The sequence below is a fragment of the Pyrus communis genome, chromosome 5 (genome assembly GCF_041283825.1).
Source record: "Pyrus communis isolate YQ-2024b chromosome 5, ASM4128382v1, whole genome shotgun sequence".
Classification (NCBI taxonomy): Eukaryota; Viridiplantae; Streptophyta; class Magnoliopsida; order Rosales; family Rosaceae; genus Pyrus; species Pyrus communis.
In genome coordinates this window covers 7,647,117-7,715,262 of record NC_142569.1, presented here as the reverse complement: position 1 = coordinate 7,715,262, position 68,146 = coordinate 7,647,117, and the positions used below count along the sequence as shown (strand labels likewise).

General features: G+C 39.4%; 10 protein-coding genes and 3 pseudogenes across 22 annotated transcripts in view; 6 read left to right on the top strand and 7 right to left on the bottom strand.

Annotated features, from left to right (window-relative positions):
* The window catches only part of LOC137725822 (Transducin/WD40 repeat-like superfamily protein), an 8,149-nt gene extending 5,316 nt beyond the window's left edge, over positions 1-2,833 (bottom strand). Inside the window, exons 1-4 of the mRNA XM_068464617.2 lie at positions 2,602-2,833; positions 2,377-2,507; positions 741-884; positions 221-351 (exon numbers count right to left, since the gene is read on the bottom strand). Coding sequence (XP_068320718.2) covers positions 221-351; positions 741-884; positions 2,377-2,507; positions 2,602-2,611 — 416 coding nt within the window. The 5' untranslated portion in view covers positions 2,612-2,833. The remainder of the gene's footprint in view (positions 1-220; positions 352-740; positions 885-2,376; positions 2,508-2,601) is intronic.
* Positions 2,834-9,418: 6,585 nt separating this feature from the next.
* Positions 9,419-10,884, bottom strand: LOC137724350 (uncharacterized). Its single transcript, XM_068463088.2, has 2 exons — positions 10,622-10,884; positions 9,419-10,442 (listed from the first exon to the last, which is right to left on the bottom strand). The coding sequence occupies exons 1-2, from the start codon at positions 10,749-10,751 to the stop codon at positions 9,562-9,564; spliced, it is 1,011 nt and encodes a 336-aa protein (XP_068319189.2). The 5' UTR covers positions 10,752-10,884; the 3' UTR covers positions 9,419-9,561.
* Positions 10,885-19,173: 8,289 nt separating this feature from the next.
* On the bottom strand, positions 19,174-20,594 carry LOC148696669 (F-box protein At5g49610-like; annotated as a pseudogene).
* A 3,319-nt stretch (positions 20,595-23,913) lies between these two features.
* On the top strand, positions 23,914-25,789 carry FKBP13 (FK506-binding protein 13). The gene is made up of 5 exons (XM_068464857.2): positions 23,914-24,351; positions 24,530-24,622; positions 25,241-25,301; positions 25,393-25,461; positions 25,558-25,789. The coding sequence occupies exons 1-5, from the start codon at positions 23,971-23,973 to the stop codon at positions 25,620-25,622; spliced, it is 669 nt and encodes a 222-aa protein (XP_068320958.1). The 5' UTR covers positions 23,914-23,970; the 3' UTR covers positions 25,623-25,789.
* A 701-nt stretch (positions 25,790-26,490) lies between these two features.
* On the top strand, positions 26,491-28,273 carry LOC137725946 (uncharacterized). The gene is made up of 2 exons (XM_068464791.2): positions 26,491-26,779; positions 27,944-28,273. Exons 1-2 carry the CDS (start codon positions 26,563-26,565, stop codon positions 28,084-28,086), a joined length of 360 nt encoding a protein of 119 aa, XP_068320892.1. The 5' UTR covers positions 26,491-26,562; the 3' UTR covers positions 28,087-28,273.
* A 3,079-nt stretch (positions 28,274-31,352) lies between these two features.
* Positions 31,353-36,002, top strand: LOC137725607 (vacuolar-sorting receptor 6). Its single transcript, XM_068464350.2, has 13 exons — positions 31,353-31,928; positions 32,790-33,482; positions 33,570-33,658; positions 33,797-33,866; positions 34,007-34,090; positions 34,221-34,297; positions 34,400-34,481; positions 34,577-34,659; positions 34,823-34,886; positions 35,040-35,168; positions 35,298-35,401; positions 35,511-35,628; positions 35,708-36,002. Exons 1-12 carry the CDS (start codon positions 31,631-31,633, stop codon positions 35,625-35,627), a joined length of 1,890 nt encoding a protein of 629 aa, XP_068320451.2. The 5' UTR covers positions 31,353-31,630; the 3' UTR covers position 35,628; positions 35,708-36,002.
* A 1,231-nt stretch (positions 36,003-37,233) lies between these two features.
* LOC137726640 (uncharacterized) lies at positions 37,234-41,622 on the top strand. Of its 2 annotated transcripts, none has more exons than XM_068465579.2 (2): positions 37,234-38,064; positions 39,189-39,714. In XM_068465579.2, the coding sequence occupies exon 1, from the start codon at positions 37,289-37,291 to the stop codon at positions 38,057-38,059; it is 771 nt and encodes a 256-aa protein (XP_068321680.2). In that variant the 5' UTR covers positions 37,234-37,288; the 3' UTR covers positions 38,060-38,064; positions 39,189-39,714. The 2 variants fall into 2 exon arrangements, with proteins under 2 accessions (XP_068321680.2, XP_088550166.1); XM_088694040.1 differs by lacking the exon at positions 39,189-39,714 and adding an exon at positions 41,312-41,622 and having other exon boundaries at positions 37,246-38,064.
* LOC137724668 (uncharacterized) lies at positions 39,227-41,622 on the top strand. Its single transcript, XM_088693332.1, has 3 exons — positions 39,227-39,443; positions 40,578-40,779; positions 41,312-41,622. Exons 1-3 carry the CDS (start codon positions 39,227-39,229, stop codon positions 41,403-41,405), a joined length of 513 nt encoding a protein of 170 aa, XP_088549458.1. The 3' UTR covers positions 41,406-41,622.
* A 798-nt stretch (positions 41,623-42,420) lies between these two features.
* LOC137725978 (pentatricopeptide repeat-containing protein At4g20090-like) lies at positions 42,421-48,820 on the top strand. Of its 8 annotated transcripts, none has more exons than XR_015962463.1 (6): positions 42,421-44,597; positions 44,721-45,354; positions 45,469-45,547; positions 46,313-46,996; positions 47,404-47,816; positions 47,998-48,820. XR_015962463.1 is itself a non-coding variant. In XM_088694036.1 (2 exons), exon 1 carries the CDS (start codon positions 42,642-42,644, stop codon positions 44,640-44,642), a length of 2,001 nt encoding a protein of 666 aa, XP_088550162.1. In that variant the 5' UTR covers positions 42,430-42,641; the 3' UTR covers positions 44,643-44,649; positions 45,230-45,356. The 8 variants fall into 8 exon arrangements, 1 of the variants encoding a protein (XP_088550162.1); XR_015962461.1 differs by having other exon boundaries at positions 42,422-44,597; positions 45,299-45,354; XR_015962462.1 differs by having other exon boundaries at positions 42,430-44,597; positions 45,299-45,354; positions 45,469-45,531.
* Positions 46,216-48,639, bottom strand: LOC137725976 (cationic amino acid transporter 5-like; annotated as a pseudogene).
* A 437-nt stretch (positions 48,821-49,257) lies between the features above and the next one.
* Positions 49,258-52,738, bottom strand: LOC137725977 (translocator assembly/maintenance protein). 4 transcript variants are annotated; one of them, XM_088694037.1, is made up of 11 exons: positions 52,481-52,696; positions 52,266-52,386; positions 52,094-52,150; positions 51,938-52,000; positions 51,781-51,849; positions 51,515-51,607; positions 51,180-51,284; positions 51,031-51,108; positions 50,790-50,918; positions 50,200-50,305; positions 49,258-49,937 (listed from the first exon to the last, which is right to left on the bottom strand). In XM_088694037.1, exons 2-11 carry the CDS (start codon positions 52,377-52,379, stop codon positions 49,744-49,746), a joined length of 1,008 nt encoding a protein of 335 aa, XP_088550163.1. In that variant the 5' UTR covers positions 52,380-52,386; positions 52,481-52,696; the 3' UTR covers positions 49,258-49,743. The 4 variants fall into 4 exon arrangements, with proteins under 4 accessions (XP_088550163.1, XP_068320925.2, XP_088550165.1 ...); XM_068464824.2 differs by having other exon boundaries at positions 52,266-52,738; XM_088694039.1 differs by lacking the exon at positions 52,481-52,696 and having other exon boundaries at positions 52,094-52,184; positions 52,266-52,385.
* An 801-nt stretch (positions 52,739-53,539) lies between these two features.
* Positions 53,540-56,577, bottom strand: LOC137724667 (uncharacterized). Its single transcript, XM_068463406.2, has one exon. It carries the CDS (start codon positions 56,015-56,017, stop codon positions 53,738-53,740), a length of 2,280 nt encoding a protein of 759 aa, XP_068319507.2. The 5' UTR covers positions 56,018-56,577; the 3' UTR covers positions 53,540-53,737.
* Positions 56,578-57,502: 925 nt separating this feature from the next.
* On the bottom strand, positions 57,503-58,677 carry LOC137724478 (uncharacterized; annotated as a pseudogene). Its single transcript, XR_015962004.1, has 3 exons — positions 58,420-58,677; positions 57,962-58,163; positions 57,503-57,839 (listed from the first exon to the last, which is right to left on the bottom strand). The product of XR_015962004.1 is annotated as an uncharacterized LOC137724478 (transcript).
* Positions 58,678-68,146: the final 9,469 nt, after the last annotated feature.

Below are 68,146 nucleotides of genomic sequence, written 5' to 3'. Positions count from 1 at the left end.
ACCACATTATTCAGTAGCCATGGCACAAACAAACTAAATACTGCATAAATTCTCCTAACATTCTGACAGATCCATTTTCAAATTCTTGGAACACCATAATCAATCGCTTTTTCATGCTACCAACTATTATCAATTTATCACAAAATTTGTACATATTAAACAATCTTAAAAGACGAAAAAAATGCTTGAAAAATAACAGCAGGCTGAAACTTTTTTCTACCTTATAGAGCCATTCATGCCACCTGCTAATACAAAGTCCGTATCAGTTTGACCCCCTTCTGTCTGTACATCCATGCGAATCCGCTCCAAAGCGCCATCAGTTAACTCTTTGGTTTCCTGATACTTCCAAACCTGCAAATTCATAGAACACATAAATAAAACAAATTACAAATTTCACGCTGTACATTTATTGCTAGTTTCCTGCTGTAGCCTATATGTTGCTGGATTCTAAACTTGGCCCTGTATGCCAAATAGAGACTCACAGAGGCTTACAATAAAATTTTAAAACAAATATATACTATTACGTCTGATGGGCCAACAACATCTCTATTAAGAGGGAAAAAGGATATCCATCTCCTTAATAAAAATAGAACAAAAGAATCTTTCAGCATAAATTAGGGTGCTAATCAAGCTGAAAGTAAAAACTGGAAACAAGTTGGTGGAAATCATAATTTTTTGAACATAACTGGTAACCTTAACTTTAAAATCTTAAACCGAAGGCTTATATTAATTCAACATACCACAGGATGGCATGCTTGTGCCTTTTGGAATTCCTCATTGAAGTTACACCTCCCTTTATTGAAAGGAATCAGATTACCGCATAACTCCCTAGCCTGAAGCATCTTAGAAGTTCTTACACTGGTTCGCCTACATGAGTTGGTCACCTACAACAAGATGAATCAGAACCAAAGTTAAGTATTTTGACAATTACGTAAATCACCGAACTTACAGCATAACAAAACAGAGAAAAAGAAGCTATGGTAGTCTCAGAGAAGAAGAAACAACTATAAATCCAAGTGTTTAATAGGTAATGCAATGCAAAACTACATACAATATAAGGGATGCCTGCCTAGAAATTCACTAGTTTATTTGCAATCTTACAACGGTGAACACAAATCTATGATCAAGGTCATTAATATGCTAACCAAAGCAATAGAAAATAATCACTACAAGAACATGACCTTGCCGCTATCACACTCATTAACCAACAACAGATTTTACTCCCCTAACCACTATATTTGTCAAAGTCCTATTATGAGAACTGCAATTGACACTCCAACATAGTCATCATGCACTCGTCCCAATTAAACAAACAATAAGTGAGTGGCGAGCGTGTATGACTATTTTGGAGTGCTAATAACAATTCCCTAACTTTAATATGTGAATACACGGAAATTCTCGGCATGCCATTTTTTTTTTCTTTCAAAACTAGCTCGATTCTAGTGATTTGTAAAGAACCTCGTATACAACAACAACAACACCAAAGCCTTTTCCCACTAAGTGGGGTCGGCTATATGAATCCTAGAACGCTATTGCGCTCGGTTCTGTGTCATGTTCTCCGTTAGATCCAAGTACTCTAAGTCTTTTCATAGAGTCTCTTCCAAAGTTTTCCTAAGTCTTCTTCTACTCCTTCAGCCCTGGACCTCTATCCCGTAGTTGCATCTTTTAACCGGAACGTCAGTAGACCTTCTTTGCACATATCCAAACCATCGTAACCGATTTTCTTTCATATTTCCTTCAATTTCGGCTACTCCTACTTTACCTCGGATATCTTCATTCCTAATTTTATCCTTTTTCGTGTACCCACACATCCAACAAAGCATCCTCATCTCCACTACACCCATTTTATGTATGTGTTGATGCTTCACCGCCCAACATTTTGTGACATACAGCATCGCTGGCCTTATTGCCGTCCTATAAAAATTTCCCTTGAGCTTCAGTGGCATACAACGGTCACACAACACGCCGGATGCACTCTTCCACTTCATCCATCCAGCTTGTATTCTATAGTTGAGGTCTCCATCTAATTCTCCGGTCTTTTGCACGATAAATCCTAGGTAGCGAAAGCGGTCGTTCTTTGGTACTTCATGGTCTCCGAGTATGACATGAAAAATTCTCAATAAATAAAAAAAAGTGATTAAACAAAGCAATTGGAACACAACATTGAACTCTCAATCCACCCCCAACCAAAACATAAGTAGCAACAAATAACATATTCAAGTAAAAACTCACCAAACATAGAAACATCCTGACCAATGTCAAGCTTAAAAACAGTAAAAACAACAAAGTTACAAACTTTAAAACAGGCAAAACTCCTAGAAAACACGCAAACCTGGAAAAGCACAAAATTTGGGTTCAAAAGAACAACCAGCGTACCTTGGCCGGCGTCTGAGCGCTGGAAGAAGCAGAAGAAGAAGCAGGAGCAGTCATACGACGAGATCCTGGGATTGGGCCCTTGATGGGGAAGTACCTGTTCTTCTCCGGATCATAGTAAAACCCAGGAAGATCTGAAGAAGCCGAATTCATATTCTGATCAGTATTTTGAGAAAAACCCACAAAAATTAAAGCTGAAAAAGTTGAAGGGATGATGTTATATGGTACCTCCTGCCATGGTTTTGCAGAGAAACAGCAACAGAGAGAAACGTTGAAGGTGCTGTGTGTTTTGTGTTGTTTAGCGCAGAAAAGGAGCGAAGGTAGTGTAAGTGTCGAAACGGCGGAGGGCTTCATGCAATACGGTCACGAGTGCCGACCATAACCTGCCAGTTGGTGACCAGGCTGCTGAGGTGGCGCCGTGGCGGAGGCAAACGTTGCGAGATTGGGACCTCCATTTGCCTTCAAACCTTAGGGTATTCTATTAAATTGGGCTGGGCCCTGGACCAAGGGTTTGTTTTAGTCCACCCAAATCCAACTTGGGTCGAGTCATCCAAATGTCATAATATGAGTAATTTTCTAGGCTTATTTTTAATGAGAACTTTCATGCAAAAAATTTGGATTAAGTTTATTTTAATAAAAATCATGATATACCTTTATTTAATGAAAAAAAACTTAAATTTTAATAAAAAGGATAAAAAAGAAACTTAAATTTTAAAGAAAAAGACATAATTTTAATATTTTAAAAAAAAACTGACGCGCAAACCCGCGCGCCCCTCACACAAACTGTTTATGAAACTTACTACACTGTTGTTTGGACCCAAATTTACATCATTGGCCCGTGTAATCAAGGCTGTTGAGGGAGCATAGTTCTCAATCGTCGGATGAAAAAGTGAAGATAATTTTTGTCATTGTTAAAGGATAATATTATGGTTTTTATCATAATAATTATCTTTTAATATGAATTATCTTAGTATCTTTTCAACCAGATAAATAGGATGCGAATTATATCTCAAACAAACAGTACAGTTCAAATTGATTTGGGATGTCTGACGGGACTTGGAAGCTAGAAATGAATTTGAAATTCATTTAGATAGGGTTAGGATGCATGCGTCAATAAAGATGATGGCTTTGGGTGATGATGAGACAAGCCTAGGTAGACTAGGCCTTTTTGCACGATGATGGATGTTTTTAGATGGGTTTAAAGCCATTGTTGGAGTTTTGATAAGAAGCCTAGGTGAGTTAGGCTTCTGACGTGATGTGATAAAGCTTAGATAGGCTTTATTTTGTTGGATATGCTTTGGCATTTCACACATATCAATTTTAGTTTCACACAGCTAGAGTTGTAGTTGGACTCTACAAAGTATCAGGTTGTGCCAAGCAAAAGACAGCCACTATAAATACAGAGTCGCACGCAACATTGAAGCTCCTCTCCAATTCAACACACAAATTGCCCTGCACAAACCTCTCAAACATCTTGACATTTTTTATTTTTCTTTTTCTGCCAACACACATTCAGTTTAGATAAACAACACTGTGAAGGCAACCGGTGACATCTTCAGTTTGGATAAACAGCACTGTTGTCGTAGAATCAGCCGTTCTTGGAGCACCTTCACTTTGGATAAACAGCACTGCGTCGAGATCGACTAGTTATCTATCCAAGTCTCGATTGAGAAAGATTTTCAAATCCTTATTGGCAAAGGTCATCTCATTAACCATCTCGGCGAAGTGAGGTGTTACAGGTTACTACATTCGGCACATTGAAAGCCGAATTTGATATTGAACTTCGTAGAACTAGCAGTCTTGTCTTCAGGCTCTAGAACCCGAAAGGCGAGGCGTGTTCCTTCCTTGGCCCCAGTCGCAAGATCAAGAAATCAGCAGCGTGCTCAATGCAACATCAACACATTTTACTCCTCAGCCAAGCTCAGCCGACGAGTTGGCACGCCCCGCATACAATTGAAGGATGTAGTTAGCTTATTAATTACTCAGCCTGCGCGCCACGTAGGTTTGATAGTTTTTAGGGTAAACAATTGTTTATGAAACTTAATGGTACTACACTGTTTATGAAACTTACTACACTATTTGTTAAATTTACTATACTATTTATAAAACTTAATGGTACTACATTATTTATGAAACTTAACAGTACAACATTGTTTATGAAACTTACTGCACTGTTTATGAAACTTAACGGTACAACACTGTTTATGAAACTTAACGGTACAACACTGTTTATGAAACTTAACGATACTATACTATTTATGAAACTTAACGGTAGATGTTCGTCACAAATTTTCAAGTTCTTTCACCAAAATGCAATAAAAAGATTTTTCTTTTTAAAAAAAACATGATAGAGATCAACGTCTATGCCATTAAAGTCATGCATGGCTAAAAGATAAAAATAAAAAAAAATAAAAAAAACATGATAGAGATCAACATCAACGCCCACACCTGATTGACTTCATCTTAACCATACCACCCCAAATGCGGTTCTGAATCGAACGGAACCCACTTCAATTTGAAATTTTAATTTTAAAGGAAAAAAATATACTTGGATTATGTCAAAGGGTTATGCAACTGAATGATTGGTTAGGGCTGGGCACGGGCTGTGCCGGGCCCAATTTTGAAGGGACCGGACTGAACCCGGGTTTAAAAGAAACGGGTCGGATCAGGGCAGGTACAACAAATTGTAATACAGGAATCAGACTTTACCCAGCCCGTTTGAATCAGGTCGTGTCCAAGGGTTTTTTTTTCTCCTCTTCTTCTTTAGCTCTCCTGACTAGTTCGTTCAGATCGAAGCAGTGGGCAGGTGTGTAATCTACTGGGATGGAGTGATCTACTGCCACGTGTCACCAAATTTGTGACGAGATCGAAATCCTCCGACGATGGCGATGAAGTCAATGGCATCGAGGACGCTGTAGGACCTTGAAAAGCTTGGCGACCATGGGACCTAGAAAAGAGAGGTTGGTCTTCGATGATGAAATCAACAGCGTCAATGACACCAACTCCTCACTCATTCTCCCACTCAAACTCGTCTTTCGTCTGGTTTTGGAACTTGTCCTGGAGGCTCTCTAACTCCTATCTGCAATCTAAACCATTTCAAATCCCTAATTGCGCGAAGACTCTAAAGAGCTTGAAATGGTCGGGGACGATTTCACTCCTGAGGCTGTCAAGCATGAAGCAAACCTCACGGCAGATGCCATCGTCTCTCAGATTAACGAGTAATTTTGTGGTGCTGCGGGAGCACTGGGTGCGGATGAGAGAGATGGCCTCCTCGACATAGTCGTTTAATCGGAGCTCCTTGACGGGAAGGATGTCAAGCAAGGTGGAGAAGTTGAGGGTGAGCTTAGGGAAACTGTTGGTGAGGGATTATATCTGGAAGAAGAGCCATATCCGGCTTCCGTTTGAAAAGTCTTCGATGAAAGTGTGGATCCTTTGGAGTAGGATGTAGATGAAGGATTATTTTGGAAGATGACATGTTCATTTAAGCAACATCATTAGCATGCAATTAACAAATTAAAGGCGGAATCATGCTAACATGCACTTAAAAACAAAACATTACCCATGAATGTTCAAAGCCTAGTAAAATGGTGAACCAATAATCAACTCAAAACAAAGTGAGTTGAAATATATACCTTTGTAGATTCCTCTTTGTATTTAAACAAAGGCTAATCACCCAAAGAGAGGGCCTTCATTCCTTGCATCTTAGATCTATGGATTTGGATGGATGAAAAAGGTTTCTCCAAAGTTCCCAAAATTGAGAACCTCTAATGATTCATCACCAAGGCATAATGAAGAAGAAATGAGTGACCTTGGAGGAGTTTGATTGCTAGATGATCCCTCCAAGGTGGCCGAAATTTTAGAGAGAAAGGAGAGCTTGTGTTCTCATCCTTTCCCCAAAAACAACCCTTAATGAATTTTAGGCTATAAAGTCCTTTATATAGTCCCTTCAAATAAGTGACCTAATGGACCAAAAGCCCTATTCTTCTAACATGGCTGGCCTATAGGGTTTATTGGGCTTTCAAGCCCTTTGTTTATTCAAGTTGTCATACAACTTGAGTTAATGGGCTTGACATTCAAATCCCATTGGGCCTTGCGGCCCAAAACTAACCCGAGGTCTTTAACGAACTTATTCGTTTGATTAATTAACATACAATACTCTTGACCACATTGTTTGGATTGATAGTTTATTCATGTCTACTATCCAATGTGAGTCTTGTGCTTATATGATTACCTTGAATGTGATTTGGAACACATTCCTAAATCTCATTCATACTTTGGCCAAAGATTCTTAATCATATCATAGAGTATTCTCCCTCAAACAGTTTGAAGGTTAGAGATCCCTTGTTGCGCATTCACTTGCCTCCATGGCTAAGTGGCTTAACCCCAATGATGCCGTGGACACCCTCCTGATGGAGTGACTTTGACATAATCAAAGATTAAGGACCTAACCACAAGACAACTGTGATGCCTCAGGTCAAAAGACTAATTTGCATTATCCCAACCATGAGTTCTCATGTGACATGAATATGAGAACTCTTCGTTGATCGTGTTCAGTGAACTCATTCTCTATTGAGCACCTACGTACTTGTCTTGATGTCACACACACCAATGACTCGAGACTAGTCACTCTCCCTGAGAGAAGACATAGCACGTACTGATCTTAACGGACTGTCAATGCCCAATTGACAATCCTATGATCAGGAACGTTTAGGATGTGTCAACGAAAGAATGGTCTCATGAATCTAACTTCTTTAGATCGCATTCTTCCAATCACATATTCCTTGGACTTATCGTTTAAGCATATAACATTTATATGAGACGGCTCAAACAATAATCTTTGCCCTTTACATTTAAACTACATTAGTTTAACTTTGTGAAATGTCCGTAAAGTATCATCATATGATTGGTTTTAGGGCACATTTCCAACAGTAGAGCTCCCGAAAGCAGATCAAGGCAAAGAGGGAGAAGATGGTGGTGGAGCTTTTGATGATTTCTTCGAAGATCATTTGGGGTGGAAATCGGTTCAGGTTGGGGGCCCATTTCTTCCAGGATTTGGACCTGCGCCGCCCTGCTATTAACTTGGACCTGGCCCACCTCGCCTTGTGTTGAATTTTAAAGATTTGGACCCACCCCGATCCGCGAGTCCAGGACTTGTTTGCCTACCCCTAAGGATTGGTTGGGTGCTCTTTGCACACGCCTTTAGTTAGGTTTTTTTTCTTTTTTTTCTTTTTTTTTCTTTTTCTTGTCTTTATCATTAAAAAAAGTTATAACATAGTTTTTTTGTTAAAACTCAAAGTTTTGAAGCTCTTTTCATTAGTTTTCCTTATTTTTAACTACGCTTCCTAAAATTTGATTTCGATCCATTTTGGTACTTGAAATTCAAAAGTCACTACTTTACTCCTTGAATTGGTAATATGACAAACTTATGTCACGTCAGTCATAAGTTGGCCCTAATTATGCCATCTAAGTAAACTTAACGGAATACATAGAAACAAGCTAAAGTGGATGAGATATTGAGTTCCAGGAAGTAAAGTGACGGCTTTTGAGTTTAAGGAGGCAAAGTGGGATCAAAATTGAGTTTCAGAAAGCAAAATGGCGACTTTTAAATTTCAAGGAGTAAAGTGAGATTGAAATTGAGTTCGAAAAGTGTAGTTAAAAATAAGCCTAATTATCTATGAGAAAAGTGAGCATGCATTTGACGAAAAAAAAAAGTGAGCATGCGTAAGGATGGGTTTGTGCATCTTTAAATTATCACTTGGACTATTCACTTCCAATTAATATTTGTTCATAATTTTTTCAAGTTTGATCATGTGAGTTGCAGGATTCAATTTTTTTTATGTCAATTTCATCAATTCATAACAAAGTGAAGGTGAAAAACGGAAACGACCAATTTTTCATTATCAACTGATATTATCATGGTTATCACAAACATGGATTAGTCAAATAGTGTTAGTCAATCATCAATCTTTAACAAAATTTCAAAAGATGGAGGTGGGTAAAGATTAGTATGTGAAAATGAGGGGAGAGATTAAATGATCATAACCCAACTTTTGGGAAAGTGAAAATTTTATTGTGTCAGACTTTCAATGTATATGGTATCTTATGTTTATAGGATACTCCATAGCATACTAGGTATTCATACACGAAAAGATGTTTGGAGCAATGAAACATTGTCAAGTATCCAAAGACGAAGACCACCCGATCCTCAGGATGTGGAAATCTTTAATTTTTGTTTCTGAAAAAAATAAATAAGAAACTTAGACTTCAAAGACTTTATTTTGGAGTAGAAAAATGTTAATGAGACTTTCCATCACCTCATCGTTTTGGCACAATGTTTTATAATGTTGGTATGGAAATTGTGCCAAAAAAATGAAATGACGGAAAGTCCATAAAGAGTCTCACTTATGAGGGAGTCCCCTTAACATTTCTCTTTGGAGAAACCTAGTGGGACAAAACCAAGGCAAAGAAGAAAAGCACCACATCCGGTTGGATTTCGAACCCAATACAAAGTGGGTGACATAGAAACTGCAGCACACGCGAGCCACTCGATGGGCGGCCATGGGTTGCACGCTCTAGGGTAATGATTCCATGGGAACAACTTGATCAGGTCGTAACTTCCTCCAAACACTAGGCCTTCATCACTTAAATCAACTTCTAATTAACTAACTTTTAATTTAGTAGTATTTATCTTTCAAAATAAGTTTTAAGCTCGAATTCTCATCTCCCACTCATGAACCGATCGGAAAACAAAAAAAGAAATAAAGGTCTAGATACATGGTCTAAGCTCGAGAGGAATGCAGTCGTATTGGTGGTGCGTTGTTCATATTTGTTTGTCAACAAAAAAATGGCGTTCGGTGGGTAACTGCATGATGATTTTAGCAACGAAATTTTAAAAAAGAAAGTACTCTTAAGTCAACAATTAATATTTGCACCATAGAGTTAATTAGTATTACGGTTTAGTGTATTTCTCTTTCCTTATAAGTAAAAAATCTTAAATTCAAATTTTGTAGATCGCGAGTTCAAAACTAATTTATTCACTCATCCTTAGTGTAAATATATCAATATACAAAAAATTATTCACATAGTAGAGTCAAAAGATAACTACAAGAACAAAACAAAATATTAAAGCCCCCTAAACCAAAAAAGGAAAAGTCATATTTGCTAAAAAAAAAAGAAGTCCCAAATTGCCTAACCATTCCATGTAAGTTGATCCATTGGACTCGGTTGGTAATTATACATTCCACAAGGCAATTCTGTAGACTCCATAAAATCCAAATCAAAGTTAGAGCTCCCAAATGAAGCATCTATGTTTGCCTGTGCACCATTCAACACACTGGGATTCTCATTTTCCACCACTTCACAAGCCTCCTCCTGTTGTGATTGCAATAGCATGTCTTTTGGGTTTGTGGATTTAGTTATGGGTTGAAAGCTCTCATTTACAATATTTTCAAGCTCTGATATTGGATATGAGTGAGAGGTGGAGATTGTTGGGACATTATTAATCCCCATGAACTCTGTTAAAACAATTGGATTAATTTGATCTTGGACTAGAGTAGTACTCCAAACCATATTAGGGTTTTGGAATTCACAGGTTGATATGGTTGATCTTTCATGCAACGAGATATCGACATGATTTGTACGTGGAGATGAAGTAGAAGGTAATGTGAGATAAGGTGCTTCCAATATGTCTATGGAAGTATCTGCTGAGACATGTGAAGAATTTACAGAGAAAAAAGAAGATGGAGAAAAAATATTGCATGCATGAATATTATTGTTGTTGTTGTTGATGTTACTAGGGTTAGCTTTGGAAGAAGGGAGAAGGTTGTGGGTGTTGGGATCAAAACCTTGTGCAATGAGCTTCTTCTTGATGCATGAGTTCCAAAAATTCTTGACCTCGTTGTCTGTTCTACCTGGTAAATGCTTGGCTATCTGAGCCCATTTGTTGCCTAAAATCCTATGAACATCTACGATGGTTCTCTCTTCTATCTCAGAAAATGGACCCCTCTTGAGATCTGGTCTCAAATAGTTTATCCACCTCAATCTGCAACTTTTTCCACACCTCTCCAAACCTGCAATTAACAATGTAACAAGATCACAAAACGACATCGTTGAAATAATTAAGGAAGAGTTTTCAAACTGATATGTGCAGAAGGAAACACACTGTTCTAGTCAATTTAGCTAAGTGTCCATATCTCTGCTGAGAGAATATGAATAACAATAATTGATGGCTACGGAAATACACACGTACCAGCTAGTTTTGGGACAGAGCTCCACGAACCATGGCCAAAGGTGTTGATGTGATTCAATAGCTTCTCATCTTCTTCAGGAGACCACAGTCCTCTCTTAATTTTCTGTTTGCTGCAACAGTGATGGCCCATCTTTTTCTGTTGATCCTCCAGCTCTTTCAATATTAATTAGCACACACCATTAATCGCCATGTCTGGATGTGGCTTGTTTACCTTAAATATGTTCCTTAAACATCCCATTTAGAAAAAGGTAAACATACCTTATTGTGAGTGAGAGAGAGAGAGAGAGAGAGAGAGAGAGAGAGAGAGAGAGAGAGAGAGAGAGGATCACTGAGTCTCTCTTTGAGTGTTTTGGTAGCTTCACTGTCTCATCAACCATATGGCTCTCAATTAACTTGATTGTTACACTTTTCTTTAATAATAGTTAATAAGAAATTACAAAGCATGGTCCTCCTTAAAATGAACTGTTTGATTTGTGGAGTAACATTGCAATTAGTAAGGATCATATTTTATCTCTAATTAATACAGGGAAATGATTGCCCCACTCTTTTTTTTTTTTTTTTTTTTTTTACACACCCATGTTTTTGTAAGTCTCCTTAAAGATAATAATAATAAAAAATCAAATAGATGTGTGCAGAAAGAGAAAAGTCGTGCAATGTAAATCCCTTCTCTAAATATATTTCAAGTACACATCAATTGTGATATAAAGTGATCCAAAATATGATACATTATGTATCTAAGGCAATGGAATATAGGACCTTATGAGTAACTGCTATTTGATCACTTGAGTTTAAGTCCCTTGCATATTATCAGAATATTTTTTCTATAGAAAGTTGTTATTAATTAGCACTCTACAATGTGTTGCACATCCACAATACGTTAAAATATAAGAGAGAGAATTAACCAGTGTCAATAATATCATAATTTCTATACATAAACTATTGAATGAATGATTGAGGTGATTAAATCCCAGAAAGCATGGTGAAAAGATGCAAGTTTAAGAAAGTGAAAAAAAAAAAGTCTAAAGAATTACTTTACCCCGAGATTAATTAAACGTTTGATTTTGATCTTCTTTGCTTCTTCTTTTTTTCCTTTAAATTTTATATTTCAATATTGATTGATTCTCTCTCCCATATGATATGATGTAACTACACCTTTGGCGAACATAGAAACAAAATTGAACCATACTATTTGAAATGAATATATTACATATAATTGATGTTCATTTGTGGAAGGCCTAATGATTTAAAGCGAACTACATCATTTCCTTCCACGCCACACCACATTTCTATATGTGTACATTTTTTTATTCCATTTACGTCTTATAATTTATAAATCAGAATAGGCGGCATTTGACATGCATCCTTTCTTCACTCAACTGTTGCTTGAAGGTTTCAATCATAATTTCTTGGTGTCAACGAAGAAGATGATAATTGGATATGTCTCCTTTCATCAATTTTCACCCCTGTCCCTTGCTACCCTACTTTCCTTAATTATTTGTTTAAAATTTAATTAATTGATCGTTTTCCCTCATAAACTAATTTTCTTTAGGAGGAAATCACGTGGAAAAGAAAAAAATTAAAGAGCACACATACTAAATTAAACCAGGCCATATCCCCCAAGAGATCATTACACTGAGAGCAACGACAACTTTTTATTGTTTTGTACAGAAATGGGAAAAGTCCCTTTGTCTTGTCGAATATGAAATGTATGGCTAAAGTGAAGTAATTAGTCTACTTAATAAACCAAATTCAGCTTGAGTAATACTGGATCACAAGGCTTATAAGGGTGAAAGTAACTCGTTTGCATGAGTGGCTTTCATAAAATTATAAAGGCTTGCTAGCAAGAAAGAGTGATATATAAGATTAGATTAAATAACTCAGAGATCAAAAGAACCTGAAATTCACACTATCAGGAACATTTTTCACCTATTTTCAAAGTATTATTATCAATAAGTGTGTATAGTTTAATTGAAACCATCATCTTCTCTTTCAATCCCCTTCTATTCCCTCCTCTCACATTCTCTATTTTGTTTTTCTCTTTCTATAAAAAATTAATATAGAATGTTGAAGTGACTTAACCGTGACCGTTCAAATAGAAGGAGAAGGAAGGAAAGGGAAAAAAAGAGAGGAGAGAATCCTAGTCCTTACGTGTTGCCTTGTATCTCCCTTATGTCGTTGTCTATTGATTGAAACAATTTGTTTCTTGACCTATTAATTTATGGCTTTTATGTCACTAAGGTATATCATTATGAGTCTACATATATAGTTATTATGTGTCAACGTCACGTAATGAGTAGTTTAGACTCTAAGGATGTATCCGAAGAATCTCTGCTCTCCATCATACCCCAAGTCCAATCCCAATTCTTTTCCCCCTTTTCTTCTTTTGTTGTTTTGTTTTTAAGTCATCATTTACTGTTCTTTGTCTAACTTTTCGGGTTGCACAGATTGGCGAAACTACAAAGGACTGGGAGGGACGGTCGCCCCTCTCTTTTTAGGAAATCAAGCCGAGAAGCGACGGTCCGCCTCTCTGGTGTTGTCTGAAAACCTGCAAGGTGAAGTCATGGTTGCTGCAGGCTGCATCTCTGTGCAGCGCCTGTGTTTTGTTATAAACAATCATATGGAGAAGACCGTGTCCTTTGCCTTTATAAAATAAAAATAATAGATATTGAACGGCGTCGTTTGGGCATAAAAATATTTATACAAAAAAAAAAAAAAAAAACACAACAGAAGGGGGACCGCTCGTCCCTATTTATTAACCTCACATTCACTTCCCACATTCCCACCTCACTGCCATGCCTTCTGCCTTTTTAAATTTAAATTACTAATTCATAATTTAACATAAATATTTGCTTAATTGACATTCTTTATAAGAATTATATATGATTATTGATTAATAAGTAGATTTTTAGGCAAAATTTAGCTTCATTTTTCGAAAGAGTGCAGATTTTGTTAAAATTTGATGTTGGGAAGGAGTTGACGCATCAACAGTCTATTGGTTAAAGTTGCAGTTCTTATCTTGAAAAAAAAAAGGTTAATGTTTATTAGGTAGATATGTTTGCAAAAAACTCAAATTGGTATGATAAGGTTCTCTGTTTTCACGTTTGGTATATCACACTACAGTGGCTTGTATCAAATATAGGCTTCGTTTGGATTCTAGGATTGGATTTGAATAGACAAACATATAAATTCAATCCTCTAGACCAGATGAGGCCATATAGTATTATGATCAAAGAGATGAACATCACTGCAATGCCCCCTTCCCTTAAACCTATCAAATAATTAGCAAATTTATGGCATAAAATCTCGCCGGCAACAATTGTATTTTGTTTGTCTTGATAAATATATGAGCAAAATTAATATTGTCTATTATCTAAAAGAATTTGGTTGTCTACATTTAATTTGGAACCTTTTACTTTTTTAAATTTCGCCCCTCACCCACACCCCCCCCCCGGGCGGACAAATCCTGACTTCGCCACTGTGCATAGATATGCATGATGCCCAAGCTGGGTGATTAACGAGATTAAGATTTTAGTGTCCCATGTTTAAGAGTCAAATGAAATATATTGTATGCTCATTAATATCTAACAAGAATGATAATGGACCAGCAGTGCATTATATAAGCTTTTCTGCGCATAATCTCACCGACAGTTTCTAAAATCTTCTTTCTTTCTTTTTTTTTTTTTTTTTTGGCCTTAAGTTCTGATAATCATAACTTTGAAGAAATTTTAATGCAAAAGCCAAAACAAGCTTGATTATCCCCACTAATAAAATTGTTAATGTAATATAATACTGTTCATCACTCATATTATTAATTTGTAGGTTTCTTTCCTAGCCCTCACTCCTTTTCATAACTTTTTCGTATTTAACTTTCTTTGCCTTGGTTTAGTAGAACGATTAGCGTTAGTAGGTTAAATAATTAGTCGTTAGTGATAAAAATCAAACCTGCACATAATACATAAACATGATTGCTTCTCGCTACTGCTACTATGGTAAAGTGTGATCTTATCTTTGTTACTTAATTATTTTGTTGAATGTTACTAGTTTAATGAAGAGAATTAAATCTAAACATATCTTGATGCTATCCTTATGGATCCCATCTTTGTTCACCACTCGGCCTAACTCTAAGGGCTTTTAATGACCTTTTAACCCAATATTTACTTCAAAGTGTCGTTGTGTGCTTCTGCCCACTTATTTCCTTTTGCGGTTGTACGGACAGAACAGTACCTTGTGACCAAATGCAATTACGTTACCTCAAACATATCCATCCACTCAAAAGTCAAAACAAATGCCAATAAGGAAAATGGCAAATATGTGCAGCTTACCTCTTACTAGGTGTTAGAATTAATCTTCAATATTACCCTATTTATTAGGTAAGAATTCTCAATATTGCACCAGCCATCAATTGGATGCAATGAAGAATTTGGGGACGTGAAGTTGGCTTACTGGTCTAGACATGTGTACCACAAGAACACCAAGAGAATATATAAGATCGGAATGCTTATGATTGATGCTTTATATATATGATATTGGGTTTTGAATCTTTTAATATATCTCATCAAGATTTGCTCCATATTTTAGACATGCATGCAGGTTTCTTATGCTGGCAATTGCCAATGTCTTGTAAACATGATCGGTAAAAACCTGAAGCAACCAAGCAGCCTTGTAGAATATATAATTTCCTCAAATGCTGATTCGCATAAACAATCATTTATATGTGGATAAATATTCAACACCAATTGGGTTCCAGATCGAGGGATCTCAGAAGTGGCAGATACAACTACTAGAAAGACAGAAACTGATTAATAATAGTTTCAGCTTTGGAAAAACAAGGAAAAAGGATAAGGAGATGAAGTGTTTAAGTGAATAATCAAAGTTTACGCTTCAAATTAATTAATAGATACTGTAAGAGAATGTATTGGCTGTCTAATTTGACTAGTAGTCAATGATTGCTTGACATCTACTATATCCATTGATATAATTCTTAATTAGTTACACATTAATCTGTCTCTATAGTTTACGTTTTGTTCCACTGTTTGGTTTTTTAAAGGAGGCCACGCTTTGTTTTGGTTCTTTACAGCTACCGTATAATGGCTATCTTGCAGCCACGGCAAAAAGAATGGTACAGCAACTGATAGACTGATATATATTGTTCACTTGGATTATTGGATATAACCCGATCGGTTCGTTTCCTCAAACCCACGTAAGGTTGTAGATAAGGGAAAGTGCATGAATTTCAAGAAGCCTATGGTGCGGTGAAAGTTCCACGAAAATATATTTTAGTTATGACAGTTTTCGTGCATTTCGTAAAATCGATTAAAAACATGAATAACTATGCTTGTGAAAATGCAATTGTTCAGCTTTTGCAAGATCTTTTGTGTGCGCATTAAGAAAAACGTTATGATTGTTAGGACTGCATTAGGAAAAACGTTATGATTGTTAGGACTTTGAAGTGAAAATGCAATTGTTGAGTAAGCTTTTCTGGTGTAAGCAGAACTACTTGCCATTAATAAAAGCTAAAGGTATGCTTGAAGCTTGGTACTCGTTGGCCTGATCTAGCTGGATTTCTTTTTAGGAGAATACCTCGAGGTAGAACTGGTGGTGTCACGCCCTGATTCCGAGATACAATTAGAATTGGATCGTAAGACTGTAGCAATACAACATAAATATATAGAGTCATTGAGACTCATATATATAATATACAACAGAACTTTAGTAGAATTAATTAACAATAAAGGGTGGCAATTCCTACTCTCGAGTGTATTGGCCACACAGCTACCCCACCTAAAACCTCTTCTCTAAACGCTATATGTTACTCTACAAAATAACCCTACATCGTGGGAATGATGCACCGGCCAATCCGGATAAGCTGCAATTTTTCTGCACAGTCATCATTCAGTCAAACGTCACGTCACGCTTTAACGGAGCTCCTGATGCCCATGTTAATAGTAGTATGAATATGAGAGCAAAACGTAACTTTATAATTTGAAAGTGAGATTAAAAAAAAAATAATAATAAAGAAACAAAAAAAACCTAAAGGTTGTAAAGTACGAATTTCACGATACTTTAGAGCACTAAAGTGATAATTAGTGGGTGAAGATCTTGCTATGTCATCAATTAACAGAAAAGTTAACGGCTAGACTAACAGAAATATCAAAGTAGTAAAAGAATCAAACTTCAGGTATGAAAGTGTGACAAAAAAAATAAAATAGGTGTAGTAAAGTACAACTTTGGCGAAACTTGAGAGTAGTAAAGTTTTGAATTATCCAAAAAAATGATTGGGCTAATGCCATTATTAATGCCCACATTATGAACTTGGGTTTAGGTTTGATTTATATGTGGCCAATTCGCTTCTCCATGCATGAGCTTTTGCTTTAGGAGATGCAACAAGCCGGTGTGAAGCCTAATGAAGTGACTTTCACAGGAATTCTTAGGGCTTGTAAGACTGATCGAGGAAGGCCGAAAATACTTCAAGTTGGTGGAAGAAAGTGGCTTGGAACGTACAATTCAGCATTATGAATGCATGGTCGATTTGTATGGGAAGGCAGGACTTGGACCGTGTTGATTTGTGAACCGGCACAACAATATGGCCACAGCGAAGCAGCATTGTCTTTGTTTGAGATGATACGAAAAGCCAGTGTAAGACCTAATGAACTTACTTTTACAGGAGTTCTTAGTTCTTGTTTGCATGCAGGACCAGTAGAGGAGGGCTGGAAATATTTCAAGTTGATCAAGAAACTGGCTTGGAGCCTATAATTCAGCATTAGGGATGCATGGTTTTTTTAATTTTTTAATTTTATTTTTATTGTGAAAATATATTAAGAAAAAAAAAAAAAAGTAAAGATACAATAAGTTAGAAGGGACATGAAGCCAAATCCTAACAAGAAGAAGAAAATTATTATAATAAAAAAAAAATCAATTAAGAGAACTTCTAAGAGAAATGAAAATTTGGAAGCCATGAAAGATTATGAGCAATAGCTGCAACTGCACATGGCGGACAAGAATCCCACCAATGAACGCCAAACTAATCAACACCATAGTTTGCCAAACAATCTGCCACTTGATTTTCTTCGCCATAAATGTGAGAAAACCAAACTTGCATGGAAGAGAGGATGGTACAACAATTTGTCCAATCAACTGATAAACACCAAGGCACCTGAGAAGATCCATTAGAAAGAAAATGCACTGCTAAACAAGAATCACACTCAATCCAAAGAGAATGTCAACCCCTCTGCAAAGCCATATAAACAGCATGAATAATAGCTTTAGTTTCTGCATCCAAGGTAGTCGCAATACCAAAAGATCCTGCAAAGCATCCAAGACAATGACCCAAGTGATCACAGAAAATACCACCAAAACCAGCCATACCGGGAGAACCACAATCCGCAACTTTAACTTGAAAAGAAAAAAGAGAAATCAAAATAACCTCATGAATTCTAAGTGCCCTTGAAGGCCTTCCATGCGCTCCAAGCGCTCTAAGAATGCAAAGCTCATCAACTGAATTTAACATAAAACCCATACCCGAAGAATTCACCTCACAAACTTGCAAGCGAATGCGATTAACCAACTGATCAACTATAAACATTTTTCTTTCAAAAGGGATTAAATTTCGAGCTTGCCAAAGTCTGTAAAAACCTGCCTCAATTATACCCCACCACAATAATTGAACTTGAGTACCGAAACCACGCCGCAAAGGATAAGAAAAAAATTATGTGATATCGGAGAATAATGTAGAAACTTGTATGGCAAGGCAGGACTTTTAGAGGAAGCTTATGAGGTTATTAGGAAAATGAGTCTTGAGCCCAATGTCGTTATTCGGACTGCTTTTTTATCTGCCTTTAAGGAGCATAAACAGTTTGAGATGGCGGAACCAGTGGTTAAGCAGGTCATGGCAAAACGAGAGAACGATGGTGGGGTTTATTCTCCTCTCGAGTTTGTATGCTTTGGGTGGGAAGCGAGAGGATGCAGAAAGAGTGAGGAATTTAATGGACAACCAACGTGTGAGGAAGGTCGGGGCATCTAGTTTTGTTAGAAGTGGATAGCAGAAAGTTCACATTCCATCTCTCCTTGGGCAAGTTATGAACTTGGGGTGAGCCTTCAATATTATTACATGGTTTACTTGTTCACGAGCAACAGTAGTACATTGTCCGGAAAAATAACATTATCTGGTTTGATTGTTATGTTCAACTACTGATGAGATGGTGGATAGAATCTGACTGATATTCATACTAATCTTCCAGGTAAATCAACATTGACAGCCGGCATTTGATCAAATTTAAGCTGTACGTATCACGTGCAAACGGTTGATCGGATTTGTCTCCTCAATGTACTATAGTAGAAGTTACATTCAGTAGTTTCTTGCAAACCAATTTGTTGCTGTTTCACCCCTTCTTCCCCGCAATTTTTCATTCTTGGCAATCATTGTTGTTTTAGTGTGCATATTAAAAAGGCAATTAGTAGGAACGTTCATTTTTTAACATTTGATTGCATAGCGATCTGGTGTTGTTTAGTGTACATATTGTATATCTTTCTTTCTTCGCTAATACCGCAATGGGATCAAAAGAATTACACTCATCTGCATCCTTTATTAACTTGACTGCTAAAAAAAAAGTAAGAAACAACCAGGACCCAACAAGACGGACACAGGCCGGCACAAGCCGCACAACCAGCCAACAACCAAACGTAACAAACCAGCAAACAGCCAAACGTAAGAATAAGACTAATTCCTAGAGTCTAGGAACTGGTGTTGGCCACCACGGGAGCGCATATGGGTAACTCTCTCCAAAAATTAAATGGAATCTTTGTAGATAGCACTAACCTTCCTTCACATATGTGATACATGAAAATGTCTTTTCCGAATCTGAAATACACGGTGTCTTGATTTTTCGGGTGGAAATTTAACAACTCCACCCAGCGGTGCCTGTTGCTTAATTGTTCAGAGATCAAAGCAATATCTTTGGAAGGCAGGGAAATTCTGTGGACTGACCATATGCATTTGTTGGCTTTGTCGGGTGCCTCTGGTAATTTCAACTCCCAAATACTGAATTGATCATCACCACTCCATGTCACCTTACACATCCGCAGACACCCTCCACACTCACCTAGAATCCAATTATCTCCATAACATATGGCATCTGGCTCCTGAATGAAAAGATATTTAGGAATATTATCACCACTCCTAAAACTACCCCACGGATCCAACTCAAAAGTATAAGCAAAATCATTAAGCTTCCAGTAAAATCTACCGTTGTGAGCAACAGCCGAATGAGAAGTAAAATTCAAAGGAAAACAACTGCGAATCCTTTGTTGGCCGCGTAACCAAGCGAACACCCTCCATTCACCCCTAGTCTCAGAAGAGATCATCTCCACATTGAACCCGTCATGATCCGATAATCCTCGCACAACCACCCACCTATACTCAACATTAAGTTGGATGATATTATAACTAGTACTGCTACAGTCTTTCTTAGATGGGGAGTTGTTATAGCATGGATCACACATGAATCCCACTCCTACGGGTTTAGTTTCACCATTGTGAACTTGAGGGGTGAGGGGAAGAGCGCGCAATCCATTGCCTGGTGTATGGATTGCAGATGTAGTAATCACGGTGAGGAGTTTTTGTGCAGCACAAAACTAAGTCATTATATGTAGCCACCACGATCAAGTTGTGCTCTTCTTTATCTCGAAAACAAGGGAGGAAACTCATCGGAAAATTGATCGCCTTGAACGCTGGATGCTCAGACGTAGTACAAGCTCCAAATCTGTGGTGGGTACGGGGTAATATAACTAGGGTACTTAGAATGGGCTTGTGCCGGTCAAGTTGGAGGTACAGAAGGCGGCCAACGAAATAAGAATCGGATATTAGACGAAACCAACGCTTTGACACACACTTGCATCTGAACGCAAGTTTATTGCATGGAAGTCGGCAAAGGATTTCAACCAATAACAGGTCAGGAAGATCATCAATACAATTCATGATCTACTCTGATGGCGTCAACTTGGTTGACAACGATCTTTTTGATACTAATATACTGCAACTTCGGTTTCTGTAGCAGTATTAAAACAACTTTGATAAGATTAGAGTTCTCTTGAGATTAAAAAACACGCAGACAAACAAAATACGTAACGGCTGTTATTAATAGGGTTTAGGATTCTCTTGAGATTAATCTTAAACTTTTACGCGTTATAATATAAGTGGACAATAAAGGTTATATTGCAGTTATTATTCAATTAGATATGTGATTGTGTAAATCCTAGTAGATTATGTATAGGAATTCTATTATATTTTTACTGTTAGCCCTTGTATTAATTGGAGAGCAATTTTCTTTTTCCCTTTCCTCAAGTGATTCTTTCCTTCCTTCACTTTCTATTTTATTGAATTGATCTACTTGCAATTAATTCAATTGTTCATCTTTCAATGTCTCTATTGGACGTGATGCAACGTATTGAAGATAGAACTTTGCAATTGAAGTTTTGATTCTTCTACAAACATGTTCACAATATTTACAACCAATCCAAGTACCCTCTAACCAGGATTTAAGTTCGATATTTTTCGAAATTGATTGCATAAAACATTCACCATAACATGAAACCCTAATTTACGTTTTAGGAACTTTATATTCCACTTAAAACTATTTTTCGCAATTATACTATATTATTGTTGGTAAACTTAAATGAGAATGCTCAAAATTTTGCTTTGTTTTTGGAAATTAAATTTTTTTATTAGGAAATGCATGAGATGCAGTTCAAAACGTAAATGAGAAATACAAGAACACCAAGTTTAACCTGACATAAGAAACAACATGAAATGAAATGAGAGGTACACACGCCACAGGCTAGCAAACAACCAAAAGTAACTAAAAGGACTAGTTCCTAGAGTTTAGGAACTGGCGTCGGTCATCATGGGAGCGCAAATATGCGGACCTCTCTCCAAGAACCGAGATCAAACGGAGTCTTTGGAGCTATATCTAACTCTAACTTTCCTTCGCGAAAGTTGCCCGTGACAATGTGTTGATCAAATCTGAAATAAATGATATCTTGATTATTCGGGTGGAAACTTAGCATCTCAACCGTGCAGCTTCTGTCTTCCTGTTCAGAGAACAAAGGAATATCATCGAAAGGCTGGGTTATTCTATCGGCTAACCATTCAAATTCCCAATCTCCCTCGGGCGCCTCTTGCAATTTCAGCTCCCAAACACTGAAGGGATCATCAGCACCTAATCCCACCTTGCACATCCGCAGAAACCCTTTGCACACACCTAGATGCCAGTTACTTGCGCTAATAAAAAGAGCGTCTGGCTCGTCGATGAAATGACATTTAGCAACATTATCACCATTACTATTAGCAATGAATGGATCCAACTCAAAAGTACATTCAGAAGTATTAGGCAACCAATAAAACTTTCTATTGTGAGCAACAGCTGAATAAGAAATGAAACCTTCAATATCAGTATGAATATTTCGCAAGTGTTTTAACTGTTGTGGGCTGCCTAACAGAGCCAATTCTCTCCATTCACCTCTAGTCTCAGAAGAGATCATCTCCACATGGTAGCCAGCATCTGACAAATTCCGAACCATTCGCACAATCGTCCACCTATACTCAGTATTAAGCTGGATGATATCAAAACTTGTACTGCTACTGTCTTCTCGAGAAGAGGAGTTGTAGTATGGATCACACATGAATCCCACTCCCAATGGTGCAACTTCACCATTGTGGACTTGTGGGGCGGGCGGAAGAAAGACTTCAGTTTTGTGCCCCTAGCTCCACGTCGCTAAAGGCCAATATAACTAGAGTACTTAGGATGGGCTTCTGTTGAACGCTTTGGACACATAGAAAACGGCGAAGAAAAGAAGGATCGGAGATGAGACGTAACCAACGCTTCGACACACTTTTGCACTGAAAAACAACTTTACTGCAAGGAAGTCGACAAAGGATTTCAACCAATAAAGGGTCAGGAAGATCTTCAATGCATATCATCGTGATCAACTCTGATGGTCACTTGGTGATATACTATTCTGCTGCAGCTATATATTTACTTTTGGTAGCAAGCTTCCAAATGAGAGATTTTCAGTGTGACCGTCACATGAGGTGCTACACCATGTATCCCTAAATAAATAGTGGGTTATGTGTCTTAAAAGGTTAATAACTTAAAAATTAAAATTTTCCACCACTTGCATAAAAACACGTAGTGTACCATCCGTATTCCTGTTATAACTAAAAATTTCTCCTTCCAAAGAATTCTGATGGGGTAAGATCGACACTTGGAAACATAAATTGGAGTGAAAGTCGGGGAAATTTATAGCAATGCCACTTGAACTTTTACTCGAGTTGCAAAATATCACCCGAGAGAAAAATATAGATTGCGTAAATTTTCTGTTCAAACAAGTTATGTACAGTGCGGGTGCCTCAATTTTTTATTTATTTTTTTTAACACAGAATTATATTTAAGACGCAGGGTTTCACAATTTAAAGTTCCAATCTTTCACAAACAAACCCCGGAATTTCGAAAAATACAAAACGATCGAAAGCAAATTGAAATGAAAACAATATAAGGTACTCTGCACACACCTTAAACAATCTCTCAGGCCACCGGTGAACGGACGGAAATCTTGTATCCCTGGGAAGTTAGGTCAAGGAGAGAGAGAGAGGTAGGGGGATCATCGGGAGGGGCGTTGACTGAAATGAGCGTCCATATTTTAACAGATTCGGAATATCTTCATTTCTTATTTCTCCCAAGTATTTTCTCATTACCAAAAAAAAAATATGCAATGGTGTGTGGAAGAAGAAAAAGGGGATGCGGTTTTTTCGGTGTGTAATGCACATGAGGCCACGCTTGAGATGATACGATAGTGATATTCACATTGACATATAAACTTATAGAAAATTAACGTACATAAAAGTGTTTGATAAGTTTGAAATACAATAGTTGTATAATCTTGAGCAAATTATAAGTTTTTTGTATTAAATATACTTTTACCTTGTAACATATATCTATCGTGTAATAACTGTGTAAACACAAACTAATTTTAAGAGAAATTATGACGAATATTGCAACAACTGTTCAACAGACGTGAAACGTAATTTATTCTGTCACATTTTTCAAATTCGCTATAGTTTTATCTTATAAATGATTTCATAATGCACACCGTTGTTTATTTTTGTTCCGTTAAATCCAATTTGGCTAATCCTAATTGGGCTTTCCAGATAGTCACTGACAAATCCTAAGTGGGACATCTTAGCCCATATGAGGTCCTACTTTGGGTTGGTCCATATAACATTCACCACAACTTTAGTGCAGAAGCCAATCTTTGTTTTATCTCTCGGTTGGTAACTGGTTGGTTCAAAATTGCAAATGAATTCCTTGGCATCTTCACTTGGCACTTGCAATCCCAGAAACTTGAAAACACCCAGCATTTTGCTCCAAAGGGATCATCTCAGCACATCAGAATCCCCAAAACTCAAAATCTTAAGCCACCCACACAGAAGCTTATCTTCTTCTTCTTCTTCTTCCCAACAACTGCAGAATAATGAGAAGCCAAATTTGTTCAGCAGAAGAGAAGCAATTGGTTTTGGCTTCTGCTTTGGGCTTCTTGATGTGCTTTTTCATCCTCAGCCCACCAAAGCAGCTGAGGGGGCAGCAGCTTGTGAGCTAACTGTGGCTCCTTCTGGCCTTGCTTTCTGTGACAAAGTTGTGGGGTATGGCCCTGAGGCTGTTCAAGGACAGCTGATTAAGGTAATTAATCAGGAATTTATTTTTCCAGATAATCAAAGCGTATTACTCGATTCTACAAACTGGGTTTTCTTGTTTATGTATTTAAATTCTTGAAGCAAACACAATATTAAGGACCGTAATTATGATTAGGGTGTTTTTGCATGTGGGTTCTGAACAATTTTGTGAAACAAATGCACAGGCACACTATGTTGGGAAATTGGAGAATGGAAAGGTGTTTGATAGCAGCTACAATCGTGGGAAGCCCCTTACTTTTCGTGTCGGTGTTGGTGAGGTATGTCGCTAATTGTACATCTATGAGTCATATGAATGTGTTCATAATTTTCAGCAAATGTTGTGCCTAATTGCCTTGTCCAATATCAAATCAAGAAATCTGTTTTGTTTGAGCTATGAACTTGTCTAAATTTGGCGGTGTCCTGCTTTCGGAGTTTTGATTTGATAGCTCAAGAACCTTACTTGACGGTGTTTAGGGGCTTTCTTCGTGATAAATTGTTGCCTGAAAGGGAAAAAAAAATGATCGAATGATTTCGGATCAAGCCCGAAATTTGGAGTATGTAATATGGATAGGAGAGGGAGCATTGTGTTGAATTTTTAAGGAAGTAGGACAATGGAAACAATGCAGAGCAGCAGAAGGTAGTATCTTTGTGCTGTTGCCAAGGCTTAGAACCATCTCTCCTTGCGCCGAATGTGTGCAACCTTGTGCCTAAAGAACGCATCAACCTTCTTGAAAGAAATCACCCCATCTTTTGCAGGGTTTAGAATTTAACTCAAACGTAATTATTTTTACTGCATTTAGTTATCACATTACTTATTGATCAGTAAGTGTAGCACACATAGCGGTTTTCTCTACACCTAGATTGAACTGAAGTATTGTATTCTGTAAATTTCACAGGTCATCAAAGGGTGGGATCAAGGTATTCTAGGCGGCGATGGAATTCCTCCAATGCTTGCGGGTATTGTACAAAATCCATGATTGCACTGTTTACTCGTGTTCTTACTCATATAATCGGCATCAGGAAGTTGATTGTTTTTCAACTTGATTAGGGGGGAAACGCGTGTTGAAGCTTCCTCCGGAACTTGCATATGGCGGAAGAGGAGCTGGGTGTAGAGGAGGTAAGCAGTCAGTCAGTCATGTTAGGCATTTTCCATTTTGTTCCCTGTGTTTGTAGTAGAACCTGATGAAGTGTAACATTCTACGGCATGGTGCAGGCTCGTGTATTATTCCACCAGATTCAGTTCTTCTGTTTGATGTGGAATTCGTAGGCAAGCCATGAGATCGAAGCGACCGAAGGGAGAGGAAGCAGACTACCAGTTGATCTTGTGAATTGGTTTTGTAGTGGTAAAATGGAAGTCCGATACTCCGTGTCTTCTTGTTCTGTGGATATCAGTAAATTCATATGGGAAGAAGAGTACGAGATTTATGGCCATTATTCACTATAAACTGCTCTATTCTCCTCCTCTTTCATTTTAGTCCTCACTAAACTGATCATCTAAGTTTATTTCGTTTTTTTGCTCCCATCTTAAATCGGAGAAAATGTGGTTTGTGACCCTAATATTGTCACTAGCCTACGCATTATAACATTGGTGAGAGACAGAGTATATATTTCATGATATAATATATGCAAGCTATAATATATAGATGGGTGGAAATGATGTGCGGCGATGCAATGCTAGCGAGACTATTTAGTTGAATCATATTTTGTGGGTTACATGATGTGGGCATCCAACTCAGATGGCAAACATCACCGAATCACCTCCATCCCCAAACTTTGGGCAACCATTACTGGAAATATTTAAGGGTATTTAAAGAATGGCATAGGGGCGTGGAAATCGATATGTTATTGAATTGTGATTTACACACTCAAGGGACATAAATGAACACGAATCATTTTTTTTTTTCATTCAATCCTGAAGCTAAGGAAAAGTGATGGAGGCGCAGGAGAAATTTTTCATTATGCCGATCACATTGAAAAATCTCTCGAGGCGCAGAGGAGAAAATGATTGCGAAAATCACTTCCATTTACTAATGCATTCAGGGTTAAAATTGCAATTCCAAATAACAGAATAAAAAGACCAATTCACCCCCAACCAATCAACCGAACCGATAGGACTCTACCGAACTATAAATACCAAACGTAAATACTGGTTCCGCCCTTTCGCGTTTCGCAAAACCCTAAACCCAAAAGCAAGAGAGGCGAAGGCGGTGCGGAAACAATGGCGAAGTCGATGAGATGCAAGAGAGAAAAGAGGCTGAGAGCCATTCGCAGAGAGATGGTGGAGCCCTACTACGACAAGAAAGACGAAGCTAAGCTCGCTGCCCAGGAAGCTGCCCTCGCTGCCCCTAAGCTTCCCGTACGCCCGCCTCCTAAATCCACTTCTGCTATGGAGGTCACCACCACTAACGGCGCCTCCGCCTCCACGAGCAACATGGGTATGCTCTCTTTTGGTCGATACCCGTTTTAATTTTGTGCTAAATTCAACCACCCATGTTCTAGTTTGTACTTAATTTGTTGGAAATTATGTGTTTCCACCCATTTTTCTTCATTATTTCATTACCCATCTGCTAGTTTTGCTTAGATTTCTATCAATCCGCGTGCTTTTTGTGATGCCCTGCTCTTGCAATGTGCAATTTCGATACATAATGATTGAAAAAATGGTCTTTTTATTTGTTAACTCTTAACATATATGCATCCATAGATTGACAGACAGTACACGTTTTGTGATGGAATTATTGTTTAGGGAAAAACTGAAATGTTAATCAGCAACAGAGGGAATAAAATTACTTTTCATTCCCTGCAATTTCTCTACAAAGTATATAATTGGAGTGTTTTGAAAGAGTGAACTTTTCGTCATCAAAACAACTAGAGTAGGTTTGTATTTTCGGAAGATACTATTCAAAAAGTGAGTTGTGTACTTGGGATTCTCATTTGTAAGTGGGGACATTGTAGCTGGCTTAAACACTAGGCAGAGGCTTTTAGTATGGAACTTTCTTGGAAGTTAATTTCAGTTTACAGCATGATTCCGATGCTTGGTTAATACATGTTGTCTGAATTCAAAGTTGATTGTAACGTAAAATGAACAAATCGAATTAGATGGGGGCAGGGGGTGCCTTGTTTCAGCAGTTTATTTCAAGCTATGTAGATTTTAATTTTCTGCATCCCTTAGTGTTGGATATCTACTCTAACTTTAACCAACTCTTGTCTTCGGAAAGTTTCTCAAGCGAGATAAAAGTGTAGGTCGGTTGGTGGGAATTATTGGCACCATGGGTTTTAACATAGGTAATTAATAATATACATTCTCTTGATCACACGTTTGGCGAGCTCATTTTTCAGAAAATTTAAGTGAGTACTTTTTAGTAATGTTTAGGTTGTATTCTCGTATTCTTATTCATAAATGTAATTATATGATGCCTGCCTTTTTTATGATTATATTATTCCGGCAAGTGTTGATTTACAAAGTTTGAGTGTCCTTTTTGAGATGCATAGCAATTTGCATTGTCATTGACGTACAGTATTTTCTAGCTACTCAGCATCAATTAATTTATCTGTCCGCTATTTTCAACTTTAACCATGCTGATGTTGTACTCTTCTAATAGATGTGGACATGGATGCTGTCAACGAAAGATTAGCTGCATTGAAGCCTGCTGGTGGGGTAAGTAAGAAATCCAAAAGGGTGTTCAAGGTGGGCAAAAGAAGGCGCCACGGCAAGGGAGGAAAGGTTAAGAGGCGTCATATTTAACTCTTTGATAGAAGAACAGAATGCCCAATTTTCGCCCAATACGATAACATTATCCTTAAGGCTGTCTTTGTATTCGGTTTTCCTGTTATAGATATTTGAGAGTTATCATCCGAAAATTGTAATCGAGCACGTCATATGTTAACCTTGGATTTAAGCAGCATTTATGGATGATCTTCTGTTGAAATTACCCTTCTTCTCTAGGAATCCAAACTGTTAAAGCCATTTTGTTCTGATGCCATTCGACGGACCGGTATGCTGTAAGTGATGCCCCCTGTGTGCAAACTTTGTCATGCCGATGTGATATGTCCTGTTTGTTTTTGTTCTTCGCCTTTCGGCTACTTGAGCTGCCCAAAACAACCTGGGGTATAGGCTTGTTTTTATTTTTCCAATACAACCCATATTTTGTTCTGGCTGTTGGACCTTTGGGTTTCGTCGGCCTTGCCTTGGCCTTTGCTGTTGTTTATTGATTCTAATCTAATTTGAGCTAGCTATTCAGGATTACGGTTTAGTGGTATTCATCTTCACTTTTAAGTGGGAGGTCTTAAGTTCGATTCTTGATAAAGACGGATTTGAATCGTCTTATTTGCTACCCATGGTGAGACTTAGTGGATACCTTCTCCATTAGTGTAAATAGTATCGTTAATTAAAAAAAAAAAAAAAAAGGAATATAAGCTAAATTGAGTGAAAAGAGAGAAGCACACCGCTTTAGCTTAGCAAACTGAATTACGCCGCCGATGTATACAGCCGTAGGATTTGTTGGACTGTTTGGTTTTAGTTGTGTCTAGACTAACTGGAATCAGTCAATTTTCGATGCGGACATTTTCTTATATTCTAGTTAATGTACGCCCCCATTTTCTTCTACCACTTGTAGCTCTCAAGCCCCGTAAAACACCGAAAACACGTAACCCATTTTCCCAATAGGACAACGGAGATAAAATACGAGTTTGTTTTATAGCAATAGTAATTAATTGTTGTTTTAAAGTCAATCTATTCATCCGTCTAAATAATATTTTTCCTTGTTTGCTAATAAATCGACTAATTAAACTCATATTTCAATAATCAATTCGATTCTCTGATTAGATCGGAGGCAAATGCCTAGGAGAAGTTTGCTTGGATTTATCCATGATTTGTTTATTCCTTATCTTAAAAATCCCAATTCTATTTTTTAATTCTTCAACTTAATTCCACTTACGTATGCAGCTTAGAATTATGTAAAATTTAAAAGAAAAAAAAGGAATAAACACATACAAATGTGACAAGAGAACATCGCAATCCATGATCTCACGTCCCCCCAATAGGATTATAGAATTTTGTGATTTGTGTCATGAAGTTGAAGAATGATTCTTCATGTCGAACGAGATGCATTGGGTAGTAGATTAAATCCAATAATTTTATTCTAATTGCTTTGCCCCCTTAGGCACTTCACGCTTGCCGTGTAAGGACAGCAATCTTCCCTTTACTATTCTAGAGAAGACTTGAGATGTATAATGTTTTTAAGTCAAGTCTTCCACTTACTCTATATGTGTTCTTCTCCTTGCACAATTGACCCATTCTGCTGAGAATATGGACTTAGAGACTTGACTTACTCATAACCAAGGTTCTAAAAACGCAAAGAGGTAGATGGGCGGTGGGTTAGAGTGTAGCGTCTAGGCGGATCTAAGCAGACTAGACGGATTTAAGTTAATTTATTATACGTTGTATATCTAATTTCATGCTTATACTTAAAAAAACACATAATTACATTGGGTTACATAAATTATAAAATAAAATGACATATAAACTATAAAATATTAGAACATAATGAAAACATAGGGAACAAACACATAATATGTGTTCATCTAAGTATTCAACAAATCTCTTAGAATTTATTGAAAAAATAAAATACAAAATGAAAATAATTATCTATTTTCTGTCTAAGTGAGATTCGCGGCTTAGGCAGGTCTGAGCAGGCTAGGCAAACATCTAAGCAGGTCTAAGCATCATTTTCTAATTTTCAAACGCTTAAGGATTAATCGGAACGGTGACTAACCGTTTATATCACTCTAAAACTTAATACATCAATTTGTTTTCCTCCTCAACCTTTATTTGCCCTGCACCAGATATTCCACATACAATCAGTCAATCCCTAATCAATCGTTTTAAGGCGTGAGACATGACTTAGTTAAGCTGATCTCAAAAGTTTAAAGTAATTTTGGAAACATATTAGTGTGATTACATATCAAAACACCACCCAACATAAATTAATGGAGTTGCACCTAACATATAAAAAATTTAGTCTGCATGCATCATTGTGCTTTGAATGAATATGTTAAAAAAGTCTTAACTTTGATTTTCTCATGTAAAACTAGTTTAATTCATGGGAACTCTCTCTCTCTCTCTCTCTCTCTCTCATACATTGCTTAAATGTAAGTTCAGTTTGGAGATTCAGTTTTGAAAGGACAAAAGCTTTTTAGTTAAAAAAGTTAAATAAAAGAGGTGGGTATTTATCAGATCTTTCAATCTCACTTAGTAGATGCTATTATTTTCATTGGTCACAATATTAATCATATTTATATTTGAATTAGATACTTTTTAGCGAGGCACATCAAACGTTTGTATTTTAATGTATGAATTCTAAAATGTTGTAGGAGTTTCTCTTTTTCTTAATAAGGTTTATTTCCTAAAAAGAATAAAAAAAAAGAACACATATAGTCCCTATAGGAATTATATTTATACCTACACCAATTAACTCTCGAATGAAAATTTAACAAATAGCATTACCCTATTTGTACCTTCAAAATGAAGTAATAAACCTTAAATAAACATTAATCAACACACATGTTTCTCCTATCAAGAATTAGGTAATATTAATTAACGACTTAAAATTCATTTAAAGTTTCCTTGACTTCTCTCCTTCTCCCCCTCTCTCTTCCCTCTGCCAAGATTCCTATCAAGTAGGATGATTTTTTTTTTCTTTTCAACAAACGATATTATTTACATTAAGAGGAGAGGGTGTGCTTAGCCTCATAATGCGCTAGCAATAATGTGATTCAAATTCGCCTTTGACGAAAATCAAACCTAAGACCTCTCACTTACAAGTAAATATGAAGTGTCGTGTTATATTATTATAGAAGTGTTACAAACTTTTTTCAAATATTCATCCATTTATATTATGATATGTGCTCGTATTACAAACACATTGAAAAATCTCTCAACGTGTAGAAGTGGTTCCATTGACGCAGTCTACTATCCTTCTTCTCTCTCACCTGTCGTTTCCTTTACGTTATAGATTGAAAGAAAAACTTAAACCCCCTTTTTACACGACAAACAATCTCCCTCTCTCTCTCTCTCTCTCTCTCTCTCTCTCTCTCTCTCTCTGTGAACCAAACCGGACCCACTAACCCTTTCTTATTTTCTAGTCCGCCCCCCCACCCGTAGACCGTTGCAAAGTCATTCAAGGGCGCATCGCCATTTTCTTCCACCTCCTCTCTACCTCTCAAACCCCAGAAACACAGAAAACCCACTTCTTATTTTCTCAAAAATACACAAACAAGTCTCTTCTTGCATGGCTTTTCTGCCAAAGCTCACAGCTTTTTTTGTGGTGGTGTTATCAGTTTTTGAGAACCATGTGCTTGCAAGGTTTGTGGTGGAGACGGAAAGCATTAAGGTTCTCTATCCAATGAGCGTGCGCTCGAAGCACGACGGTGCTATCGGCAACTTTGGGCGGCCGAACTATGGAGGCTCCCTGGTGGGCGCTGTTGTCTATCCTGAAAAAGGGTCTTCCGGGTGTGAAGCTTTTGAGGGTGACAAGCCTTTCAAGTCGAGAAACTGTCGCTCCACCATTGTTTTACTTGATCGCGGAGGTAAATCAATCAATCATCATGTCTCTCTTCATTTATTAAATTTCAAACTCCGGGCAGGGCGGTTTGTAGTTCTAGTGATTAAGAGTATTACAGGGTCGCATGTTTGAATCCCCACTTACAATTTCGATTAGTAGGTTGACTTGAGATCATTTTCCATTATTGTTAAGAATTTGAATGATGAAGATGCAAGTTCAGCAAAGTGTGTCTAGAAATCAATTTGGTATGTGTTTGTTTTTGCATGGCTTGTTTTTATAGTTAAATTTCCCTTTTTGTTGTGTGTTTTGAGTTTCTTTTGAAAAAGCATATAGATTTAGCAAAAGGTTGAGAGTTATTTTTCTTGTTGGACTTGAATTTGTTTCGATTTGGTGCGTTTTCCGGCAAGGATGAGATGCGTATTTTTCCTTTTTCGGAATTCGGATGCTGTTTTGGAGATTGTGGATTTGAACTTTCTTTCGTGTGGTTGCTCTGCTTTTTCCCTTGTTCTTCCACTTTCCCTTCTTTTTGGTAAAACCGACTTATCAAAAGTCTCTTTCCAGTCCCCCACTCTATTTCTCTTTGGCTTTAGCTTACCGTTCAATAGATATTGGTTTCTTTGTATTTTGTAATTCCTCCGTGCCAAGAGGGGCAAATTCTAGCAACCAGTCTATCTCTCTCATCGCGTGATGTGAGAGATTGAGAGAAGGGGATATATATACCTCGGTTGTATGGTAGAATCTCTCACCAATAGCCTTGTTTGATGATAGGTAACTTAACATTGTTTATATTGTTTGTTAGTGACAGATTGAATTCTAAGTGGGTCTGATGTTACACAACCAATGCTATTGGAATTGTAGTTTGAACTTTGTGCTACTGCCCTTGTAGGTTGCTACTTTGCTTTGAAGGTGTGGAATGCTCAACAGGCTGGAGCTAAGGCTGTTTTAGTGGCAGACAACATTGAAGAGCCTCTAATAACAATGGATTCCCCGGAAGAGAGCACTGATGCAGATGGTTACATAGAGAGGATTGGAATTCCATCAGCTCTGATAGAGAAAGCTTTTGGTGATAGCTTGAAGGAAGCGTTAAAGAAGAAGGAAGGTGTTATGGTGAAACTTGACTGGAGAGAGTCCGTGCCACACCCCGATCAAAGAGTTGAATACGAGTTCTGGACAAACAGCAACGACGAGTGTGGGGCTCGTTGTGATGAGCAAATGACATTTGTAAAAAATTTCAAGGGTCACGCTCAGATTCTTGAGAGAGGGGGTTACACCCTCTTCACTCCACATTATATAACTTGGTTTTGTCCTCGGGCTTTCATCCTTACAACGCAGTGCAAGTCTCAATGCATAAACCATGGGAGGTATTGTGCACCGGATCCTGAGAAAGATTTGGGAGAAGGGTACCAAGGGAAGGACGTGGTATACGAGAACTTGAGGCAGCTTTGTGTGCATAGAGTTGCCAATGAGAGCGGCCGGTCATGGGTTTGGTGGGACTATGTGACAGACTTCCATATCAGATGTTCAATGAAAGAAAAGAAGTATAGCAAAGAATGCGCTGAGGATGTCATGAAATCACTTGGTAAATCGCATGTTTTGATTTCTGTGTAATGTGTACGGAAAAAATGCTTGTTTTGTGGTTTTAATAGCTTTAATCTGATTGCTGCAGATTTGCCCGTTGACAAGATAAAAAAATGTATGGGTAATCCTGAAGATGATATCGAGAATGCAGTGCTAAAAGCCGAACAAGAAATCCAGGTCAGACATACTTACTGCACATATCTTTCAAAACCACAACATTTACAAAGATGCATAAGCAAAATGGATTTGTATAATCAGCTTTTTAATTTAGCCGCAGAGTTATCTCATTTTTCCTTTTCGTTTTGTTATATTTAGGTTGGACGAGGATCTCGTGGTGATATTGCCATCTTGCCGACTTTGGTTATTAACAATGTTCAGTTTCGAGGTTTGTCACACTTTTGCCGACATTGTTTAAGCTTTTGCTAGAAACCATATATGAATTTACATTGGTTCCTTCATTTCAATTGTTGGAAACATTTAATACTAAATCAGAATCCTGAAGTTTGTTGTTTAACTGATCCGAAGGAAAATTAGAGAGAACTACTGTGCTAAAGGCCATATGTGCTGGATTTAAGGAGACGGCTGATCCTCCTATTTGTTTGACTGGAGGTTGGTGTTCTTATTTCACTTTCCATTCTATACTGTTTGATATCTGTTTCTTGATGATTGAATAACGTACTGATGTCTTTTTCCGTTCCTCTCCCTCCTCCCCTCCCAATCCACCGTGTTATTTCAACAGACCTCGAGACAAATGAGTGCCTTGGAAGGAATGGCGGTTGTTGGCAGGACATCCAATCTAATATAACTGCTTGCAAGGTATGCAGAAAATTTACATGTACATTCTACAGTTGAAGCCACTTAAGAAAATCTTCCTGCATTACAGATTTTAACTGCATGTTAATTCGTTCCTTTTGTCAGGACACATTTAGGGGAAGAGTTTGTGAGTGCCCTCTTGTGAACGGTGTTCAGTATAAAGGCGATGGTTATATATCTTGCCATGGTAGACCACCTCTTTATGACAATTGCAACAAATTTCTCCTCTTTATTGGAACATGTGGGTTGCAAGTCTCAAAAAATTTACTTTTTTCTTGACAGCTTTTGGACCTGCAAGATGTGCTATAAACAATGGAGGTTGCTGGTCAGAATCTAAAAATGGATTGCATTTCTCAGCTTGCTCAGTTCAGTGATCTTTATCATAATCTTTCACTTCATTAGTTGTTCTCTGTACTTCTTGAACAGATTTCTCTTGCAATTTGAAGTTCTTAGACCTCAAAACTTCGTCATGTTCTTATTTTTTTCTTATCATAATTCTTCTCTTTTTTCTTTTCGAAACCCAAACAGAATTCTGAGTTATCTGGCTGCAAATGTCCACAAGGCTTTCAAGGGGACGGTCATAAATGCGAAGGTGATTTGAGTTCCACTATGACTAATAACTCTCAAAGATTAATTTTCTTCTTGTACACTAAATATTCAACGTTTCAAGGTTTTTTTTGAAATCCAAATATATCCGTAAATCATGTTTTCATCCTTTCTTACATTCGTTCTTACTGTGCATCAGATATTGATGAATGCAAGGCGAAAACCGCTTGTCAGTGTGATGGTTGCAGCTGTAAGAACACTTGGGGCGGGTACAACTGCAAATGTAAGGGAGGCCAGTTGTATATGAAGGAGCAAGATACTTGTATTGGTAAGACATCACATTTGAGTCGTTATCACTAATTAATTGTTGTTCGGCACGGGGCAGCGTTGATAGTGGGAATGTTTTCCATCCTGCAAAATGTATGTCTTAACTTTTTGTTCATCCATTTAAATGCAGAGAGACATGGATCAAGATTTGCCTGGTTTTTAACTTTCATGGTCCTTGCGGCTGTGTCGGGAGTTGGCCTAGCCGGTTACATCTTCTACAAATACAGGCTTCGAGTATGTCTAAAGATTTCCTTTGGCGAGCTCTATATATCCGTCTTGGTTTGATTTGCGTATTAATTTAGGAACTCTACGCCTGTTAATTTTTCTTTTACTTCAATCACAGTCTTACATGGACTCTGAGATCACGGCTATCATGTCGCAATACATGCCTCTGGACAGTCAGCAGGCCAGTCAAGTGCACACCGCCGACTCAGAACCTCAACGACAAGGCTCGGTATAAGGTAACTAATTCTTTGCCTTGATAAGCAGTCTTATTCCTTGTTAACAAATTGTCCTTAAAATTGTTGCTGCTATCTGCAGAAACACAAGCTAAACCACCTATTCCAGTGAAGGGGTATCCGTGAGCCGGACTGTTTGTACGCAAACGCTTCCTGTGGATACTCAACTCCATTTACTAGCACTTAGGTAAAGCAGTGAAAGCAGTGAAAGCTTCCATTCGGATACGGTATACAATAGTATAGGATGTATTTGGGAGATATCTGCTGTATGCAGGAGATTTTCTCCCCATAACACTCTTTTCTGTGTAGATAAAAGTGCTCAGATGTAAATTTCGGTTTGAGATAAAACAAGGATCAATATATGAACTCATCTTATACTTGTGATTTGTCAGTCAAGGTTTTGGATTGTTTTGTATTCATGAATAACGATCATGTGCTTGGCAATTATCGTGCAAGGTAAATACCAAATTCATGAAAATTAATTGACAAGTAAAGCATGTTTGTGTGTATATAAAACAAAAATTTCACTTGGCAGCTATGAGTAGGCTTGTTTCATTTTTGAAGAAATCTCCTCTGTGACAAACTAGTATCCTCGATCTCAGTTAATCATTATCATTAATTAATTACTCATCTCATTTCACCAGTTAATCATTATCATTAATTAATTACTCATCTCATTTCACTTTTACATAAAGATGGGGTATTGGAAGGAACTAAACATACTAGCGGAGTATCCTTGAGAAAATGTTGGGCATCTGACGCAAAACATGTTTGAGACAATCTCTAACCCATGTTAACAAGGGGAAAAATAAGAAATCATGCGAGACTTGACAAATTATGCAGCAGTCTACATATAAGTTGTATAAAAACTTTCATTTCTGAGATGGAGCAGAAACTGATCTGATCGTGTTTGCGAAAATGAAAAAATAGTATCTCGGTTCAAGCCTCCCTGACCACGTTTGCAAAAATGAAAAATAGCATCTTGGATCAAACCTCCTAGATTTATCTTTGAGGAAATGTTGGGCATCCGACACAAAAGCACTTTTGCGACAATCTCTAGTCCATGCCAACAAAGGTGGGAAAAATTAGATATTATGCGAGACTTTACAGATTTGCAGCAGTCTACAGATAAGTTGCATAAAAACTTTTGAGGCAGAGCAGAAACCTAATCGCGTTTGCAAAAAAAAAATAAAAGGGGACCTTGGATAACCTCCTAAATGATATGTGGTTTGATCCACGATCCTGTGGTTAGAGGCAGAGCTAAATTGACCTGATCGCGTTTGCGAAAATAAAAGAATAGGACTTTGGATCAAACCTCCCAAATGGTGGGGCAACTTGTTTGCATTATGATACACATGTTTCGGACACAAGTGATTGAGTTTAAACTGTTTTAGTTGGATAAAAAAAGATGTGTAGCAAAATATAAAACAAACTAGCATATAACACACACAAAGTGTGTGAGAAATTTTTTATTTTTGTTTTTGAAATAGAAGCAGAGAGGAAGAGAATGATAGAGAATGTGTGAGTGAGTATTTTATTATTATTATTATTTTTTTTTTAAGTTTTTGGTTAGTTTTCTTTTATTCTTCTTTATTTATCAACTTCCTCGATATGTACATACTGTTTCTTCTCAAACTGAAACCGACTTGAGAGGAATGCAAAAATGACAATGAAATCAGTTCAGAAACCATTGCAAATCCTCTCCCGTGCCTCAAAATTCACAACCACACCGCTCTCATTTTCCATCTCCTCTTCAGCTTCTGAGTCAATCACTGCACCAAAACGAACCAAACAACCCCAACCTGAAAGCCTAACCCAAGAAGATCTCACAAAGATCAACCTCCTCCTCCCGCGCCTCTGCCTCTTGAACCACCTCGACACGGCGACCCACCTCGCCATCACCGCTCTGCTCGCAAACCCACCTCTCGAATCCGTCTCTCTCTCCGTCCTCATCCACTCCTTCACTTCCCAACCCGACCTGGCTCGACCCATGTCGCTTTTGACCCGCCTCAGACACAACCCGCCTTCGCATCCCCACCTTACGCCCATCGCAACCATGCTCATTGCCTCATACTTCAAGAGAAACAGACCCAGAGAGGCATTCAAGATGTTCAGCTGGTTGGTGAGGCCAGGGTCCCAGTGTGTGCTCGATGAGAGAGTTTGTGAGGTTTTGGTTAATGGGTTTTGTAGGAAAGGGATGGTTTGGGAGGGTTTGAAGGTTTTGAGGGCAATGCTGGGTGCGAATATCGTGCCGGGAGGCGGTGTGAGGAAGTGGGTTTATAGGGGGTTGTTGAGGGAGGCTAGGATTAAGGAGGCAGTGGAGTTGAATGAGGCTTTGGGGTGTGTTGGGGTTGGGGCGAATGGCGATGAATCAGAGGGCGTGAAGGAGGTTTTGGCTTTGTTAGATCACATGCTTTTCAATTGGACAGACTAAATCAGGTACAGATTTCTGGATTACTGTACTGAGTAGCATTTTTAGCTGAAAGGGTTCTGCTTTTGTGCCTAAACTGCTATCTTGGAGTATTACCTTTGTTCTGTCTTCCATTTGGTAGAATGATGTTGTTATATAGTACTATAACAACATCTGTACGTTCACATACGAACTATGCAAACAGAGCCTTTTTCTGTGAGATTTTAGGAACTGTGTAGATGCAAATATCAATTCTTTTCGTAGGTAGCAGAGTAGGCACCCTCAGTAACTCGGAAAATTGTGATTGTGTGTGCGCGTCGCAAGTTAATTACTCAAAATGAAGTATTTTTATTTTCGTGCATTATATGGAGCTGAAGTAAATGTGTGATCTTGAGTTATAGTGACTTAAAGTTAGTGACTTGGAATTATGTTCTCCTCCAATGTCCTACGTTTGTTATGTGGTTCACATAACTTATCGTTGACGTTATCCTTTGCTTCCCCCAAGGATACATCTTTCCCATCTGGATAACTGATTTTTTAAACGCCAAACGATCAACAGCATCATGCGATCCATTTGTGCTTCACAATAGTTGCAAAGGACTGATAGTCCTTGCCTCTGTGGGGTTGGACTCTGTTCTGATTGTTTTCTCAAGCTGCAGTAGAATTGGGCTGGTTTGGTATTGCTGTGCTGTGAGAATAAACTCATTTTTGCTGCTTCATGTTTTCAGCTTTTTTTCACCCAAAACTATGAAAATAAGCTGTTTTTAAGTGTTTACCAAACACTTTTTTGAGCTTAGCTTTTTTTGATACCCACGTTTTATAAAAGCACCTCAATACCAAACTAGTACTTGATAGTTGGTACCATCTTGCTTGATTTCAAGTAAGGACTTCTAATTCTATCGCTTATATAAAGTATCTTTATGTTGGAGATGTGTTCTGTTCGAATCTCTAAACTGAACAGTGCATCCATAACCTCTAGGTCTGTATCATGCCTCACCTTCTATGCTAGTGGTATGCAATGGTGAGTTGTGTCATAACTGTTTAATAAGTTGCACGTGAGCAACAAGTCTCATTTACCCCTTCAGTCTCAACTGCGTGTGTTTGATCTCTGCATCGATACTAATATTTCTAAAACTGACCTTTGAGGAGTAAGGCGTGGCGTTTTTGTGGAGATTGTTGCTTCTTGCATTCATGACGGTAGCAAGATTCTTGAGGAGCTCTTGTATCTGCCGGTGCAGTTGCATTGCACGGCCGAAGACTTCCAGAGCTGCAAACTCGGTCCTGCATCTTGCACAGGGTCTGTCCGTTCAAATTCCGTTTTCATCTTCTGTTTTAGAAAGCAGTCGAGCAGAAAGCATTGCCCCGTTGTCCGCCGTAGAAATGGTGTTGACTGCTTGGTACCAGCATGGTAGAAGAATGGCGTTGAGATGTGAAGAAATCACCGATTTCATGTTGCCGAAGGCGCAATAGGTTTGAGTGGCACTGCGGCCGAGTTGGTCTAATATTAGTTGTGCGATATCAAAGACTAAATAGATTGCCTTAGGTCCTAGGAGTAGGATGCATGTCACTGTAATTTTGTTTTTTTGTTGTTTTGCTTGATCCTTCAAACATGAAATTCGAATGATGTGTTTGTGATATTTGCCAATATGGCACAGGAAAATTAATGACTTCTTAGTTCAGTTCCATCGTCCAAGAGCCAACATTTTAGCAATTCCCACGAACCAAGTACTACATTTTGGGTTTGCCCCTCAACTTTCAATTTTATTTTTAGCCTTGTAATATTTTAAAACGTTTCCATTTGTGCATGCTGATAATCTGTTAAATTTTCTGTCAAATTAAGGGTTATTTTTGCTTATTTAAGTTAAAACCAACCGAAAATGGTATAAATTTAAAGACTAGGAGGGCAAATTGGGATGTTCCAAAAGATTGGGGACTTAGAACCAAATTGGAAAAATAAAATAAAAAAATTACAAAATAAATTCAGACCAGAAAGAAAACAGAACAAAGATGGTTAAGGTAAAAAGATTTTAAAAAAAAATAAAAAATAAAAAAATAAAAAAATAAAAAGCGCAAAAGACGTCTTTTCTCGTACTCCTGCGGTTAACAGTTAAAACACGAGAACAGAGGACAGTGTCAAAGTGTTTCTTCACTCACTTCAAACACTCACTCTTGTTCCTGCTGCTGCTATCAAGTATGTCTTTGGAGTTTCAATCCTAATTCTCTGTCGTCTCCAATGGCCTCTTCTCTTCCTCTTCATCACCCCTCCCACTGCCTCATCTCCAAACCACAGGTCCTCATCTCTCTCTCCCTCTCCCTCTCCTATTTTTCAACATTAATTTTCCGTGTCATTAATTTTGATGTGTATGTGAAGAAGCAGCTGAAAGGCTACAACAATGGATGCTCCCCAAGACCCAGAAACTATTTCCCCACAAAAGACACAGAGAAAGGCGTTCGCTTCCAACCCATTAAAGCCAAAGCTGCCACTGAGGCTCCTCCATTTTCTCTCCTTCAGCCTCCACAAGCTGAGGACTCTCCCTCTGAGGTAATTCACCCTACTCTGAGGTAATCAATACCGGGGTGACTGAGGCTAGGGCGAGGATATTCGGGCACGTAATTAACCCAACGGGCCAGAGATCTGCCCATAAGATTCTGCGTAAGAAGTTGATCGGTGAGAGAGTTGCCCAGTGGTACCCGTATGACATCAAGAAAGATGACCCCCGAATCATGGCTATGGAAGAACAAGAGTACTCTCTCTCCCCCTCCCTCTCTCTAATGTCTACTAAACATCTGTTTTTATGTTTTACTGTTTTATTCTTTCAATGTATAGCTTGTGATTTCGGTAACAGACCATGGTATTATTTATGAATATTTGCATTATGGGATGTCATGCATTACAGCACTACCGTATTTTGTTTATGAGCTAACGGAAGACACGACCGCACTTAGTGGGATAAGGCTTGGTGGTTGTTGTAGCATGGAAGCAGGTCTTATAGTGTTATGTACAGTTTCATAGTTAGATGCTCTGTACAATTGAGTGAGCAACTCATGCATATTTCATAGGCAACTGAGTGCTTATTACCAAAAATAACAACTGCTTCTTTTGCTGCCTTGTGTTCGAGTGTTGCAGCCTAGCTTTTGATCCATATATTTCATCTTTGTTCTGCATGAACTTAACGGAATGTAACTTGTGCCGATTTCATGATTTGTATAATAACAACTGTTAGTAACTTTTGGTGACTAACAGTCCTGATGATTCTCTACTTGGTGTCTTTGTAGGCGCTTATCCAAGCTTGAAATGTTGAAGCGTCGTGGAAAAGGACCACCGAAGAAGGGTCAAGGAAGGCGCGCTGCCAAGCGTAACAAAAAGTAGTACTTTAACATGTTGGGTTTAGTTCTTGAGTTAGTGTTTTGGATAAGAATACTAGTATTTGGATTCAATTTGTTCCTAAGATTCTGTTTCAAGATCCATTTCATTTTTCTGATACAAGAAGATTTCAGAATTCAACTCGTTTTCGTTTGTCAACGATACTGAAGCAATAAATTTGGTAGTGAAACCATGTGCTGGTGATCTATTAGTATTTCTCAAATTCTTCTTCTCGTTCTTCCTTTTCCCTTGTCTTGGTTGTTTAAGTTGATCCTCATGTCCTCCACCATTGCCTTGCACTGAAGCTTGGCCGCTTGCCCGGCATCCCCATCATTCACATATTCTATGATTTGATGTGGAGGCAGAGCGCCGGCTGCAATCTTGTACCGGACGCGCCCGCTACCAGCGGCTTTCACGTCTTTCAGATACCATGATCTAACGGTTCCGCATGTCATTGCCATTTTTTGGTCCTCTGGGGTTTAACCTTACCAAAGGCATTGTTCAGCTAACTAAGGTTTTGAAATGGACGTTTTGAAATTCTATTAATTTACACCTTTTGGATGTTTGAACGTCTAAATATTTATTAAGTTTATGAGTTTTTTGGTCAATGTAGTGCAAATGTAGCTTACACGTCGCTTTCATGCTCAACACATCATCGATTAAATGAACATTCAAATAATTCATTAGACAAATATATAAATTGATGCAATTTCAAAACTTCAAATATCCATTAAGTTTATGAGGTTTTTAGTTAATGTAATGCAAACGTATCTTACATGTTATTGGAATTACGAGTTTTATGCATATCATCTCATCGATTTGATAAACATTCAAATAATTCATGAGAAAAAAATGTATATATTGATACAAATTTAAAAATCTTAGGTGGAAATAATATGAGAAAAATTGAAAAAGAAGCCCAATTTGAAAATCACCCGAACATGGAGGTGTCAAATGTAAACTTTCTTTTGTTTTGTATTTTGAGCTGCTTGTAAAAACCGGCGTCTTCTTCCAACCAACCAGAACTTCTTCATCTTACCTTCCTTCTTTCTGTTGCTCTGGTTTAAAGGACCGTGATATTCTGAGTTCGAAACCACTCAGCGAGTTCACTCGGAGAGTTCGTCTCTCTCTGAAACGCCAAAAACCCATCAAAACCCAGTATTTTGATTCCGATATCTCTCAACCAATTTGGAGTTTTATGCAGGTTTATATCCAAAACGCTGAAGAAACCCTTCTAATCCCATGCCAAAATGCTCAACCTACTACTCGAAGCTCCTCGGCAGCTCAATCCCACATGGCGTTCAGAAGCTGGGTCTCTATCCAATCCCGCCATGTGAGTTGTTAACTTCTTCACTTCTCTCTCACTTTTCCGTTCTTGCAATTCCATCGAACCAAGCCCTCGAAGCTGAACCTGTAAATAATGATGAAGCCCAGCGCCCAATTTCTGATGAAATGTTCAGGAAGGGTGCCAAATTGGGTTCTTACAGATCGGGTGATTCCACATTCTATTCACTCATTGAGAATTACGCGAATTCGGGCGATTTTAGGTCCCTGGAGCAGGTTTTGGATCGAATGAAGCGCGAAAGGCGGGTTTTTATTGAGAAGAGTTTTATTCTGATGTTTAGAGCTTATGGAAAAGCGCATTTACCCAATAAAGCTGTAGAATTGTTTTATAGAATGGTGGATGAATTTCAGTGTAGACGAACTGTTAAGTCATTTAATTCGGTTCTTAATGTTATTATACAGGAGGGTCATTATTCTCATGCTTTAGAATTTTATTCCCGTGTTGTTGGTACTACAAACATAAACATTTCGCCCAATGTACTGAGTTATAATTTGATCATCAAGGCCATGTGTAAGTTTGGATTGGTTGATAGAGCGGTCGAAATGTTTAGAGAAATGCCAAGTAGGAATTGCACTCCTGATGTGTTCACGTATTGTACATTGATGGATGGGTTATGCAAGGAGAATAGAATTGACGAGGCGGTCTTTTTGTTGGATGAGATGCAAATTGAGGGGTGCTTGCCGAGTCCTATGACGTTTAATGTGTTAATTAACGCATTGTGCAAGAAGGGTGACTTGGCCCGTGCAGCGAAACTTGTTGATAATATGTTTCTCAAAGGCAGTGTTCCAAATGAAGTCACTTATAACACCCTAATTCATGGTTTATGTCTCAAGGGTAAGTTAGACAAAGCAGTTAGTCTTTTGGATCGAATGATTTCGAATAAATGTGTGCCTAATGATGTGACATACGGAACACTCATCAATGGACTTGTTAAGCAAGGACGAGCAGTTGATGGGGCTCGACTGTTGATCTCTATGGAGGAAAGAGGGCGTCATGCAAATGAGTATATATATTCAGTCCTTGTTAGTGGACTGTTCAAGGAGGGAAAATTTGATGATGCGATGACATTGTGGAAGGAGCTGATGGAGAAGGGATGTAAACCCAACACCGTTGTCTATAGTGCTCTCATAGATGGCCTTTGTCGAGAAGGAAAACCAGATGAAGCCAAGGAAGTATTCTGTGAGATGATGAGCAATGGTTGCTTGCCCAATTCCTTCACTTATAGCTCCTTAATGAGGGGGTTCTTTCAGACGGGTCAGAGTAAAAAAGCCATTCTTTTGTGGAATGAAATGGAAAACAAGAATTTTATGCGTAATGAGGTCTGTTACAGTGTCCTAATTCATGGGTTATGCAAGGATGGGCAACTCAAAGAGGCCCTGATGGCGTGGCAGAAGATGTTGGGAAGTGGGCATAAACCTGATGTTGTGGCTTATAGTTCGATGATTCATGGCCTTTGCAATGATGGTTTGGTTGAGCAGGGTTTGAAACTTTTCAATGAAATGCTTTCTCAGGAGCCTGAATGTCAACCAGATGTTATCACTTACAACATACTTTTCAATGCCATCTGCAAGCAGAGTAATATCTCCCTTGCCATTGATATTTTAAATAGAATGATGGATAGGGGTTGTGATCCCGATTTGGTTACGTGTGACATCTTCCTGAGAACTTTGAGAGAAAAACTCAACCCTCCTCAAGATGGAAGGGAGTTCCTAAATGAGCTTGTGGTCCGTCTGTTAAAGCAGCAGAGGATAGTAGGTGCTTCCCAGATTGTAGAAGTAATGCTGAAAAAATATTTGCCACCCAAAGCCTCTGTTTGGACAAAAGTTGTGCAAGAACTTTGCAAACCTAAGAAGGTTAGAGCAGCCATTGACAAATGTTGGAGCAACCTATATTGCTAGTCTTAAAGTAAGGCTTTTATTTTTTTTCTCATCAAAGCTTGGTTAGACTGTGACTGGAACTATTTCTTTCTTTCTTAGGTTGTCACAGCTAGGCATTAAACTCTTAAGAGTAAAAAACAGGAGGTGATGTCTTTTCATTTCATATCTCCCATATTTTCTAACATACTAAAATATAATCTTTAATGGCGTGCAGTCTGCTTGCCTTTATATAGTTGGCTGTCTACCCTGTAACTTTGAAGATTGTTGATAATACAAATTTTCTTTGGATATAATGGCACATAGTAAGCCGTGGAATGGAAAATCAATATTAGTTTCTGCTGCATAGAGTAGTGTTACTTTAGTATCAGTGATTGTTTTCTAACCTATTTTGCATATTCGGTTCGCATATTTTAGTTTCTGTCCATTGTTTTGGAGGTGGAAACCATCTATATGAAATAATGAGGCTAACTTTTGGTTGAAGGATTAATAATGCATATGTGATCCTGCCTTTCTTAGGTACTTAGAATTACTACCATTGGCATTATCTGCTTTACATTTCTACCAATTTGTTCTCATATGAAACTTCTGAAAAAGTAGATTGCTTGAAGCTCTCTTACAGTCGACAACCTTGCAAATAGTGATGTTTGGACATCTGTTTTATGAAATGTGCAAAACAGGCTGCCTCATTTTTATTCCCCTAAGCAGCATATGTTAAATCTGCAGATGAGCAAAGGTACTTGACTGAAACTATACGAACTGCAATCAAATCTCTTATTAGCCGTTTGTTTCTTCTTCTTTTTTCTTTAGAAAATACTATCAACTAAAATTTAATTTTCCTTGGTTCTAGGTTGGTGCAGGTCCTGGGGCAATAAGCTTGTTGGAGAATATTGAAATGTCTGTTGGTAAAAAGGTAAATTTGTAGTCAGGTACAGACTTGAAGACTGAGCTCTTATCTGATGCTTGACATGTTATGGTCATCGATTTTCTTGAACCTTGAATTACTCGTATTTTTCTTCACTTTTTCCATTTTGTGTCCAAGACTAGATAGCTATTAATGCATTAATGCTGAAAGGGTGAAACAACTTTGTAATTTGACACCCAATCTAACAGTGGTTATCACGAAATCGCCCCTACAACTTTTACTAGCATAATGAATTTTTATTATCTATTTGCATTGTAGTGACACTGTTGGGTTAGTGGTGAAATGTGTCTGGGAATTAACTTTCTCTTACTATTTTGTACCGCTTTCATTGCTGAGAAGACTGAGTACAAGTTAACAACAAACTTTAACTGAGATTATTGTAGATTGCATATTACAAAACAAAATATCCAGATAGCTATTTATTTTGGTGTGCCTTCTTTCTTCCGACTGTGGCAAGGATGCTATGAACCCAGCCTTCTATATTTTAACTTTTGTACGCAGATTAATGCATTTGATAATATTTTTCATATGTTCAGCTTGCATTCTATTTCCAGCATTATTCTGACATTCGATACTCGTTTATTAGTAATCATCACATTGCTGCAAGTAGTATAGTTTTGTTTACTGTTACACTAAGAACAATTTGTACTCGGAACACGTTGCATCATAATATGAAAAGAAACTAAAGAAGCATTCATAAAAACATTCAGAGAGTACTATGATTTCAAGGCTCTGCCTTTTCTCTGATATTGCTGCCATTGACTTTCAGGGATTCCCCATGTCTTGCTTATGGGCCATATCATAAGTTGCATGCAGACCAAAGAAGACGTAGTAAATAAGCATGATTACAGTGCAGATTCCAAATCTTTCAAAAGCTTTAGGACCCAAAGATCCATAAGAAAGATGTTTGTCGCAATTGACAAGGATGGCAACCAAGGAACCAGCGGAACTGCCCAAACTTTTGGTGACCTCTGTTGAGGTAAAAACACTGCCATCGCCAAAGTACCAAAGAACCAAAGAACCAAAGAGGAACTGTCACGACATAACCAACCCAACCATTGGGATTCAGTCCCCAGTAAGCTGAAGTCCCCATTGAGGAAGCAATAATGATCAGCAAGAAAATGACTAGCTTCAAGAGGTGCTGTTGTGGGGTCATTTCTCTCACATAGTACCTCCTCACTAGAAGTGCAACCGCCATCATCATGAAGATAAAGAGCATGCTCACTGATAACAGGCTCACCAAGATATCCAAGCGCGTAAAGAAAGCAATGCAGCCACTTGAAATGGCAATCAAAACTGTAGCGTTTATGGGGGTTCCTGTCTTTGGATGAACAAGAGCAAACCATGGTGGAATCATGTGGGCTCGTGCAATATGAGTGATATACCGTGCCTGCCCAAGTGTCCCAACCAGAAGAACAGTGGTCATTCCCTTGAGGGCACCAAGAGCTACCAGGTACTTGGCCCATGTCATGCCCACACTTTGAAATGCTACAGAGTACGCCGCATTGGGGTCTATATCTGTGTATTTCTGCATCATAGGTAGAAAAAGTGCCATTAAACAGTATCCGACAGTGATGATTGTCATTGATCCAAGCAATCCTAGCGGTATGTCTCTGGATGGATTTTTTGTTTCTTCAGCCATGGTGGCGATATTGTCAAATCCTACATAAGCAAAGTAAACAATTGCAGCTGCTTGAAAGACTCCTTTGGCCCCAAAGGGAAAAAAAGGCTTCAAATTTGATGGCTTGGCTTTGAGAAATGATGCAATTATCACAAATAAAACTATAACAATATTGACTGCAGATGCTATCCAGTTTAAGAAAGAGGTCTTCCTTGTGCTGATCATTGCAATTGTTGCAGCTATTGCCAAAACAGCACCAGCAATTGGGTCCAGCAGATTGAAACCCGCCGCCAGATTTGTGTGGATGCGTAACGAGTTGGAGGGACGATTCAAGAGGGATGTGAAGTAGGAAGTCCATGCTCTAGCAGCTACTGCACTTATGACAATGCTCTCAAGAAATATGTTTCCTGCTGTTATGAATACAACAAAGTCCCCCAATTCTATCCGCAGGTAAGCAAATGCTCCACCAGCTGCCGGGATTTCTTTTGAAAATTCTGTATGGCAGAAGACAGAAAGCATTGCCGAGAGACCAGAAACAACATAGGACAAGACAATAGCTGGTCCAGCATGTGTATGAGTTTCTAGGCCAGTAAGCACAAAGATGCCTGCACCAAGGACCGAACCAAACCCAAACCACATGAGATCTGACCAAGTAAGGCAGCACTTCATGTCGTTCTCACTTTGTTTCCGAAGGAAAAAAGGGCTTCAAATTTGACGGCTTGGCGTGGACAAATGCTGCAATTTCAAAAACAAAATTATAACATTATTGACTGCAGATGCTATCCAGTTTAAGTAAGAGGTCTTCCTTGTGCTGATCATTGCTACTGTTGCAGCTATTGCCAGAACAGCGACAGCTATCAGGTCCAGCAGATTGAACCCCTCCACCAGATTTGTGTGGATGCGTAGCGAGTTGGAAGGACGATTCAAGAGCGCTGTGAAGTAAGAAGTCCATGCTCTAGCAAGTCCCGCACTTCCGACAATGCTTTCAAGAAGTATGTTTCCTGCTGTTATGAATGCAACAAAGTCCCCAATTCTATCCGCAGGTAAGCAAAAGCTCCACCAGCCATGGGGATTTCTTTTGAAAATTCTGTGTAGCAGAAGACACAGAGCATTGCTGAGAGACCGGAAGCAACATAGGACAAGACAATAGCTGGTCCATCATGTCTCGGAGTTTCTAGGCCAGTAAGCACAAAGATGCCTGCACCAATGACCGAACCAAACCCAAACCACATGAGATCCGACCAAGTAAGGCAGCACTTCATGTCATTCTCACTTTGTTTCCGAAGTTCCCCAATCTCATCGTTATCATTTGATCTGCTGAGGAGACGGTTCTTGAACCTGTGGCCTGTTTGTAACAGGGCTGTTCGGTATGTACTCCAATTCTGAAAGGATTCTTCCGGTAGGAAATCTTGTTTGCTGCATCTCCAGTAACTTCTTTGCTGGACGTCTTCACCCCCCACTTCCATGGAACCCATTACTCTATTTTTCCTCGTATTTTTCCTTAACACTCAAGGCATTGTGATATTTTTGAGTGCTGTCCTTGTATCCTTCCTTAACAATTTTAAGGTTAGTGAGTAAGTCCCAAGAGTTTTAATCTTGTCTCCTACTTCTTGGATTGTTTCTTCAATTATTGATATGCATAACTCTTGACGTTTACCTTTTTTTTTTTTTTCTGTACAAACGAGAGTGAGGGACGGCTAAATTGAACCCATGATCTCGTGTGCAGTGATAAACGCTCGTAACCAATTGGGTTACCAGTCGCTTGCATAACTGTTGATTGGAAGTGACTGAAATGATGCAGGTGGGGCTGGTTTTGTGGGATTGTTTGTTGATATGACTTGTCATATTTGATACGCGTTTTGTTCTGAAAACTGCATTTTGTGTTGAATAATGTTTGCATATTGTCATTTAACCTGAAGATTGCACTGCTTTGATCGGTTGTATTGTCATCTACCACAAAATTATGAAGATGCTGCCGGGCCCCTTTAACTTAATACAGGATTGGCATCAGGAAGTTTTATAGTGACTGTCACACTGTCGCGTGATACCAACAAGCCGGATAAGTCGAATTTGATGGTTCAAAATCAAATGAGTTGGTAGAACTTCATGTCATCTAACTTGACTACATGTAAAAAAGTCTTAGATTCGACAGTACTGAATCGGAATCAAAAGTAACATACTGAACAAAATGCTGAAAACTAACACAGTAGTAAAAAAGTCATTCAATTCTCCGAACTTTCACAGAAAATGGCAGCAAAGAAAACCTTAATACTCGAGCTCTATCGTGTGAATTACATGTTCAAAACTGTAATTCTTCTGTAGTTAACGGAAGATGAAGTTTACATTTCCATTCAAGGCTTGCTTTCTCCCTCGGTTTCTTATTACTCGATGTTGTAGGCTGCTGGTAGCGATAATATATTCTTCCTTGGTACAAAGAAAGTTCTTGTTTATGTTATGTTTCAAGCACCTCACCTCTTGTTGAATCGGACTGCAAAACCACGCTTTTAACATCCATCCGATACTAAAAGTTTCTTCCTGAAAAAGTCTCGCACCAAAAATGGCATGAATAAATAAAAGAGTTATGATCTCCAGGATTTCCATGCCTTGCTCATTTTAGCACCAAGATATCTCATGCCATTAATGCCACCAACAGCTATGAGACCAGCGACTGCCTGTCTTGCACTTGAAACCATGACCTTTCGCCTCAAAATACTCTGCATGCATTTAGCAGCCTCGTCTTTGGATCCAATCACAATATCGTGAACAGCTCGACCTGCATTTGAAGTAAGTGAAACGTGTAATGATTGACTCCAATCAGGAGTTACAAGTACTCTGTTAAACTGCCATCCTAGCTAAGTCAAACACTATCTTTGTGCCACACAAATCTGGAAGTTTGTGATGAATTTTCCTTTCCTTTTCTAACAAGCGAGGTTTTCCTAAGAAACTTCGGGAATGGTTATGATCATTACATATGAAATTAGATAAATACTTCAAATACCTTTAGAAATGTAATGCAGATGAGTTAAGGTTCATACCAGAGCCGCACAGTGCTTTCTTCTCTCCTAGCTTCATCCCCATTTGGCTTCTGACCATCGGGGGCAGATAAGAAACGAGAGATCGGGCGGCTGATAAACTACAATCCTGTTTTATCAGGCAATAACGTATATTAATCTTCGAACACAACAAACAGTGAACTGTAGACTAAATTAAATAACTTTCAGAAGAATTAGCCATATACTGAAGTCTTTAAGTTGATATTTAGCTTAAATTCAAAAACATGCAACCAAAGATCCATGAAATCAACCATTTAAATACTTTTAACGTCTAAGAAACTATAAAAAAAACACTTTGACAATAAGAGTGATTGTGGATAAAAGGGTTTCACAGAGATCAAAGTTGCAAAAAAGGTTAAACAAACTACAAATGTTTCGACTTCCAAAAGCAGGAGCTAGCAATTATAATTAACAAAGATGAAAGCAAAACCGTGTTGTATACAAATAAAAAAAAGTATACGTATTTTTGTCAAAAACATTTTGTATGCTATCCATTAGGCAATAAAAGTTGGAGAGATAATGTTGGATCAACTCATCAATCCCACATTGACAACCTGAGGGTTATAATATACCTGAGATATATATGGTTGAGGATTCCCAGATAATGACCGTCTCAACAACTCTTTGGTCTCATAATCTTCTATGAATGGCTTATACATCGACTGGAACAATTCAAATTGCCCTTGTACTATTTTCTTCACCTGCAGCAGATCATCTAAATTAAAGAAATAGCTTAAGTTTGACTACATAATTAGAAGACCCACCAATTGAATGCAAGTTTGTGGATTTGTGTAACCTGAGATTGAGCTTTACCTTATTTCTGTCCTCTGCAAAAAGCATACGCACATCACCCATATACGAGAGGCTACATATTTTGGCATACAGATCTTCCTGCATTAAATTAAGTATGTAATAGAACTTCAGATATTCTAAACTGATTGAGCAGTGACTAAGAATAAGACCTCAGTGAAATTGGATGGCAAAAGAAGGAGCGCAGCAGACATTGCAGCCCTCAAATTAACCGAGTTTACATTTTTGATATCCAAATTATCCAAAAGTACCTGAACCTGTTGAAAAAAAAAAAAAAACATTGAAAACTCCCACTACAACTGGAAGTTCTGGTACTTGGATTTTCCTCATGTAGCAAACAGTGCTACTAGAAGACAGTTGAGAAAAATGTAACTAAGCAGGAATTAACTAAAACCAAATAAGCGGACAATTATGGAGCTGAAGATTAATGTCCCACAAATACAAACCCACACAACAAAAAAAGTGAGAATCAATGAGAAAGACATACTGGCTTTTGTAATCGGCCACTCAAATAGAACCTCTCCCAACTTAGCACATCCTGAACCAAGTTGTCCATGCCAACAACCCCATACTTATACATCTGTAAAAATTACGTAGTGTTAGTTTGTGATGAATCACGAAAAGATACTAAGATGCAAAAGATTGTGGAATGTATACCGAAGTACTAGAACAATATCAGTTTAAAACATGGCAAGAAAGCTCATATGCCTAACAGTCTATACTTGAACATACAAGCGGCTGAGTGATCAATACCTTGTCATTCCAACTAACAAAAGGATTGAAGTGCACTCCTACCCCGATTTCATCTGCAACGCCAGTAATCTAGCATGCAAGAATATAATATGTCAGAATCAATGAAACTACAACTGAATATGGAAGAGAGAGAGCGAGAGAGAGAGAGAGAGAGTACCAGCCTTGCTCCACCAAGGAGCACCATCCATGAGGCGTAATGATTGTTGTTCAATTTCAGATTCTACTTGTATAATGCACAAAAGAAGTAAATGCCGCGAGAAGTTATCGATCCATCAAAAAGATACAAATAATGAGTTGTAGTCTAAAAGCTCACCTCAGAATGCCACTGCTGGGGATCTGGTACACCAAGAATGCAATCCACCATAGTTGTCTGCCACCCCAAAATTCACAAATGCAAAGCAAAGCTTCACTATTTACACAGTCAAGTTAAAAAACAACTGGTTAAATAGTAAAAAAGAATTGCAGAAGCAAAGTAAAAAAAAAACCTTGGCAGTGGAAGGATGGCTGGGGTGGAGAGATGAGCCATAGACACAGCAGAACTCAACAGGGGGAAGAGTTTTGAGAAAACTCTGGAGCTGCGCTTCGTCGTGATTCTCCATAGTCACACTAGCAATGCACACAGAGCATTAAAATTCTGAAGAAAGACTGAAGGGGAATTTCATCAAACAGGTGGAGTGCAAGCCAAGAGGTGGTCTTTCACCTTCGGTCTCAGCAACACAAGTTCGATAAAGTTTTCGACTTTTCAAATTCCCAAAGCAGTTGAAGGAAATACAGATTTGAATTCGGGAACGACTAACGAGCATCAAGGGTTTAGGGTTTAGGGTTTTGGTGGATCGATTGGATACTGGCTGCAAGCATGCAGGTTTTGAGTTCGCTGAGGCTAAAAAGGTCATTTCATTTCAATTTTACTTGTAACAGGGGAAAAAGAGGAAAACAAAACTTTCTCAAATTGCTATTTGAGGAAAATTGTAGAGGTGTCACATTAATAAATAATTAGTTGTAATTTGTCATATATGGTAAACTCAATTAAATTTCGAGTAAAAAAAAATAAAGCATGCATAACACCCATGACTTATTTTTAAGAATATATTAATCTTTTCGAGGTTATTTGTATCGATAATTTGTAACTTGTTGGTAATTGATGTAAGTAGTTGATTAACTTGATAGTCAAGAATTTTTTTATTATTTTTTTTCGAATTCAAATTCTCCTCTTTGAATAAATTAGTATATAATATTGTTTGTAAATAAAAAAATTATAATTCAAGTGACAAATTATAAATCAGGTAAAGTTTATGTTGCAAATTCGATAAAAGTTTCCCTTTTTTTTACTAACAACATTGTTACTGCTAACAAAATTCTTGCTTTTTAGCCAACATGAGTTGGTTCAGTTGGTGAGGTTTCTACCTTGTGTGTCGCCTAATGAAAATTTAAATCTCGCTACCAAAAAGCCTGTATTGATGGACGATCTATAAAAACTAACAAAGGGGCACGAACCCCTATGTAAATCCTCAAAGAAGCTTGTATTATGACGTGACCCTGAATGGGCTCTCCCCCAAAACTTTTGTTCACCAAAAACGATTGTTGCTTTTTTTTTGGTAGATATAAAGAAGCGTTGTTATGCTAAATGAACCATGTCCAAGTCCAATGGCACCTCAGTTATTTATTTCCTACTTTTACCTTATTACCACTTATTCCCCCAAAAACATACCAGAGCAGAATCTCATATCCAAAAACAAAAAAGCAAAGAAACAGAAGAGAATCCAAAACAAGAAGTGATGAATAAAAAAAAAAATGGAAAACAACTCAGATACATTTGCACTCAATCCATCCCAATCACAATGCCATGTACGACACCAATCTGTCAAGATCTCAGAATTCCGGGAGAGCCCCAAATACAAAATGCAGTTGAATCTCCTCCTCACCAAATGTAATTACAAAACCAAACCCCCCAAAAAAACTAGGACCCTCCAGATGTTCCTGAGGACTCAGCAACATCCTTCAATCTCAACGTAACCGCCACTTCTTCGATCATTTTACCCCTCTCTCCCACGCCATCTACGGCCCTGCTCAATCTCTTTAACCATATGTCATAGTCCACAGGATATGGTGTTCCACAAAGGCTGTCCACATAGTCAGCAAATGCCTTGAGGAGAGGTGAAACCTCACCTAGCTGCTGCTGGATTGAGCGCTTTGCCCAGCTCGTCTCCCTCCATTGCAATGCAGATTCGATCGAGTCCTGCTGCTGCATTGCTCCACCGCATACGAACAACATGAGGTAAACAAGGCTTTCTGCGTCTGATGATGGACAAAGTTTCCCATGCTGAAGTGCATGTGATGAAGAGAATTGTAGGTTTATGGCTGGACTGTCTCGGTCTTCCAAAACTGCACGGCCCCATGATATTGGAACATAGAAACAGCTGTTTCTTGAGCCTTGTTCGTCAACAACCCGAATTATGTTTTCCGGACAAATATCACCATGTTGCACATTTGGCATTGCTGCACTTCTTAGAGCAGCTAGGCAGTCTCTGCAGCAGCGAATTGCCTCCTCGGGGGAAAGGGGGCCATCTTGAGAAACAACGTATGAAACAGGTTCACCAACTGGAGATGTCACTAGTATTGGAGTCCCACACAACGGATGATCACATCGACCCCCGGGGGTCTGCTTCTTGCAGGGACCAGAATGCAAAATCCGCCCTGAGGCAATCATTTCCGGCAAATATGTGCTTGTAATTCCCTGATGCTTGAAGATGTTTAGCACTTTTGTTTGCCTCTGGACTTGGTACCAAAGACTCATGTCCTCCCAACAAGGTTCAAGTCTGGTCGGATGCGCACCAATGTATAAGGTCAACAGCTGCGCCGGACAATCTACACAAACCGCACTATAGAGGTAATGGTTCCCTCCCACCAGAGACTCTTGTACTTGGAAAGCTTTCTGCCCCTGCTGTTGATCTTCCAGTAGCAAAACTTCGCCCTGATTAAGCCTTAAGCGCGAAGCATTGTGTTTGACAGCTCGACCATTAGTTTGGTCAACTTCAACAATCTCTTCTTGCTGGTGGCTAGATTGTTGGAAGGGAACCAGAACATTCCCATTCTCACTGAGGCAGAACTCCATTCTACGCTTCTGAAGGCGAAGGCTATGATCTGAGACTAATGAAGCTACTGACTTCCTTGGCAGTCCATTCCATTGTACAATAGCATTGTAAGTTGCTAAAAGTACCTGCAGAGTTCCTAGGTCCCCCCAATTTGCATTCCCGAATTTGTTCCATATCCGGTCCACTGGAGAAACACAAACTTCAGCATGATTTTTGATCCATTCAACTGCAGACTGGTACGGATAACTTGAGCTTAAATCGAGTTTACTAAGGTCACCGCCAAGTTTAACCACCCCTCCATATTTAGAATCCAGAACCAAAAGGAAAACAGAACTGCTCTTTGTAGCTCTAACCTTGCTCAAACACCTAGAAACAAGTATATGAAAACCATAAAAGAGGGCTTCACAAATAACGGGAGCTGATAATTTCATCTCATTTCCAGACAATATATCAGGTTTAAACAGGGCAAACTCCATGATCTGATCCCATTGGACTTGCTGATCACCCCCAATTTTCGATATCAAAGATAAACCGCAGAGTTTTCTAAGCCCTCCCCTTGATATTGCCTTCTCTACACTATAAAACTTGGATCCAAGAGAACGCGGACAAGATACAAATAGCGGCAGCTCACCTCTTTTATGCCAAAATGCATGCCATAAACCACTCACCACAGCATGAAGGAAGTCTTCCAACGCAAGATACTCATCTTCATTTGGATCACCGGAAACATAAGGTGAGCATGGCATCCGGACGAGTTGCTGAAACAGAACACCCTCCAATGCCACATCAAGCTTGCGCAATTCATCAATCATGAATGGGGGACTGAAACCAGTGTCCGAATCCTCACACGAATTCTCCGAAACCCAATCCTCAATACAATGTGTGAACAACTCGACGTCAGCAAGTTTCCTTGCATAGTCCTTTAGCCCGTTGGACACTCTTCTGGAAGAAGAGGCATACCTGCTTGAAGCTGAAGCGGCGGACTGTGTGGAAATAACGGAGTTAGACCTCCGAAAACTACCATTCGAGCTATGGCCCGGAGACAGCAGTCCCATGTCATTTTGCTTTCTCAAACTTCCACTCAAACTTTGCTCCAAAGACGAATCGAAATCGTTATGTTGGTAACCTAATTTCATTGCTAACATTCAACAAAACAAAACCCAGAAGCAGGAGTACAACAATGAACTGATGATTCAGAGATCTTTGAGGAGTTCAAGACTTGCATTTCTCACAACCCAATAAACAAAAACATGGTTTGCAATGTCACAACAAGAAGATTGAACCCTCATTAAACTAAAAAATGTGCAGAAAAAATGAAAGGTGGGAAAGAGATTGAAAATTTACTGAAAACCCAAGAGCTTGGAGAGTCCCATTCAGATCTCTGAAGCATTGATGGCTGAAAAAGTGGATGGGAATGTGAAAAGCATTTGAAAAATGCAGATGGGTTCTTCTTCTCATCCTTAAAAAATGGATGCTTTTTTTTTTTTAACCAGAGAACAAAAATGGCTGCTTTTTAAACCCAAAAAATGGTTGTTCTTCTTGTCGCTAGTTGTAAGTGTGGTGGTGCATTGGCTTTGGAAGGAGGGTCCAAAAAACTCTCAGCACCTCTCAGCGGAGAGAGAGAGAGAGAGAGAGAGAGAGAGAGAGAGTGAGGGAGGGAGGAAGGCCCGTAGAGCTGGGACAGCAATAGAATAATAAAAAGTTGAGAAGTGGGGGAGGCAGAAGAAGTGCAACAACAGCGACAAGAAGCAAAGGGGTTGAAGGCTGAAAGGAACCCAAGTGAGCTTTTGTCTACTATCCCCACAACGATGGGGTCGTCTTGGTAGCTGGCCCCTTTGGTCCCATTCGACCCAATGACAATGACCATTCTTAATGTAGTTAAAAATTGAAACAACTTCTGAGTTTTGATCCAAAAAGAAATTATAAATAAAAAAAACTAATAACAAAATCATTAGTTTATACATACAAGATTCTAATTTCTAACAAAATGATACTTAAAAACTATTTTAATTTGTAGGAATAGATTCAAATTTGGGTTTGAGGGACCGAAACAATACTCTGACTAACTAACGTGACAAAAATTCAAACTTGAGTACAAAATTATGAGTACACTGTTCTGACCAACTGCTATTTCCACGTCTTCGACATGAAAAACATTATTGAGTGGTTTTTAAAGATGATGAATATAAAAAACAAAGGGGACAATAAAAAGTTTGGACGGGGGCAAAAAGGGTCAATTAGAGTCAAGTGTTCATCTAGTGATGTAATTTGTGTCATAGAAAATTAGGTAAAGTTCTCACTTTGGGTGGCCAAAATCTTGCAGGCTCACAGCTCTCATCTTTTCCTGCAATCATCACAGACAGTTGGATTGCAAAGTTGTAGGCTTGCTTTATTAACGTGACTGATTTCCGGATTAACCACCACTTCCTGAATCTCACAAAGATCTTCAATTATTTGCTACTTGCTTGCAAAGGAAGCAAAAATGATTGAAACCAAAAGCATCTCTCTTCCCTTGTAGTTTTGCTACAAGTGCTACAGTCTCGATTCATATGGTATAGAAACAAATTGCACAAAAAGACCCGCGGCCGAGTACTAGTTAACGAAATTTCATTGATTACGGGTAAGAGATTACAAGTTAATAGCATCACCACCGAAAAAGCACCTCTGCAGCTCAGCTGGCTGACTTCTCTGAAGTAAGCCATTCTTTTGCAGCTTCTAAGTCGGGAAGGACAACTGCGCCAGATTCCCTCCACTCATCGGCATCAGTTGTCTTGAACCTATCCAATAACAATGCAAGCATCCCAATGCTGTTGCTGGGATATAGTCTTTGCGCATGCTGTCCCCTATGTGCAGAACCTCGTCCAGTGACAGATTTCCAGCCCTTTCAAGCGCAAGCTCATAAATTCTCGGGTTTGGTTTCTCCACGCCTTCTATACCAGAGAACACTCCAAAATCCCAATCAGTTCCCTGAATAAACAATTAGTACGATACCATCAGGAAGAGAAAGAAACGAAAGCAAACCAATCCTAAGGGATGTGCATACTGAAGGCTCAAGTAATGCTGCTGAAACAGAGATTTAAGTAACTTACGTGGTGCACACCCAAGGCTGGAAGAATTACATCTCGATAACGGTATTCTGCATTGCTAATCATTCCAACTTTAAGACCTTGTTCATGGACCCATCTTAGAAAGGGTTGGGAGTCAGGAAAGATAGAATAAGGAGCAGAGGAACCAAAAGGATGCATACATACGTCAGTTCTCAAATGTCTCCTCATCGTACTGATATCCAGCCTATCATAAAAAAAAAAATATGTCCATTTCAGAATAAATGAACAAGGAAATTACTCGAGAAAATATAAAGTCCTAGCTGATACTATTTATCGTCTAAATTCATTAGGGGTTGATGTTTTCATTTTTCTAGATTAGCAAGTTCTGTGAGTTATTCAGAGGCACCACAAAAGCTTGGCATCACATACAACGTTGTCGAGAAGCTAATTATCACATCGAACTGTACCAAAAGATTGACAAGTCATGTCAAATATGTTACCCTTGTAAAGGAGTCTCTAACACAAGTTTTCCACCATCTGATGTTGGGCATTTTCGCAGCATGCCCGAAACATGGATGCTTGGTGGCCATGTCTTTATATGCATATCTGAAGCCCTCACGCACCCTTTTGTAGTCAGGGCATTCCAGCCCAACAGCTTTGGCTGTCATGCAATAGTATTCACGAAGCTCCCCCTTGTAAGCTAGCAATGTACCGGTAACATCCACTGTTATGCACCACAACTTTGCCAGCAAGGACATTGTAAAACTGTTTTGTAGTGAATCCCCAAAATTGAACCAGAAAATGCCTAAGTATCTAGGAACTTTCAGTATACGATGGGATCAAAGCACCAAATATTGCTGGAGTCAACCAACCTCTTCAAGGAGTTCCCGTTATCACTGCATTTTCATGGTAGATTTATTAGGTTATGATGGGAACGTTCCAATTACAGATAATGAGTACTGTCAAAATGGCATCAGATTTAGATTCAGATTCATAACCCCATGAATACCACCCCGTCTATATATCATTCTGTTCTCGTAACTATCTTCCGTGTACAAATAAAACTAATATGAATGTTCTTCAAGTCAAGTAGCTCGATGTACAAAACTGGAATGGAAAAAGATGAGCTGCATCGGCTATATCTACATTTCCTACTTATACATTGCTTCTTAGTCTACAAAAACAAAAAAAAAGTAAAAGGCAGTGCTTCTAAGTTTCTAATAACATAAAAACCTCACAAACACATAGAATGGAACCAAATACAGATGCAGATCTATACATCAGGACCAAATGATTTCTGAATTGCATAGTTAATAGCATCAGATACTGCGTCAGTTGTTGAAACAAAAGCTAGGCCTAAGGGGCAGATTCGTTCCCATAAATTAACGCAATGATCAAACAGATAACTTACCCTAGATTTTTTTACATAGTATCTTGATGATAACGAAATGCCCATTTAGTGGGATAAGACTTGGTTGGTCTTGCTGTGTCTTGATGATAAAGAAATGCCCTTCCCCCAACATATAATTTTTGGTTTACTAGTGCACACTGCACACACAAGCACTAAAGGATGAATCTGTAACAAATCCAACTTCTAAGTCAGAATTCAGCTTACCCAGATGCCCAAGACACATATATGATTTTTATCTGTATCATCAAAAGTTTTAGCCTTTCTAATCATCCCCAATCACCAAAACTAAAAATAAAAAGTTTTAGCCCTTCCAATTCATTTCTCTTCTAATTTTTCAGCAAAGCATCCAATATTGAACACATAAACAAAAGATTCCACTCGAAAGTTAATGTGACAGCCCGTCCTGAAAATATCAAAACGTACGTGTGAAAAGACACTTTTACCCCTAGTTCGTTCCCTTTACGTTATTGGTTATTTTGTGTGGTGTTGGCATGTGTTGGGCCACACACTCACACTGTCACTCTCCCTGTCCCTCTGTCCCTTTCCCCTGTGTCTGTCCCGAGCTCCATTCCTTCCCTTTCTCTTTGGAAACGTACGGACACACACACAACCACACTAAATCTCCACAGATCGAGGGAACCAAGGCCACATTCAAGCTCGTGAGGCTGGGAGGAGTGCAGCTGTACCATTTTCAAGTAAGAAAACCACCGTTTTCACGTCGATTTCACGAAGTCCGATTTGGGGTACTATTCATGCAAACGTAATTTCTCACGTTTTAGGGAAAATGAAGCTTGTAGGTAGCTTAGTGAGGTCCCAAGGAGTCTCAGAGTAGTTCGTTTGAAGGAATTGGACGTTGGGATCGCCGTATTCGAAGTTGGCCGGAATTGGAGTGTGGTGACAGGTGAGATCTCGTGGTTTTTAACCCTTAAAAGTGGTATATTTGTGTTCTCTTAAGTCTAAGCTTCATTTTGGTAGTAATTTTGTCAAGTTTGGGTGAAAAACGAACGAGATATCAAAGTTAGAAAATTTTCCAGTTTTCCGATGCCGGCGACGGCACCGGAGGTTCGCCGGGGAAGGAGACGGAATATTCCTGACGCCGTTGACGGAATCCGTTAGAACTAACGGAATATTCCCTGCGGCGTCAGTTGACGCCGTCAGCGTGCCAGGCACGTGCCTGCGCGTGGCCGGCGCGTGGGGGCGCGTGCGGCGGTGAAAATTTTTTCTAAAAATTTGGGTGTGATCCTGAGGTTGTGTAGAGCACGTTGGTATATTCATTTGTCCAATTTGAGCAATGTATGAGAAGTTATTACGAGAAGTTGGTTATGTGCTTTAAAATTAACGTTTTTGTAGTTGTTTCGCATATAGGTGATACGTATCCCGAGGACGAGCGTGGTCACTCGAGGCAGGAGGGCTACGACCCTTCCACTTACCAGTGAGTGGGCTTTTGGTTTTCCGTATATACCTATATACATTTATTTTCCCAGAAATTGTTTGAAAGGGGTTAATTGTTTTATGTCATGCACCATATTATTATTGTTTATGCATCATCACGTGCATTATTAGTTGCACACATATACATATGCATATTGGGTGCTGTGGACGCACAGGTAAGTGCCAGGTAAGTGTTAATTATGTTTATTTTCAGTAGTGGTTTGAGATGCTTAGAGAGCTCATAACCTACACCCCCGGTGTTAGTGCTCCCGCCCAGAGTAGGGCACAGTCCTTCACGTGATGTTCACCTCCCGCACCACACGCTCAGCTTGGATCCAAGTTAGGTGCACAGTCCTGTCGTACAGACCACATTAGGTGGTTCCGACTCGTAGGTGACCCGCGATTATTCGCACAGCCTTCACGTGATCGTAGCACTAGAGCGTATATATATGTTACACCCAGGCCTGTCGTACAGACCACTTTAGGTGGTTCCGACTCGTGGGCAGGTTCAGTTATTGAGTTTGAGATTTGAGCTCTACATGCAGCCGTACAGGTCACGTTAGGTGACTCCGGCTGCCAGATTATATGTTATTGATATGATTTATACCTGAGCACTTGCATTTCATTATGAGGTTTTGACATGGCATATTCTTGAGCATGATTAGCATATCTATACATACGTATATATGTTTATTTTCTGGGAAGTATACAGGTTTTACGGCGAGGGGTTAGAATGTATTTTACTAAATGGTTTTAGAAAAGCTTTGTTTTTGCCCACTCACGCTTTTGTTTTGCGCCCCTCCAGGTTCTAGTTGCTTAGCAGGTTCGGTGGTTTCCCAGAGGGTTTTCCCGGCATTTCTGACAGACACTCACCAGCGTAGGGTCACCCTCGGGTGTACTATTGTCGTATCATTTTCTTTTGGACTGCTGTAGACTTACGCTCTGAATTTGTGTCTCACTTACGCTAGCACTTGTTTTTAGTACTTTGTATGCTAGTTTTTAATTATTCGTACTTTTATATTACTATTTTATTAGCTTCCGCACGTGCACATGGTTACGTCACCTCCGTGTGACGGCCAACACGCCCTGATCTCGGTCGGGGTGTGTCAGTTTGGTATCAGAGCCTAGGTTTGGCAGTCCTGTGCTTTTGTGTGAGTATTCTAATGGTTTTGGTGTCTTCTGTCAGAATTATGCCGCCTCATCGGGAACCACGTCGCTCTGATGAGTCTAGTTTCCCCGATATTACTCAGCTGGGGGAAGCTATTGTCACCGCTATTCAGTCAGCGATCCGCCCTCCCCAGAGGACTCCTCTGGAGACTATGTACAATCTGAAATTGGATAAGTTCGAAGGTAATGAGGGTCACGAGGGCACAGAGCGATGGTTGAAGCACATTGAGAAGACTTTCCGTGTGTTGCACAATCAAGGGAACCTTCCTGTTGAGAGGTGGGTCGAGACGACCTCATGGTTTCTGGGTACGGAGTCTGCAGCCTGGTGGGAACAGGAGCTTCGTCGTTTGACTCCAACTGAGAGGGCTGATTGGAACGTTTTCAAAGAGTTGTTCAAGAGGAGGTTTGTGCCTCCTGAGTATGTTGATCATAAGAAGCAGGAGTTCACCGAGCTGAGACAGTGGAAGATGACGGCTAATGAGTACTATTGCAGGTTTACTGATCTGTCCCGCTACCATCTTGACGTAGCTGGTAATCCGGCGGAGATGCTTCGTCGTTTCCGCTTAGGCACCAGGAAGAGGTGGCGTTCGATGACGACTACTACCTACTGTGAGACCTACCAAGACTTCTACGAGATATTGTTGAGGTTTGAGGACTCAGAGAACATGTCGAGCGAGAGTGAGGAAGAAGAAAAAGATGGCAATCAGAAGAAAGATGACAAGGGTAAAGGTTAAGCGTCGCTCGGGCCTCGTAGGACACAGAACTTTAAGAGGGGAGGTGCTAGTTCGAGTTCTTCTAGTGGTGGCTTCAGTGCCACTGGACAGGGACGAGGAGGTAGATTTTCTGGTGGTGCTCGAGGCCAGAGACAGGGTGATGGTGGTCGAGGCAGAGCTCCAGTTTGCCGCAGATGTAATAATCGGCATTTCGACGAGTGCCGGCGTGGCAGCAGTGGTTGCTTCACGTGTGGGCAGATGGGACATCGGGCTGCGAATTGTCCCCAGAGTCAGCAGCAGAAGCCGTAGCAGACTTTCATGCCACCACCTGCACCAATTCAGCAGATTTAGAGTCCGAGTAGTTATGGCCAGACAGGTCGAGGTGGTGCCTACCACTACCAGGGTGATGCTGTTCCTTATGCCCCGGGACAGTATCAGTATCCCCAGGACCCGTATTCCCAGGGTGGTTATCCTCCGTATCCTGGCGGCTATATGCCGTATCCTCTAGCTTCAGCAGGTGGTTCTCAGTGGTTTCAGGGAGGACAATTTCAGCCAGGAGAGATTGCTACTAGTAGTGCAGGGTCTTCGAGGCAGTCGAGTCAGCCCAGTCAGGGGCGTGGTACCCAGGGTCGCGGTGGTCAGGCGAGTAGAGGTCGCGGCGGACGACAGCAGGCCAGGGGCATATTCACAATATGTCTCTGCAGGATGCTCAGAACAACCCGGATTTGATTATGGGCACGTTAAAAATTCTTGGTTATTTTGCTAGAGTATTAGTTGATTGTGGAGCTACACATTCCGTGATTTCTCATACATTTGCTCAAGTGACGCAACCTCGCCCCACACCTCTAGGGTACGATTTAGAGTTCGCTATGCCTAGAGGAGATAGATGTATTGTAGATCGCGTGTACCCAGGATGTCCAGTGATAATTGATGGTGTTGTTTTGCCAGCTGATCTTATCCCGTTAGATATTGTTGACTTTGATGTAATTCTGGGCACAGATTGGTTGCATTTCTATCGTGCCAATATTGATTGTTACGGGAAAATAGTTACGTTTCACCGTCCTGGACTACCTGTGGTTACTTTTGTGGGTGATCAGAATGGGGTGAGACATGGCGTTATTTCGGCTTTGCGAGCGAAAAAGTTGTTGTCTAAAGGTTGCCAGGGGTACCTAGCTCATGTGGTGTTAGATGAGGCTGTTCCTAGCAGAGTTGAGGATGTGAGAGTAGTCAGACACTTTCCTAATGTTTTCCCCGAGGATTTACCTGGTTTACCCCCAGATCGAGACTTGGAGTTCACTATTGAGTTGCTTCCAGGTACTAATCCTATTTCCTTGACTCCTTATCGTATGGCTCCCGCTGAGTTAAGGGAATTGAAAGTTCAGTTGCAGGAATTAGTGGATAAGGGTTTCATTCAGCCTAGTACTTCGCCTTGGGGCGCTCCAGTATTGCTTGTGAGAAAGAAAGACGGAACTTTGAGGCTGTGTATTGACTACATGCAATTGAATCGGGTGACGATTAAAAACCGTTATCCATTGCCTCGTATCGATGATTTGTTTGATCAACTTCGAGGCGCTTGTGTATTCTCTAAGATTGATTTGAGGTTTGGATATTATCAGCTGAAGATTAGTAGGGATGACGTCCCTAAGACGGCGTTCAGGACTCGTTACGGTCATTACGAGTTTCTGGTTATGTCATTTGGGTTGACGAATGCACCAGCTGCTTTTATGGATTTAATGAACCGGGTGTTCCAGCCATATTTGGATAGATTTGTTATTGTCTTCATCGACGATATTCTGGTGTATTCTAAGTCCAAAGCGGAGCATGTCCGACATCTTACTTTGGTGTTGAAGAGGTTGAGGGAACACCAATTGTATGCTAAGTTTAGCAAGTGCCAGTTTTGGTTAGACCAAGTTGCGTTTTTGGGGCACATCATTTCTGCTCAGGGTATTTTGGTGGACCCTCAGAAGGTCGCAGCTGTGGAGAGTTGGGAGCAACCGCGAACTGTCACTGAGGTGAGAAGTTTCCTTGGTTTGGCGGGGTATTATCGGCGTTTTGTCAAGGATTTCTCCGTAATTGCTTTACCACTGACGAGATTAACGAGGAAAGACGTTAAATTTGAGTGGGATGATAAGTGTGAGCAGAGTTTCCAGCAGTTGAAGCATTGTCTCACTCATGCACCTGTTTTGGCACTCCCAGACGATAGTGGTGATTTCGAGGTTTATAGCGATGCTTCCTTGAATGGTCTGGGATGTGTGTTGATGCAGCATGGTAGGGTGATTGCTTATGCTTCACGACAGTTGAAACCTCATGAGTTGAATTACCCTACACATGATTTGGAGTTGGCCGCTATCATCTTTGCGTTGAAGCTGTGGATGCACTATCTTTATGGGGAGAAATGTAGGATCTTTACAGATCATAAGAGTCTTCAGTATCTTTTTACTCAGAAGGAACTTAATCTTCGTCAACGGAGGTGGATGGAGTTGCTCATCGATTACGACTGCACGATTAATTATCACCCTGGTCGTGCAAACGTAGTGGCTGATGCACTTAGCAGGAAGTCACAGGGCTGTATCAATGCGTTATACGCTAGTCGTATTCCTCTTTTGGCGGACTTGCGTGCTACGTGAGTGAGGTTAGAAGCAGAAGATCGAGAAGTGGCGTTACTTGCTAATTTCCAAGTTAGACCAATTCTAGTTGATCGGGTGCTTGAAGCTCAGGTAGCTGACCGGGAGACTCAAGAACTAATTCAAGCTCGAGATTGAGGAAGGAGGAGAGACCTCAGAGTTCGTGATTCGGATGACATGTTGATGCAAGAGGGTAGAATGTTCGTGCCTATTAATGTGGTTTTGAAGAAAGAAATTCTCGATGAAGCACATATCTCGGCTTACGCCATGCATCCAGGAGCTACTAAAATGTATCATACCATTCGACCATTTTATTATTGGCCGGGTATGAAGAAGGAGATAGCTGAGTATGTGAGTAGGTGTGCTGTTTGTCAGTAGGTTAAAGCGAAAAAGAAGAAGTTGTTTGGGTTGTTGCAGCCGCTTCCCGTTCCAGAGTGGAAATGGGAAAATATCACTATGGATTTTGTGTACAAGCTTCCGCGAACACATAATGGTTTTGATGGCATTTGGGTGATCGTTGATCGGCTCACTAAGTCGGCACATTTTATTCCTGTAAGAGAGAAGTATTCTTTGGGCCGTTTAGCGGAGTTGTTTATCTCGAAGATTGTGAAGTATCATGGTGTCCCTGTGAGTATTGTCTCGGATCGTGATCCACGATTTACATCGAAGTTTTGGGTGGCTTTTCAGGAAGCTTTGGGCACGAGACTACTTTACAGTACGACGTATCATCCTCAGACGGACGGACAGTCAGAGAGAACTATTTAGACCTTGGAGGATATGTTGCGGGCTTCAGTGTTACAGTTTGGTGATGCTTGGCATCAGCGGCTGGATTTGATGGAATTTGCTTACAACAACAGCTTTCATTCGAGTATCGGCATGGCGCCATTTGAGGCATTGTATGGTAGATCTTGTTGCACACCGTTGTGTTGGTCAGAGGTTGGAGAAAGAGTTTTAGTGGGTCCGGAGATTGTTGAGGAGACTACTCAGAATGTTCAGGTAATTAAGTCTAACCTGAAAGCAGCCCAGGACAGGCAGAAGAGTTTAGCAGATCGGCATGCTATGGACAGAGTGTATGAGGTTGGCGATTGGGTATTTTGAAGCTTTCACCGTGGAGAGGAGTCGTACGGTTTGGAAAGAAGGGTAAGTTGAGTCCCAGGTACATCGGACCATACATGGTCACAGAGCGAGTTGGTGAGGTAGCTTACAGGTTGGAGTTGCCTCCGGAGTTGGCTAGAGTGCATAACGTTTTTCACGTGTCTATGCTTCGACATTATGTTGTTGATCCGTCTCACGTGATACCTCCTCAACCGTTAGAGATTAATCCATATTTGACTTATGACGAGGAACCGGTGACGATCATCGATTGGAAGGAAAAGGTTCTGAGGAACAAGACGGTGAACTTAGTGAAAGTTTTGTGGAGGAATCATTCAGTCGAGGAAGCTACGTCGGAAACAGAAGATCGGATGAGGGATTTGTATCCTCGGTTGTTCTTTGACCACTAGGGGTTGTTATTTGGTTGTTTTGAATTTCGGGACGAAATTCTATTAAGGTGGGTAGATTGTGACAGCCCGTCCCGAAAATATCAAAACGTACGTGTGAAAAGACACTTTTACCCCTAGTTCGTTCCCTTTACGTTATTGGTTATTTTGTGTGGTGTTGGCATGTGTTGGGCCACACACTCACACTGTCATTCTCCCTGTCCCTCTGTCCCTTTCCCCTGTGTCTGTCCCGAGCTCCATTTTTTCCCTTTCTCTTTGGAAACGTACGGACACACACACAACCACACTAAATCTCCACAGATCGAGGGAACCAAGGCCACATTCGAGCTCGTGAGGCTGGGAGGAGTGCAGCTGTACCATTTTCAGGTAAGAAAACCACCGTTTTCACGTCGATTTCACGAAGTCCGATTTGGGGTACTATTCATGCAAACGTAATTTCTCACGTTTTAGGGAAAATGAAGCTTGTAGGTAGCTTGGTAAGGTCCCAAGGAGTCTCGGAGTAGTTCGTTTGAAGGAATTGGACGTTGGGATCGCCGTATTCGAAGTTGGCCGGAATTGGAGTGTGGTGACAGGTGAGATCTCGTGGTTTTTAACCCTTAAAAGTGGTATATTTGTGTTCTCTTAAGTCTAAGCTTCATTTTGGTAGTAATATTGTCAAGTTTGGGTGAAAAACGAACGAGATATCAAAGTTAGAAATTTTTCCAGTTTTCCGGCGCCGGCGACGGCACCGGAGGTTCGCCGGGGAAGGAGACGGAATATTCCGTCAAGTCTGACGGAATATTCCTGACGCCGTTGAAGGAATCCGTTAGAACTAACGGAATATTCCCTACGGCGTCAGTTGACGCCGTCAGCGTGCCAGGCACGTGCCTGCGCGTGGCCGGCGCGTAGGGGCTCGTGCGGCGGTGAAAATTTTTTCTAAAAATTTGGGTGTGATCCTGAGGTTGTGTAGAGCACGTTGGTATATTCATTTGTCCAATTTGAGTAATGTATGAGAAGTTATTACGAGAAGTTGGTTATGTGCTTTAAAATTAACGTTTTTGTAGTTGTTTCGCATATAGGTGATACGTATCCCGAGGACGAGCGTGGTCACTCGAGGCAGGGGGGCTACGACCCTTCCACTTACCAGTGAGTGGGCTTTTGGTTTTCCGTATATACCTATATACATTTATTTTCCCAGAAATTGTTTGAAAGGGGTTAATTGTTTTATGCCATGCACCATATTATTATTGTTTATGCATCATCACGTGCATTATTAGTTGCACACATATACATATGCATATTGGGTGCTGTGGACGCACATGTAAGTGCCAGGTAAGTGTTAATTATGTTTATTTTCAGTAGTGGTTTGAGATGCTTAGAGAGCTCATAACCTGCACCCCCGG

Excerpts from the sequence above, each read along its gene's own strand:
- LOC137726640 (XM_088694040.1), top strand. The coding sequence starts at position 37,289 with ATGACAATGAAATCAGTTCAGAAACCATTGCAAATCCTCTCCCGTGCC.
- LOC137724668 (XM_088693332.1), top strand. The coding sequence starts at position 39,227 with ATGACGGTAGCAAGATTCTTGAGGAGCTCTTGTATCTGCCGGTGCAGT. Across the intron at positions 39,444-40,577 it reads GACTGCTTGGTACCAGCATG|GTAATTCACCCTACTCTGAG; the intron begins GTAGAAGAATGG and ends TCTCCCTCTGAG. Across the intron at positions 40,780-41,311 it reads ATGGCTATGGAAGAACAAGA|GCGCTTATCCAAGCTTGAAA; the intron begins GTACTCTCTCTC and ends GTGTCTTTGTAG.
- LOC137725946 (XM_068464791.2), top strand. The coding sequence starts at position 26,563 with ATGGCGAAGTCGATGAGATGCAAGAGAGAAAAGAGGCTGAGAGCCATT. Across the intron at positions 26,780-27,943 it reads CGCCTCCACGAGCAACATGG|ATGTGGACATGGATGCTGTC; the intron begins GTATGCTCTCTT and ends CTCTTCTAATAG.
- LOC137725607 (XM_068464350.2), top strand. The coding sequence starts at position 31,631 with ATGGCTTTTCTGCCAAAGCTCACAGCTTTTTTTGTGGTGGTGTTATCA. Across the intron at positions 33,867-34,006 it reads TAACAATGTTCAGTTTCGAG|GAAAATTAGAGAGAACTACT; the intron begins GTTTGTCACACT and ends ACTGATCCGAAG. Across the intron at positions 34,887-35,039 it reads GGACGGTCATAAATGCGAAG|ATATTGATGAATGCAAGGCG; the intron begins GTGATTTGAGTT and ends ACTGTGCATCAG.
- LOC137724350 (XM_068463088.2), bottom strand. The coding sequence starts at position 10,751 with ATGGGCCATCACTGTTGCAGCAAACAGAAAATTAAGAGAGGACTGTGG. Across the intron at positions 10,443-10,621 it reads CTCTGTCCCAAAACTAGCTG|GTTTGGAGAGGTGTGGAAAA; the intron begins GTACGTGTGTAT and ends TGTTAATTGCAG.
- FKBP13 (XM_068464857.2), top strand. The coding sequence starts at position 23,971 with ATGAATTCCTTGGCATCTTCACTTGGCACTTGCAATCCCAGAAACTTG. Across the intron at positions 24,352-24,529 it reads TTCAAGGACAGCTGATTAAG|GCACACTATGTTGGGAAATT; the intron begins GTAATTAATCAG and ends ACAAATGCACAG. Across the intron at positions 25,302-25,392 it reads AATTCCTCCAATGCTTGCGG|GGGGGAAACGCGTGTTGAAG; the intron begins GTATTGTACAAA and ends CAACTTGATTAG.
- LOC137725977 (XM_068464824.2), bottom strand. The coding sequence starts at position 52,379 with ATGGAGAATCACGACGAAGCGCAGCTCCAGAGTTTTCTCAAAACTCTT. Across the intron at positions 52,151-52,265 it reads GCCATCCTTCCACTGCCAAG|ACAACTATGGTGGATTGCAT; the intron begins GTTTTTTTTTTA and ends TTGGGGTGGCAG. Across the intron at positions 51,850-51,937 it reads TCCTTGGTGGAGCAAGGCTG|ATTACTGGCGTTGCAGATGA; the intron begins GTACTCTCTCTC and ends CTTGCATGCTAG.
- LOC137725978 (XM_088694036.1), top strand. The coding sequence starts at position 42,642 with ATGCCAAAATGCTCAACCTACTACTCGAAGCTCCTCGGCAGCTCAATC.
- LOC137724667 (XM_068463406.2), bottom strand. The coding sequence starts at position 56,017 with ATGTTAGCAATGAAATTAGGTTACCAACATAACGATTTCGATTCGTCT.